This window comes from Dioscorea cayenensis, chromosome 9, assembly GCF_009730915.1.
Source record: "Dioscorea cayenensis subsp. rotundata cultivar TDr96_F1 chromosome 9, TDr96_F1_v2_PseudoChromosome.rev07_lg8_w22 25.fasta, whole genome shotgun sequence".
Taxonomy (NCBI): Eukaryota; Viridiplantae; Streptophyta; class Magnoliopsida; order Dioscoreales; family Dioscoreaceae; genus Dioscorea; species Dioscorea cayenensis.
This window is the reverse complement of record NC_052479.1, coordinates 23,557,155-23,629,243: the sequence shown is the minus strand read 5'-3', so window position 1 is coordinate 23,629,243 and position 72,089 is coordinate 23,557,155. Positions and strand designations below refer to the sequence as shown.

The window sequence follows — 72,089 nt, the reverse complement described above, 5'->3', positions numbered from 1 at the left end:
ATGGATTTACCATGGTGAATTTTTCTAGATTAACCCACACTGGTGCTCATGTCATTGATGAGCCTTATGTATTTTCAACACAAGTGATGCAAGTATTCTATAGTAAAGATCTCACCGAACTTGGATGGTATGTTGTGATTCATGTGCGTAAGAAATTAAATATAAAAAAAATTAATAATAAAAATGTGAAAGCATGCATATGTGCATGGCAAAAATATATATATATAAAAAAACAAAAAAAAATGATGATAATAAATAAAAATGAGAAATATTAAGTGTGTCTAAAGAGCATGTTATGCATGCATATGACCATGATATAAAAATTTGAGAGTAATGCATACGAGCATAATAAAATAATAATAATAAAAAAATCGAAAACATGCATAAAAAAAAGAAATCTGGAAATATGCACTACTAATCTCAAAGCAATGATAAGAATGCTTATCTTGAGGTAGTGGCTAGGTTTAATTCAAGGCAGCAATGAGATATATATTGCAAGGCGATGATAAGGCACAGGCAGTGGTGACTTATTCATTTTGAGACGGCAACAAAAGAAAGATTGTTATGGCAATCAGGCAGGCAACGCAGTGGCAAGGCACAGGCAGTGGCAACGATATATATATGTATATATATATAAAGTTATATATTGACATATAAATGATGTATTAAATATATGTAATAAAATAACAAAATTTATAATTAGCAAATTTTCTTGCCCTTTTACTTGTATTTTTGCCTTAATCGGAGATTCCCAAGATACTATCTGGGGTAATTAATAATAGAGGTTTGCCTCCGTTATGAATGGAAGCACCCACAAAACAAAAAAAATGATATTTGTGCTCCGATGTACTATCTGGTGTCTTCTTCATGATGCCAGATGCGTATTTTCGATCCCACACATAAAAAATATTCTCGTATGATAAGCTCCCTGCATATATGACGGATGTGAATATCAATAGTAGCCGATGGTCAATATAAAATTCCTAAATTCACAGAATAAATCAATTTGGAATGAAATTTATATATGTCTAAAGACATGCAATGCTTATTAAAACCACAGAATAATACAATGAGATGATAATATGTGTCTGATAACTATATTTGAGTGTGTTTGTTGCCTAGGCTTCTTTGATAGATCAATAAAAGTAAATCTGATACTAGTGTCCATATGGCAAAAAAATATACAAGGTACAACAAACATACAGGCAATTTGGGATGAATTCATATTTCTGTTTATGTATATATATCATAGAATGTACCAAATGAGATTAATTTTTGTCAGTAAAAAAGAAAAATGTTTCTTATAGCAATTAAAATTCAAATTATATCAACTGGAAAAGAAAATTGTACTTTGATGCTGCTATTATAGTTGGTGTGTGTCCTCAAATAGATCATTCCTATGCTTTCTTTCTTAGTGAGTGAACAGTCTTGGTCCTTTGGATGCAAAGTTGGTCATTTTGATCCTTGCAAGAATTGAAACAAGAGTGACAAACTATACACAGAATATCTTATGACATTCTAGAAAATCACCACAGATTTTGACAAAGCATTCCACCAACACACTTAAAAATATATATATATATATATATGAACAAATTGAAAATGAGTTGATGATTGATAAGAATAAAGGGGTCACTTATATATATATATATATGAACAAATTAATAATGTGTTTTTGTTTTGTGATTCTTGTTTTTGCCTGTGGCTTTAGGAGAAACAGAGAGTGCGTGACATTTTGTCTTATCAGATTTTGGTTTATAGTTTTTGATCATTTATATACCTACTTACAATCTATCACAAGAATGTAGTATTGTTTGGTCAATTGTACAATAGTTTCCACATTGTGCCACTCAGGAAAAATTCATGTCTTGATTATGAACTCAATGAATTTTGCACCCAATATGACAAAGAAAACTCAAATATCTTTTGCCTATATTAAAATTGATTTAGTTGGCAATGACAGAGATTGATGCATCGCATCCTATCTTGTTTTTTGTTTTAGATCGTATATATAAAAGTATTAGTTAAAAGTCATGAACATAATCTATAGCTTATATTGCTTTACCCCTCTTTGACTTATATATATATGAACAAATTGAAAATGTGTTTTTGTGTGAGGCCTTTTAAAGTGTAGGGCAGTGTGCTTCTCTGTTAGCATCTTCCTAATAAACTTATGAAAGATTAAGTGGGATCCATATGAGAAAAAAGTAGAGCATTAATATAAGTGACCCCTTTATGATATGGCTATTCAAAAAAAAAAAATCTAGACTTGATTTTTTTCAGAAATACGGATGTTATATAATCTTTTAATTTCTATGCATGCCATGTGTGTCATTTATAAGAATATCTATTTGCTATAGTGAATATGTATATTACAAGCAGAAAAGGAGTTTGCATAAAAATATGATACATTCCAAATTCCATTATGTATTTTCCTTCATTACTGTTGTGGAGGTAGCTTTTTCTATTCTAATATTATTCATTCAATTGCAAATTAAGATAAAACTATTGTAGGTCATGGTTTAGTTTTCATTCATTTGATATCATTTATTTAAGTTAAAATAGATTTGTGAATGCAACACTTATTGCGATTGTTTGGGTACATGATTGACTCAAAATATTTGCCTAACTCTGATTATACATGAAATTATAGATTCTTGAAACATGCATGTACAAACATCTATTACTGAATTTCCTTGACATGATTGAATCTCAAGCAAGTTAATATATATACATACATATATATATATATATATATATATATTATTTATTCTTGTTTGATGTATACCTACAATTATGATGCCATGTACACAACATCAAGATGCCAAGATTAAAATTGAAGGCTATGGAAGTAATCTGATCTGAAACAAATCCCAGTAGAAATGCCGGTACATCTAATGAAGATGGGATGTCATCTGCTCAAATACATGATGCTCAACCTCGCACCTCAACTCATTCATCAGATACTGATTCAAACTGCAATGGAGATGATGAAAACCAAGACTATGGTAACATACTTGAAAATATAAGTAGCTCGGTTAATGTAAACACAAATATGTTGTGCAATTGATTTGAAAAAAACAACTTTTTGAGTAATGGATTAAACCATTTTGTCTTGATGAATGGGCACATGAATTGTTTTAGTTGACAATGTGGGACGCCATAAAGGAAGAAGACAAACAACTTTGAAGGAGTTGTGGGCATTGCCTCCAGAAGTTAAAGTATTGGTCAGTGAGAATCGGCTTGGACAACCAATTGGGCCTAAGGTATAGTTGTTCTCTTCATTCTTAGGTATGAGCGTTCGCTCTAGCCAAAAGATTGGTCTTCAATATGAGAGTTGGTATAAAGTGCCAAAAACATTGAAGGATGAACTATTAAACTTCATTGAGGTATTCCTTTATGGTTAAATTTGTGTTATTTATTTACAAAACAATCTTATTATGGTTATAATATTTGGTTGAAATTATTTTTGGTTCTCAAATAGATGCGCTTTGTTCTTGAAATCCCAAAAGACTATGTGCTTAAGCCTTTGGGAAAGAAATGGAGGGACTACAAACATGATTTGAAGAAAAAATATTTTAAAAGAGAGGATGGGTTGTAAGCAAATAAAGAGAAGCATCCAGAAGTGGCCATTACATGGCAATGGGAAGAGTTAGTTGACTTCTGGTACTCGAGGAAAGGGGAGGTAGGAATAATATATTGTTTATTTTAAATGTAATAATCATGGTATCTTACATATGTAATTTAATGTTCATGTTATTATGTAGGAATCAGAACAAGTTTGGGTTTCCTCGAGAAAGCAACAAAAGTATACACAAACTTCTGGTTCAAAAAGTTTTGCGAGAAAAGAAAAAGAAATGGTAACAAATTATTAACTCTTTTAAGTCTTCAATAGTTGGTTATGTACAGTTTTTTTTCCAAAGAATACGCTTTGCTGTTAAACATTACTAATCTATATTTTCTTGATTTAGGAGCTTAGAAGTGGAAAGAAAATAGGACGTTTTGAGCTTTTCAAAGCGACCCATACTAAGAAAGATGGACCATATTTGAATAGAGAGACAGAAGACATTATGGTACTAAGTCATTGACCATTAGTCTTTCTTCTATTGATTTCTTTAGAAATAACATTTGTTAAATTCTTTTTACATAAATATAGGAAAAGTGAATGAAAAACTAGCTGAATATGAATCAATAGGTGGGGATGAGGGAATGGTTGAAACAGAAATTTTGACTTAGGTGATTGGAATAGAGCGACATGGCCAAGTTAGAGGGCTTGGATTGGGTCCTACACCTACAACATATTACGGCCATTCAGGCAGTCGCCGTCTCGCAACCTGTGGTGGTCATTCATATGAATGCATAGATTTTCACCAACAAATGGATGAAAAGTTCCAAAAGATGGAAGATGAGCTTTGGCAAGAATGTGCTAATTACAACGCTCTATATACTTTCTTGCAACAGCAATTGCCAGGCCCGCCTACCATAGTTGGATCACAATCGCAGGTATTTCAAACTTGTAAACTAGCAATCATATACTTTGGATACTTACATAAACAGAAGTAATTATTTCATTTTTGTGTTTGTGTGTGTGTGATTGGGTGATACTCTCTATAAATTTCTAGTACTATATTATTATTTTCATTTCTATATTTAAAAATGTAATTGTAATTATTGCAGAATCAATGCATTGGATCTCAGACCCCTAAGGCTAACACAGTCAGGTCTAGTGTGCATGTTTAGGTAATTGTACATTATTATATAATGTTGTGTTTGTGAATACTATCTAATACTCGAAATTATTCTTGCAGAATTAGACTTCTCCAGAACATTGATGCCCTCTTAGGAGGTTCGATGAACAAAACCGATGAATGTTTGATTTTTTCCCCACTTTTTTATGTGATTTTATGTGAAATTTGATGGCCTTGATGTCTTTATAAGATTTTGTCACAATTTTACCTATCATATTTTGTTAAATACCTGTGTTTTTAAATGAGATTACTCAAGATCTCTCTAAGTTTTGATTTATATATCTTTGTGGCATTCAAACACAAGAATGTATATTATTTATTGCTTTCATATTTCTGTTTATTAACATATAGAGAAGTTTAATTTGGGTTTTAGGTAATATTCAAGTTTGTTACAGGCATTAAATTCAAAAATATAAAAAAAAAATATTACAAGATTTATTTAATTGCGGTGTTTACTAAAAATGCCAGGATAGACAAAAGAATGAAGATTTCACATTTTACCAATGTTTAACGATAAAAAAACCATAATATTGGTGGCGTTTTGTATCGGTAAACGTCGGCAAATTTGTGCCATTCTCGGAGAATCGGCTTCACCATTGCCGGTGCCTTATTATGAAATGCCACAAATTTTAGCGGCATTTTAAATTAACAAACCCCTGAATATAGGTGGCGTTTATATTATAAACCCCGGCAAATCCGTAGCATTCTCTGAGAATTCGCTTCACCATTTCCAGTCGCTTTACTATGAAATGCCACAACTTATGGCGCCGTTTTATATAAAAACGCCATTACGTCAGCGACATTAGTTTTCCCTGTGTTTGTTTTTAAATCGCAATGGTGTGATTTGCTAGTGTTTATAAACGCCACGAAAGGCCAATAAAAACGCCGGGGAAAACCTAATATGCTGTAGTGTAAACAACATTCATTCATTTTTATATAACATTTCAGATGATTAACTCAAGAATCATGAAAACCAAGGGTTGCTTTTTTGATAAAGAGGAAAATGAGAGAAACGGTTAGTGAGGAGCTTCAGAAATGGTTCAAACTAGTTTGAAAACACTTAACAATGAAAGAGGATAATGATGAAAGAGAATGGGAGGAGAAGGAGGCACCGATAACCAATATCCTGTGAAGAACAATTTAGGATGAAAATCAATGTTCTCAACGGCACTAAAACTCTAGGTGCTTATGTCAGCTTATGGGCGTAAGCCTCAACCGTAAGTCTCTCTGAATGAACAATTACGTGGTGCTTACGATCGTAAGGCCTACCCCGTAAGGCCTGCCCCGTAAGAGGCTCAGCATTGTAGTCTGTAAGGTTCTCTATCTTGCTTATATACGGTCTGCCTTACTTGGGTAAGGTGCCAATAAGGAACCTAGGCTGTATTTCCCAAAAGGTTAAGGTCCATAAGGGTTTAAGGTATACATGTAAGGTGCTCTAGATGACCCTTACGGCCTTTCTTATGAGTGTAAGCCACCTGTAAGAAACCACTGAACTGTGCTCTCCTGGATTTGAGGCTCGTAAATGTGCTCATAAGACTCTCTAATTCCGCTTGCGGGGTGGCTTACAAGCGTAAGATGCCCGTAAAGCTCTCTGTTTAAGGCTTTCAACCATGCTTATGGGTGTAAGTAGCCGATAAGAGTCCTGCAAAATTGAGTAGAGTTTTCTCTGTTTCCTACAGTTAAGCTTAAATGCATATAAGACCTGAGAAGCACAAAATGAGTATCCAAGGTTACAAGCATCCAATCAACACATAAGAATCTACAAGAAGGCAAGCAATTTATTGCAAACTCAAACAAGATTACAAAACTACAATTAAAGACTCAAACTAAGCAAAATACGAAAAAAAATCTTGTTTAGGTTGCCTCGGAAGGAGAGCTTGTTTAATGACACGAGCTTGATGTATCTGAAATGCACATGTCATGGAGGCTCAAAATAAAAATATTCCTCCTAATTGAAGTCAATGTCTTCGGAATAATACTGAAATGATAGGTCAGAGAAAATAGGGAACTTACAGATGTAGTTGACTGACTTGGGGGTTCCATCCTTGGGTGAAAGTTTTATCTTGCAATTCTTTGGGGAAGTGACTTCACGCCAATGCTTCTTTCTCATACTTCGTCAGTCATGGTTGGTGTAAGAAAAGGGGTGGTCTCTTGAATGTGATGGTCATGTATTAACTTCTCGAAAGGCTCATTATGTAAGATTTCCTGAACACATTCATCAACAATCGAATCAGTTTTATTAAGGAAATAAAAATATCATCAAAAGTGGAAGGATGTTAAATTGCATCGGATAAAACAAACATGACTTCCTCATTCCCAACCCAAATGTCATTCTACCATTACTAACATCAATGAGGACTTGGGAGGTTTGCTAGGAATGGCTTATCAAGAATGAAGGGCACGTCAACATCCTCATCTACATCTAGAATCACAAAATATTGCTAGAAAATAATTAACTTAACCAAAACATTTTCTTTGATTCTCCTAGGATGTCTAATGGAACGGTCTGCTAGTTGCAATGTCATCCAAGTTGGTTTAAGGTCTCAAAGTCCAAGTCTCCCAAACATGGTTGATAAGTGTCTAAATGTACGTGTTTTAGTATATGTATTCTATACTTCTAGCATGAGTTTTTATAAGAATTGATGCCCATTTTATACTTAATCATGTATTATTTGCTTTGCAGGGCATGTAAGAGCCATGGAGGACACGAATATATGATTTGGGTGAAAAAGAGAAGAAAACCAGGTCTTGGCACTGTAGCATAGTCACTGTAACAGAGTATTGTAGCATCAACACTGTAACCGTACTGTAGCACATGGAGAGTTTTCAAGTCAGAAATTGAACCATGGCATACAGCCTCATTGCTGCCCTGGATTGAGCCCGGGATGATTACTGTAGCCAGAGAAGAAAATAATGTGTTTGATTGCTCATTGAGCCAGTATGGATACTATTACGTGAACTGGAGTGCACTTTTGCTTACTCCAAACGGCCTCGAATGAGGAGCTCATTGAGCTAGTATACCTCCAGTATGGAGGGCATTTTGAGCCGGTATACCGCCAGTATGAAGGCTATTTTGAGGGTGTTTTGAGTCTATTTTGAGGGCATACGGGCTGGTTTTGAGAGGGAGTATACCAGGGGTATATGAGGGCATTTTGGAGGCTTTTTTAGGGGACTTTTGACATCTTGGGCTGCTAACACTTTGGCAAGGGGAGGAGAAAACGAAGACATCATCTTGGGAAGAGTTTAGCTTGAGGCTTGGAAGTGATCAAGGGCTTGAACATCAAGGGGAGAGCTTCATCATCAAGGGAGGAGGAACATTCGGCATTCCTTGGGGTAGAGGAAGCGTGATTCCGCCGGCATTGTTCTTCTTCACCATAATTCGGACTAGGGAGTGCCATTTATGCTTTTGTTTCTTATGTTTCTTGAGTTTGTGATTCTTGTTTGTATGATGGCACACTAGACCCCCAAGGCCACCGGATGTAGGTGAACCTTGGGGGGTTCATCATGTATTGTAGATGCTATGCTTTTATTTTGGATCCATCAGTCTAAATCACCCTTGCCAAGTAGTTCTTATGCATCCATATATCATGATGACCCCTCATGGGGATCCTCATATCTAAGCCTATTTATCATCATCATTGCTCTTGTGAGTTCTTGCTTGCCTTGGAATTGTTATACTTGTGATTTATTAGCATTGTTTCATGTATTAGAGTGAAATACCATGTTTAAGTTGTAAGCTTAGAAAGTAAGTGATGGAGGAGTAATAGGAGCTCCTTAGCCATGGAATACGACCCCTGTGTCACTCACAATTACTTGGCGACCCCGTACACTTGCGGGAAATCAATCAATGATGTAAAGCATCACATTAATATTAGCACCTAGATCTGCTCGGGCTTTTCATTAACCAATTCACTAATGGTACAAGGATAGTAAAGCTCCTTGGATATTTCTGTTTCCTCGGTAGTCTATTTTGAAGCAACACCGAGCTCCATTCACTCAATGTGACTGTTGATACCTTTTCAGACTTCCACTTATTTGTTAGTAGATCCTTGAGAAACTTTGCGCACTTTGGCATTTAAAATAAGGCTTCAACAAATAGTACATTGATCTGAAAATTGATTCTGCAAGTCCAGAAATATCTTGAATTGTTAGTCCATATGATCATTCTTCAATCTTGATGGCTAAGGGAGGCGGAGAACACACTCCATTACCAGTGGTGGTGTTCTCTTGTCAACATTTGGAGTATTCTCTCTTCCCTTGCCATACTTTACATAGCCTCAATTTCTTGCTCCTTTCCCTTTTCACTACCCATCCCCACTTTCTTACCACTCCGAAGAGTAATTGCCTTGAGATTCTTAGGGGGATTGGCTTCAGTATTACTTGGTGAGCTTCATTAAGGTCGTTTAGACAACAATTTGGTAATCTGCCCCAGCTGGTTCTCAAAATTTTGAAAAGAAGCCTACTGGTTTCTCATCGAATCTTCTATGCTTTGGAACTAGTTGTCTGACTACTAAAACATAATATCTATACTTTAAATAAACCAAATGACCACTTTCTCGAATGTGGGTCTCTTGTCATTCTGTTGGTGAGTGACAAAAATGCCTTTTTTGCGTGTGTATTGCATGTACATGAGTTTGTCGAAGTAATAATACCTTGGTGAGTAGGTAGTCGTATCCACAGGGAATAATGATCTGAAACACAAGGATTGCTATTTAACTAAAGTGAAGATGAATCTATAGTGATGTGAACAATATCAATATGAAAAGAAATAAAAAGAATAAGAAAGGGAGACGCTATAAAAAAATAAGAGGAAAGGCAATTGATAGGAAGTTGGGCACCCGGACATTAATCACCCTAGGACTATTGCTTCAAGTGTAAAACCAACTATTATATCTCCTAACTGATGCTTAATGAGTCATGAAAATTCTAAAGTACACGGTCCTAAACCTAAGGTCAACTGTGGCTAACCCTAAACTATGGCCCAGCGGAGAAATCTCTTAGTCTCAACACCTTACACTATGCAATGTTGCTTAAAGCACTAGAAACTTCAAGTGGTAAACCCTATTCCCTAACATAGATCTAACCCATTGGTCTAGACGAAATACCCCTAGTCATAATTAAGCCCTAGATACCAAGGATTACTTCAACGCTTCATTCTATTGGTTGCGCAACTAAGCCCCAGCGGAGTTTGTCTCTTAGCACTTCACTCTATTGTGACCGCAAAGAACTCTTGGAATGTGGAGGTAGGATAAATCACACTGGAAGGGAAAGGGGATGTTCCGCTACCTCTCAACTTACCCTCTCGACCCACTCTAACCTTGCTTTGTCTAACCCTCATGGTGTGTCACTCACTCACAAGGATTACCAATGTAGGCTCTCAACCCTAGTGTCACTCTAAGGGAAAACCCATTCAACAAGCATTCAAGATTAGAACTCAATTAAAGACATCAATTAAAGAAACAAAATTGAAAGGTCAAAGAAACAATATCATCCTGAGGTTTACAAGTCCAAGTACCCACTAGGGGTTTAGCTCTCCATGGAGCAAGATACAATCAATAATGAAATTGAAAGTAAAAGCATTCATTCCATAATTAAAATCCCCTTGTAGTCCATATTGATGGTCTTCTGGAGTAGCCTCGTCTTCTCCAAGGGTTCCCCCGTCAAGCTTAGGGCACACCTCGCTGAATTGATGCCGACGAAAGCTCCTCAATAACTATCTTCTGAAATAATGCGGTGTTGAAGGCCGTAGAACCACTACAAAAACCTTGCCAAAGCCTCTCCAAACCTTAGCCGCCAACGCCTCCAAAGATGGAGAAAATATGAGAAAATGATAGGGAAAGGGATCCTTAAAACGAGCTGAAGTCGCGGCTTTAAATAGGCTTGAATCGGGCATCCACACGGGCATGTGGAATTTCCACACGCCCGTGTGAATCATCAGGAATTGATTTTTTCAGCGGCTGTGGACAGTAACTGCTACATCAATTTGCTACCATTGATTTACTACAGTACCTCCAGCAGTACCAGCCAAAAATACTCCAGAATCCACACTTTTATCGAGGCCACATGAACGCACACATCCAAGCAGTAGATCACGGGCATCTTCAATAAAATCACATTTGATGACAATCTTGCCAGTATTGCACAAGTTGGAACACATAAGTGTGACTGCCTTTGTGTTCCTCTAATTTGGATGTTCACTTGAGTACAACGGAGGTTGGCACACACTCATATATCTTTGAGCACAACTTGTGTCTTCACGTTTGTTCACTCCAAGATTTCATCAACAACGTGCATTGATGATCTACTTTGGCTTCTTTCTTCCAAACTTGTCTCCACAATCCTACATACACGAAAAGTAACACAAATACACATGTATGAGTGATAAAATCTTAGAAAGTAATGCTCTTTGTAAAAAAAGAATACTTCGTATTACTAATACACAAGCACTTATCAAACTCCCCAGACTTAAACTTTTGCTTGTCCTGAAGCAAAAATAAAACATTGAAGTATAGAAGAAGGAAATATTGAAAGTGGTTGGCCTTAGGTTCACCAAAAGTATGCAAAAGAGGTGTTCTACAAGTAAGGAAAATTTCAACACAAAATATGAAAAATCATTCCTCTAGCTATAATTTGAATAAAAAAGGACGATTACCAGAAATCTTGTAAGTGTATGTGTGAACTCACTCAAATCAACCTAACTTATACTCCTCAAAGCTCTAAGTTATAAAGACTTATTTATGTACAAAAGGAAAGAAAAGAGTTGGTAGTAGCTTCACACATCCTCTAAGGTAGCCCTTTCCGAAGCGGCCGCTAAGGTGGCTTTCACACTTTCGAGGTGGTATCTCTTTCTACCGGGGTAGTAGCTTTCACTCATCCCATGAGATATCTCTTTCTCTCATTAGGGCATACCTAGTATCCGATTTATGAGAGTGGCTTCATACCCCAAATGCACAACCAAAACAAGTATATATTTTCCTTTTTTTCTTTGCATTCAACCATTTTTTTAGCAAAAATTAACACAAGAAACAAAACTAACTAGTCCCTTAAACATCAAACTTGAGTTTCCAAAATGGTTTAATGAGCGAGTAGTACAACAAGTGTCAATCAGGCAAAAAGTCCTAAAAATTCAAGTAAAACTAGAACAAGAGAACATTCAATGTTAAAAATTCTCCTAACTTAAGAAGATAACCATTACAACTAAGGTGAACCGCAATTGGCTACGTGAGCATTTTTCAGTCAAAACTTATGTAAAGAACATGTGCAATGTGAACTTCCCCCACACTTAAGATGTACATTGCCCTCAATGTACACATGCAAGCACAATAAAAAGTATAACACTCAAAAATATATGTGAAGGTGAGTAATTTAAACAATACTACCCTGAACTCCTAATGGTACGTTTGATAGAGCTATGTTCCTTGAAAGTTGAGTTCCAACGGGTTGTGGAGCACACACAGCCATGTGAAAATCACATTGACCGTGTCCATGACTATTCCTCAATTTCCATACTCACAAGACCATATGCACGTATACACAAGGGGGTTCAGTAAAGCTTAATAAAAACAAAAACAACTCGAGTATATAAAGATAAAGCAAAGAAATACAACTTGAGACAACAAAAATAAGAGATAAACTCAGAAGGAGAATACTTTCTTAGTGACACAGGTCCAAACTAAATGCAAAAATAAAATATGAAACATAAATGCAAAGAAAATCAAAAGACGCATCAAGCGTTGGTGTCTAATGCTATCTCGGGCTTCACTGCTGCTACTACTGAAGTGGATGGTGCCTCTGGTGGTGATGGTGCTACTAGTGATGCCTGAGGAGTGTGGGTCTCATCACAAACGGAGATGTATCATCTCGCTTAAAGTAACTGCTGTAGGACATCAAGACGTGCCATCACCTCAGTGTGGTTCGCTGCCTATAGCGCGCAAACCTCGGCTAGTTCACTCTGTAGCATCCCCCACAGCACTCTCAAGTCTCTCAAAATGATCATAGGCTCGAATGGGAGAGAATATATGCATGGACGGTGGTTCCTATGCTGTGGGAGGTGCCTCTGTCTCCATCTGCTCAGGCTGAGGCTCGGGGACAGGCTAAGAATCCTCGGCAGCGTTACCTCCTCTTTTAGCTATCTTTGGTGGGGGCATGTTTAGTACATACACCCCGTCTCTATATCTACACACCATCACCATCAATCTCATCGTCTCTATACCTACGGAAGAAATTATGATTGTCTTCTCGGCCCCACAAATAGTGTCCAATAAACCAATCCCGTTGATGAGTCTAGTAATGTGTGGGTTAGAGAAGAGGACACCGATCCTAGCATACTGTCCCTGCTACCATAAGTACTCTACCAGGATGTGTCCCAAGTGAAGTGTCATGCTTTGAACCATCGAATAGAGGTACAACAGCTCTTGTCAGCTCAGGGCGCCGGTACTGTCACCACAGCCGTTCACCGACCTGCTAAGGATGGCATGAATGTATCTATAACTCGATCGGGAGAGACAGGTAGCCTTCAACACTCCCGACTCATACTGACCCTAGGTACACAATGTCCTGTACGCTCTCTGTGGGGTCAAACTACCAGGATAATCAGTAGGTAATCGTCCGTACTCCTCTATATTTGTGTAGGCCTCATCATACAAGCCCAAACGGACCAAAAGCTGTATGGCTCTCATACTGTAGTGGTGTCCAAATACTCTGAACTATATGGCGTCAATACTGTCAAATCCAAAATATGATCGATCGAACTTGAATGATGAAAGCACCTCGAGTGTTAGCACACGAATGGCCGACTCACGAATAAGCAACAGACGACGCCAACTCCCCATAGCAAGTAACTGCTCGACCTCATCCGCCATGTCATCTCCCAACTATATCTCTCTCATGGTACTCAGATCTGGGATCTGTGTCTGACTGAATCTAAGCTTCAACAGACACATAAACTTAGCCTGGTGCTAGGGAATGGCAAACTCTAAGTGCTCTTGCTTAGTGGAGGACTCTCTGACACATTTGTCGGCCGCCTTCTTCTTTCTGGGAATTCACAAAACCATTATGCAAAAATCCACACAGTCGTGTGGAAATTCCTCATGCCCGTGTGGACCCACAGGGCGTGAAAACCACACAACCACTATGCAAAAATCCAAAAATACATCTTAAAATTCATTGCTAAGCTCATCCTAAATCATGAACCAACCATTTCAATCATGAAAACAAAGAACATTTACCAAATTTAATTGAAATAAAATGAGATTGGTGAAGAAAAGAGAAAAATAGGGTTTACCAATAAGATGAAGATGAAAACATAGAAAACAGCAGGAAAACTCAAATAAAATCCCTCTAAATCGATGGTGAGAAGTCAGGAGAGTACAAGGATGTGTTCTCTGAGTGTTTGGATGTGTGAAGATGGAAAAAGGTCAATAGATTTATTAAGGAAATTGCGGCCTTTTGAGTTCTATACATCCACACAGGCCTATGGAAATTACCCACGTTCGTATGACTCCACTGGGGAGCGTCACAAGGGCAGACACATACCCCTATGTGCTCTCAGGATAGCCTCTGACTCTCTCTGAATGCATCCACATGGGCATGTGAAAATTCCCCACGCCCGTGTGCCCGACTCACAAGGGCACCCACATGCAACTGTAGCTTCTCTGTCCATTCGAGAAATTTCTCTAAGTGTTTCACACACTCGTGTGGAAATTCCACACAACCGTTTGTCTTCACAAGGGCCACTCAAAGGGGCATTCACATGCCCTTGTGTCTTCTCGGTATGGATAAGAACTCTCTGCAGAGTTTCACACGGCTATATGGAAATTACCCACGCCCGTGTGCAATTCATAGGGCCACTCACAGGGGCAGACACACACCCCTGTGTCTTCTCGGGATAGAGCTCTGAACTTTGCAGAAAAACACACGCCTGTGCAGAAATTACCCACAGGCGTGTGACCGTCACTAGGTCATAAACTGGGGCAGACACACGCCCCTCTGTCTTCTTGGGATGGAGAAGTTAAGCTCTCAACAGAAACACACACCCGTGTGGAAATTCCACACAACCGTGTGTCTTCTCTGGATGATTTAGAATAAGTTACAGTCTCTGCAAAAAAATTTTGCACACTTATACACATACAGAGCCTGCTTATACTATGCAAAATTAACCAGAGAATCATGAAAAACATGCTCAAATGACTGAGAAACTTTGCCAATCACAATTACGCACATGAAAAACACCAATAATCCACAAGAAAAACATAGCGATAGTATGTAAAAGATTAAGACACCAACACTCAAGCTCTTATTCATGCAGTACTAAACTAAAACCTAGAAAAACAGTAAAGACTTAGGTTGCCTCCCAAGAAGCGCTTATTTAACATCACTAAGCTTGACATACCTCTTCTTACCTCACGGGGGCTCAGGAAGAAAAAATACTTATTTATCATTGTTACTAACCTCTCCCCTGATTGCTTCCCCGCAAGTGCACGGGATCGCCAAGTAATACCTCGCGTGAAGACACGAGGATCGTATTCCACGGGGCTAAGGATCTCCTATTACTCCTTCTCGAGCTATTATCTAGCCTAAGATCTCAAAGGATGGATTTTTTTACTCTACTAAAAGCAATTAAAACTAAAAATGAGATTATGACCAAATTAGAGAGAACAAGCAATGGGCAAGCAAGAAATACAAAAATAATGCAAAGGCCTATGGATGTGGATCCCCTTGAGGGGTTATCATGCAACATGGATGATGATTTAAAAGATGCAAGGGTAAAAATGGACCATGAGATTCCAAGTTTAGAACAACTCCCAATTTCTCGGCGATTGAACCCTAGTCCCATACTGAACATAGATAGGAATTTCTCCCAAATCTACATCCCTACGATTGCATTAAGTATGAGGAAATCTCACTTAGGAATGAACCTACTCTTCTTCGGATTAAACCTACATGGAGGGCTACCAAACACCCAATTTCTCGGCGTGATGATACAAGTATCCCCTTCTAATCCATTCATGATCTAATACATGCGAGCAAGTCACATCTACATGCATCACTCATAAAAGAGCTACGGATTTCTCCTTAATGTAGCACTTAGCATGAAAACAATGGATTAGATCTCAAAATTACCCAAGCAAAGAATTAACAAGTAATCATCCAAAATACATGATAACCCCCCCCCCCCACAAGGTTTACCAACACCCGGTGGCCTTGGGGGTCTAGTGTGTCATCATCCCACAACAAGTAACATAATCAAGTAAAACACACAAGAAAAGCATGAGTGACACTCCCTAGATGAAATGGTGTAGGAGGAGGTAGAATGTATGCCGAATGATGCTTCCCTCGCCAAAGGAATGCCGAATGACGCTTCCTCTAGCCGCGGGTCTCCTTCCTTCAAAGCGTGGTAGATCTCCCCTTTGAATGATGTTGCTTCTTGCCTTGAGAGTCTTGGACCTTGGGCTTAGATGATCTTCTAGCTTCCTTTCCCTTCTTCTCCTCCCCAAGGTCGCTCAAAAACCTCTCAAGTGTCTCCCCAAAATCGGCCAAGAAAAGGTCTAGAAAAAGCCTAGCTGAAAAAAAGTCCCCAATATCTGCCCTAAAGTTGGTATTTATACCCCCCCGAGGCATACGGGTCGTATGGGGGTCGTATGAGGGTCGTATGGCACCCAAAAACCCTAGATTCGCGATCCATACGGGGTGCATATGGCCCTAATACTGGGTAGTATAGAAATCTGGGCAGACACTCCAAAACAATCCGCTGCTACAGTGCATACGGCCCCCATACTGGGTAGTATGAAATTCCTGTTTTCTTCTCTTTTTGCCCAAATGATATCTTCTTGTTCTCCATGGCTTCCTTATGCCCTACAAAGCAAATAGAAGACGATTAAGCATAAAACGGGCATCAAACCTCACAAAATACATGCAAAGTGAATACGATAATTATATGAAAACACCTTCATTTAGACACTTATAACCAAAATATGGTTTGAGCCGGTGTCTGTTCACCTTGAAGGTACCTTTCTCTGGATGAGTAATTTCAATATCACCATAGGATGATACTTCAGTTATAGTGTATGGTCCAAACCATCTGGACTTGAGCTTCCCCAGAAATAGCCGTAGGCAAGAATTGAACAATAACACTTGATGGCCGACTTTGAACTCTTTCGGATTTTAGATATGTTTATCATGCCACTTTCGAATTCTCTCATTGTAAATTCTTGTATTCTCATACGCCTTCATCCTCCATTCATCCAACTCATTGAGATAAAGCATTCATTGTTCTCTCGCTTTACTCAAGTCAAAATTCATGGCCTTGATTTCCCAATAAGCTTTTATGCTTGATAAGTGCTTGTGTAATCGTAATATGAAGTATTCTTTTCTTACGATGAGCATTATTTTTCTCAAATTTTATCTCTAATACATGTGTATTTGTGTTCTTTTGTGCATGTAGGAATGTGGGACAAGTATAGAAGAAAGAAGCCAAAGTAGATTGAGTTTGCACTTTGGTTGATGGAATCTTGGAGTGAACAAATGTGAAGACACAAGTTGGGCTAAAGGACAAGTGAGTGAGTGCCAACCTCCGTTGTGCTCAAGGAAATATGCAAATTAGAGGGGCACAAAGGCAATCACACTCACGTTTTCCGACTTGTGCAAAACTAACAAGATGTCGTAAAATGCTCTTTTATTTGAAGATGTAACATGATATACAACATGGATGTGTGCCTGTTTATGTTGCCTCGATGAAAAGTGTGGATTCAGGAGTTTTTTTTGGCGGAGTATTGTAGCAAGTTACCATATCAAAGCAATATAGCAATTTACTGTAGTAGTTATTCTTCTTAGACTATAGAAAATTTGATTTGTTGGAGACTCACACGGGCATGTGGAAATTCAACACTCCCATGTGGATGCCCGATTCTAGCTCTATTTAAGTCGTGATTTCAGCCCAAATTTCAGAATCCTTTTTTTCTATCTTTTGGCTATCTTTTCTCCACCTTTTGGGGCGCCCGCAGCTAGGGTTTGTAAAGGCTTTGGCTAGGCTTTTAGAGAGGTTCACGGCCTTTGACATTGTGTTTTCTTCGGAAGAGAGTTATTGGGGGAACTTTTGTTGGAAACAATCCGGCAAAGTGTGTCCTAGGCTTGATGAGGGGACCTTTGGAGAAGATGCGGCCACTCCACATGACCATCAACATGAACACCAAGGGGGTTTTATGCATGGATTGCATATTTTCACTTTTGATTTCATTATTGATTGTATTTTGCTCCATGGAGAACTAAACCCTACTGGGTACTTGGACTTGTAAACCCTAGGATGATGTTGTTTCTTTGACCTTTTATTATTCTTTCTTTAATTGATATTTTAATTGAGTTCCAATCTTGAATGCTTGTTGAGTTGATTTTCCCTTATAGTGATACTAGGGTTGAGAATCCATTTTCGTAATCCTTGTGGATGAGTGACACACCATAGGGGTTAGATAATGCTAGATTGGAGAGGGCTAAAGAGGGTGAGTCGAGAGGTAGCGAAACGTCCCCTTTCCACTCTGGTGTGATTTATCCTACCTCCACATTCCAAGAGTTCTTTGTGGTCACACTAGAGTGAAGTGCTAAAAGACAAACTCTGCCGTGGCTTAGTTGTGCATGCAACAGAGTGAAATGTTGAAGTAATCCTTAGTATTTGGGGCTTAATTGTGACTAGGCGTCTTTCGCCTAGACCAAAGGGTTAGATGTATTTTAGGGAATAGGGTTTATCACTTCGAATCCTTAGAGCTTTAAGCAACCTAGCACAGTGTGCGGTGTTGATTCTGAGTAATTTCTACGCTGAGGCATAATGTATGGTTAGTCATAGTTGACCTAAAGTTTTGGGACCATGCATTTAAGGATTTCCATAACTTATTAGACATCAGATAAGAGATATGATGATTGGTCTTGTACTTGAAGCAATAGTCCTAGGGTGAGCAATGTCCGGGTGCCCCATTTATTGTCGATTGCCTCTCCTATCTATTATTCGCACCTCCTTCTTCTTTTCTTATTTCTATTTGCATTGATTCTTATTCAGATCACTATTAATTCATTTTCGTTATAATTAAATAGCAATCTTTATATTTCTAATTACTATTCCCTATGGATTCAACTACCCACTCATTGAGGTATTATTACTTCGACAAACCTATGCACTTGCAGTACACACGCAAAAGGGTGTTGTTAATGCTCAAGCTCCATGGACAAATGACACGACTTACCATACACCAGGTTATAGGGGGTGGTCCTTATTGGAGTTTTATATGCCATTCTATGAGCCCAAAGTGTGTCATCTAAGCGTTTCGACCAATCCCGCTTTCCTTGTTCCATGGAATTTGTTAAGATTCTCTTAAGCTCTCTATTTGTGACTTCCACTTGATCACTTGTTTATGGGTGATAGGGGGTGGAAAGGCGATGATGCACTCCATAGTATTTCAACACTTTCCCAAGTTGAGTGTTGCAGAAAGCTCCTCGATCACTAATGATAATTTGTGAAGTTCCAAATCGAGTGAACAACCTCTTCAGAAATTTAACCATGGTTCTAGCATCATTAGTAGGTATAGCTTGAGCCTCCACCCATTTAGAGACATAGTCAACCGCCACCAGAATATATTGATTGCCATTAGACTTTGGTAATGGCCCCATGAAATCAATACCCCATACATCAAACACCTAACAAAATTGTATTGGATTCTGAGGCATCTCATCCTGTCGCGATAGATTTTTGACCCTTTGACAACTGTCGCATCGAAGCACAAACTGATGTGCATCCTGAAATAAAGTCAGCCAATAGAATTTGGCAGCCAAGGCTTTTTCAGGAGTTCTACTTGAAGCATAATGTCCTTGATAAGTAGTTTGCAAAATCTGCGAACCATGGAGTACCCTCTGATTCTGAACTCTGAACTGTATACAAGTGTTCCTCGGGAAAGAAGTCGTTACTTTCTTTGCTTGATGGCACTTGACCTTAATACCCCTCCATTCGAGACAGATGATCTGTAACCACATTTTCGGTTCCTCTCTTGTCTTTTTTCTCCATATCAAACTCTTGCAACAATAGGATCCAGTAAATCAACCTCGATTTCATATTAGCCTTGTTCATAAGATACCAAAGTGCCGAGTGATTGGTAAATATAGTGACCCTTTGATAAGATGAAGTATGGTCTGAACTTGTCAAAATCAAACACCACTGCTAACAACTCTTTTTTGGTGGTTGTATAGTTCTCTTGAGCACTCTGAGAGTCTTTCTACAATAATAAATCGGTTGGAACTGTCTACCTTTACCTCTGACCAAAAACTGCTCCAACAGCATAATCACTTGAGTCGCACATGAGCTCGAAATGTTCATTCCAATCCGGTGTGATCAAAATCGGTGGTTGCACTACTTTCTCTTTCAACAAGTTAAAAGCAATCAAACAATCATTCTCCAAATCAAAGCGAACATCGTTTTCAAGGAGTTTTGTCAATAGTTGAGTGATCTTTGAAAAATCCTTGATAAACCTCCTGTAAAAACCCACATGCCCCAAAAAACTATAAACTCTTTTTACATTGGTAGGCGGAGGGAGTTTTTGTATGACTTTAATCTTTGCCTTGTCTACCTCCATTCCTACTTGGGAAATCTTATGTCCAAGAACAATGCCTTCTTGGACCATAAATTGGCACTTCTCCCAATTAAGAACAAAATTTGTCTCTTCACATCACACTAGCACCCTCTCCAAATTTGTCTCGACTCACCCTCTCTATCCTCTCTAATCTTGCTTTGTCTAACCCTCATGGTATGTCACTCACTCACAAGGATTACCAATGTATGCTCTCAACCCTAGTGTCACTCTAAGGGAAACCCCATTCAACAAGCATTCAAGATTAGAACTCAATTAAAGACATCAATTAAAGAAACAAAATAGAAAGGTGAAAGAAACAATATCATCCTAGGGTTTACAACTCCAAGTACCTACTAGGGGTTTAGCTCTTCATTGAGCAAGATACAATCAATAATGAAATCGAAAGTAATAGCATACATTCCATAAGTAAAACCCCCTTGTAGTCTGTATCGATGGTATTGTGGAGCAGCCTCATCTTCTCCAAGGATTCCTTCGCATGCCTAGGGCACACCTCACTGAATCGATGCCGACAAAAGCTCCCCCAATAACTATCTTCCGAAGGAACGCGGCGTTGAAGGCTGTAGAATCACTCCAAAAACCTTGCCAAAGCCTCTCCAAACCCTAACCGCATGCCTCTACAAAGGGATCCTCAAAACCGACTGAAGTCATGGCTTTAAATAGGCTAGAATCGAGCATCCACACGGCCGTGTGGAATTGTCGCACACCAGTGTAAATCTGAAGGAATTGATTTTTTAGCGGCTGTGATTAGTAATTGCTACATTGGTTTGCTGTAGTAACCTACTACAGTACTCTGCCAAAATACTCCAGAATCTACACTTTCATCGAGGCCACATGAACGGGCACACATCCATGTGGTAGATTACGTCCATCTTTAATGAAATCATATTTGATGACAATCTTGCTAGTATTGCACAAGTTGGAACAATGGACAATCTACTTGTTGTCGGAAGGCACTACCAATGAAATCTACTTATTCAGTGGCTCTATATGCTGCTCCACCAATGGACAATCTGTCAAGGTATGTCCTACCCCATGTGTCACGCATAGCGGTATCTAACTTCTGAGTAGACAAATGATCAATCTTTTGGCTCAAAGCTTCCACCTGGGGAGCTAGTCCTGTGACTTCACTAACTTCAATTATCCTAGTTGGCTTCACTAACTTCAATCACTATCCTTCCCCAGCAATAGCACCAAAAACTTGTTAGGGATGCAAGTGTACATGCCGATCGTGTAATAAAGTGTGCGTAAGTATAGAGTGTCGGTCCATAGGGAAGGAGGTAAATACTAGTAGTGATTCTAGACCCAAAAAATATTTTAAACGATCAAGTGAAGTGTATGTGAATAAAAGCAAATGAACACAAGAAAATATGGGAAGTAATAGGAGAGAAATCAAGGTAGAAAGCAATATCTGGGTATAGTATCCCCCTAGGGTTATGAGGCACGGGACAATGGTTGTCTAAACGTGCAATCCCATTTGAACCGAAATATTTTCAGAAATCTACAAAATCCTATTTTCTCAGGTGAAGTTAACTGAATAGGTAAAGAATTGATATAGGCATCCACACAATCACATTAACACTCTATGAAACCTTATTGTGGACTATTGATAATCTCTTAAGTCGATAATCTCTCCCCAAAGAGAAAGATTACCCCTAATCCGAATACATAGCAGAAATATGATTTCTCCTAAAATTCACTTCACAAGATTGCAAGGAGCACAGAAATTATCTTTAATAAACTCAGAAGGATTCTAGGGAGACAAAGTCTCATGGATACCCTAACCAGTAGTTTACACACTATGCTCTCGAATTGCGGTAAGTCTATGCTAAGTGGGAATTTCCTCTCATCACATAGCAATACAAAGATGATAGCTAGGGCTCTTGCATCGTAAGTGCACTGGGTCATCAAATAATACCTCTCGCCCAAGCACGAGAGGGTTGTATTCCCAGGGCCCAAGGAGCTACCCTTACTTCCTCTTCACATGTTGTTTAGCCTACAAGCCCGAGTGAGTGCTCTAAACTACAAAAATAATTAAAAATGAACTCTAGGACAGATGTCTACAGTTGAGGTAAAGTAGGGATAAAAATAAAGAGATGAAGCTGGTCACAAATGTGGATTCCCTTGGGGCTACTAAAGTGAGAAGGATGCTAGAACTACCATGCAACTGGTGGTTTGAACCAAGAGATTCCTAAGATAGATTAACCTGATGGTCACAGCAACTGACCCCTAATCCAATACGAATATTGATACAGAATTTGTTCCAACCAAATCTTCCTACAATAGCATTAAAAGTGGGGAAATCTCTAATTAGGGCTGATACTCAAACTAGGTCCAACCTTAATGTTGGAGGTGTGCAAAATACCTGATGGTCATGGTGTATTTGTACATGAATCGCTTCCAAGCTAAGTGTGTCTAGTACAAGGGTGTTGGTCAAGCAACCAAGTACAACCTAGAAATGGACATATAGAGTTCTCATGTATACCAATACATTAAAGTATAGTAAGCTTGAATCTCAAACACACCAATTGCAATAAAAATAGATCAAAGCATCCAACTACACAAGTTCACCCCAAGGTTCACCAACATCTGGTAACCTTGGGGTTTAATTGGTCATGCTAACAAAATACATGTTCAAATCCATAAAAATAACTAAATAAAGCAATATAGAACTCCCTCAAGTGATGAATGTGGAGAAACAAGCCGTGGAGAGCTTCTAATAACACCATCAAAGGGATGGCTTCCTTGTCCTCTGCAATCCTCTACACTAGGAAATGGGGGGAGATCTTGCTGAATCTTGTTTCTTCCTTTGATTTCCACTCCTAAGGATGTCTTCTTAAGCTTTCTTTACCCCGAATTTAGAGATAGAGTGAGTGGTGTAAGATAGGAGATGATGCTCCCCGAAAAAGCCCTGAAAACTCCCTTTTATGTCTTTCTCGAGTTAGCTTTATGGCCTGATTTATGGCTGTAGAGGAACTCATAAGAATCTCGGGATTTCTGCCAAAAATTCCGTAAAGTACTACAGTATTGCTACATTAATGGGCTCAAAAACAATATTTTCGGTGTCATTTTCTTTCTCATTTGTGTTGTTGAGCTCATCTGGGCATCCTCGAGGCTAGTAACACGAATAAGACCAATTAAACCACAAAAACAGCATCAAATCATCAATTTATAGAAGAAATAGTACAATAATTATACATATAGAATACACACATGTGGGCGTTTATCAGTCATCAAGCGTTCAATCACACAATTAGACTCAAATAGATATGATTGCAAACAAAAAAATCAATTTAGCATCAAAGATCCAACAACAAAAGTCAACAAAATAAACCCTATAGTTCAACTATGCCCAAACATCTACAAAGTAGCCTTCCATTAATGGAGGGCAAGTATTCAAGACACAAATAGTGTAGTAAAACATGAAAGCTATGAAAACAACGTTTCAATCCCTAATATAAAGAATCACTGGAGAAGTTTCCATGCACACCGCTAAGATGAGCTTGACTACTAAGATCTTCAATCCTCTTGAATGTAAATCCAAATCCCTCTCCAAATTGCTCCTTAAAGTGCTGGAGATTCATTGCTTTTCTTCCTCAACCTCAACTCCAAGAATCACCCAGAAAGAATTAAAGAATATAATAAAAGATGGCTTAAAAATCCTCATAAGTTCTATTTATACCTGATTACTTATGGGCATAAGGGCTAGGTTGTGAGCCTTACAGAAAGAATTACGATAGTAAGCACTATCAGTAAGATCTTCTATTTGTGTTATGGTCCAGCTTGCGACTGCCCTTACGGACCTTATGGTGTGATTGTAAGCTCCTCTGGATGGTCCTTGGGGCATCCTTACAGTCGTAAGCCTTGCTCGTAAGGTCCTTTGAATTGGCTATGAATCTCCTTTACAGGCATAATCATGCCCACAAGGTCTTTTAGAATTAACTAAAGGTCGTAAGGATGACCATAAGTTGCCGCAAGTCACCCAGTTTGCCTTGTCCTTGTTCTAATGGTGCCAAGAGAGCTCCAACTTCATCGTTTAAGGTCTGAAAATGCTTCTTTTGGCTCTCTTTCTTCTTTAAGCACTGCCTTAAGCTTGTTAATACAGAACACACTATATTTAGCATTGAATTCCATAATATGGTTCTAATACATGCCAATTGAGTGTACAAATTGATATGAAATACATGAACATTGTACACTCATCACTGCCCTCATTGGAAGCACATGTTTGTGTTTGGGTTTAAATTGATATTTCACACTATTTTATTATTAAATTAGGAAGTCTTATATTAGTGCCAACAACATTTGGTACGACCGTTGAATATGGTTGAAAGAACGAAAGTTATTTGGTGATCTCTACTTGCCAAAGAGCATGCCATCTAATACATATAAGGCTTTGTTTCACTATCCTTTCTTGATGTGGAAAGTTTAGCAACTAAAAACATAGATAATTGAATCACTTATTCCAAGCACTACCCACTACCCAAGATAGTTTAGCTATCAAAATATAGATGTTGCATCACTCATATCAAGCACTATACCGCACCAAAGTTACTAATCAGGTTTATTTCCTCTTTCTTTCATTTAATTATTCCTTAACTGAAATTCAACTTTAAATGGATCTTAAATATGTTCGCTACTTCAAGTCATGATAAATTGAAATATTGTATGTTGGAATAACATAATTTATAAACCTAAGCCTTATCTTGGTTTACCCAGTGGAAATTGGCACAATATGAATGTAATATAATGGACTTTAGTCAATGTAAATGTATATATTAGATACAAATGGTGATTGAGGCAACCCAAGATTTAAATCTGGAAAATCTCAGATACTCATAAATGGAACAGCCCTGGGTTATATCAGATGCAAAAGGGGTTTGAGACTAGGAGACCCTTTATCCCCCCTTCTCTTTGCTCTAGCCTCAGATGCGCTAAGTGCAATATTCCAACATGTACTTAGATCCAAAGTTACATTATAGTGGAACTCTCCCAAAATGAGAGCATTAGTCACCTCCAATACGCAAATGATCTAATTATTTTTTCACAAGGAGGTCAAAAGGACTTACAAATCATTGAACTAATCCTTTACCTTTTTGAAGGATGCACAGGTCTTTCTATTAATTATTCTGAAAGTTATCTTTACTTAACAAATTATGGGTACCAATCAAATGGCGCATTTGCGTTAGCTTTAAATTTCTCAAGGAATTGTCTTCCAATTACTTATCTAGGAGTTCCAATTTCTAGAAGAAGACCAAAGAGACATGAATGGGAGAAACTAATTGGCTTAATTCAGTCCAAATTCACGCCCTAGAAAGCAACTTACCATTCCTTAGGAGGAAGACTGACACTCTCAAATTTTGTACTTTCCACAATGCTAGTTTGCTGAAAGTAAGCCTTCAAACTTCATGGGTAATAAAAGAAATCGATAAGATCCGAAGGGATTTTCTTTAAAAATGTCCAAATCTGAGTTCTAAAGGGTTCCACTAAGTTGCTTGGAATAGAATTTGTAGACCCTGAAGCATGGGTGGTTAGGGTATACTAAACCTACATGAATTCAATATAGCCCTTCTAGGGAAATGGTGGGAGGGATTTCCTCTAATCCTAACAACTGTTGGGCAAAAACTATCAACTATCCAATTAGAAACTGTTGTGGATTTCTTTATCAACCTGCACCTAGAAACTCATCTTTCTTTTGGGTAGGAATCAATTCAATTTTTCCTTATTTCCATTCCTGCCTCGCCAAAACTATCTGGAATGGCTTAACCACTTCCTTTTGTTTTGATGAGTGGTTAAACATGAAATCTCCTAAAGGCATTTGGCCCCACCTTTTCATTCATTGCCTTCACCCGCTGGATAACCTTAAGTCAATTTATTCAAACCACCAGTTAAACCAAAAGAGTTCATTTCAATCAACTTCAACATCAGATCTTATTCCAGTTATGGCTTCTCTTCAAAATTACTCTTCTGATCAGTAGAACTTTAACACTTGGACTCTAAGACCCAATGCAAATTTCATGGTTAAATCATATTAAAAATTTCTAATAGACGGAAGCATCCACAGTCCATTAAATTCTCAATTCTAGAAAGTCAAATGTCCAAGTAAAATTTTGTTTTTCTGTTGGATAGCTTGGGATGACAAAATTCTAAGTCCAACAAACTATTTTAAGAAAGGTTGCAAGTTTCAAAGCAACACAGACACTTGTGTCATTTGCCATAAAACTTCTGAATCAGTAGAATACCTCTTCATCAAGTGTGAATTTTTGGAAAGAATCTGGTTCTTCTATAAACATATCCTAGATCTCTAAATGCCTTTGCCTTCAATTGCCACAATTTGGACCTCCTAGATCCCTTCTTTAACCACTATGAATCGCTCTCTCTGGGACCTTACCTTAAGAGCAATAGTTTGGAACATTTGGCTTGAAGAAATAATCGGATTTTTAATTTCAATGCATTGAATATTAATTGAATTATCTGTAAAATTGCCAATATGCTCATTTTTTGGTTTTCCACAACTTCTGACCATCAGCTGCAGCCGCCAAATGAAGCAACACAGAGGATTAAGCACTTCCTAGACTTCATGAGTGCCAGGGCCACGGATCTAGCAAGCGAGATGATCCAAGATTCTCCTTAGGAGTAGTCTAGTTCGCTGGCAACAAAAGACAGGTCTGTGTAACCGGATTATGTCTTCGCCATCCATTTTGCTTCATGTTTTCCTTTTTTGCTCCTTTTCAATTCCTGTATTGTCTGTTGTTTCCGTTGAGTGCCTCACGTCTGGTGAGGACCTCAAGTTTTATTTTCTTTGCTTGTCATTTTTGTACTCCGCTTTAACTGTTTCTTTCAATAAATCCTTGGTTATTTTTTTTAAAAAAATGTATATAAGCTTCAAAGGATCTAATTAAGATGCCCAGAATTTTTCTAACATAAAACAAATTGCTATCTTTTCAATGCAAAAACTCTTGGCCATTTGGTATTGTATGTTTTTGTTTTTTAATTTTCTATCTATTTTGAAAACAAAAACATGTTTAAAAATTTTGTTTAATGTTTTAGCTTTTTTAAAAGATAAATCATGACACAATTATGAAAAAGAAAAAAAATACAAGCCTTATGAGATTTTCACGGATAAGTACAAGTAATTATTTTATTTTTTATAAAAATAAAATCCAAAAATTAGTTTTGGTTTTTTAAAAAATAAAAAAATTACCAAATGAGTCTTTAAATAGTATGGGTGGTTATAAACATGGTTATCCATGTTATACATTATTTTATTATGTAAAAGTATGACATTATTTATTTATTTATCATGTTATCTACATAATATCGAAGAGATAATACTTAAAAGATATTTCATTGATTGTTGTAATATATAATACAAAAATTTAAGTCTATTTTAAACACAAATATTTTAATTATATTTCAAAAATAATGCGATCAAATAGAATTTTTATAGACTACTGACAATAATGAATTGTAACTTAATAATATACAATCAAATCTCATAAAATCACCAAAAAATATATCTAAAATTATTCTTTGCTAATGAAAAGTACATAACCAACATATTAGTATTGTTATATAAAGTACTCTCATGATTAGCCCGGGTTGACCCCAAAAAATTGAATCTTAAACCCCAAGCATAGATCTGGCAGGTCTTATAAATAGTTTGGGGTGGACTAGGTCAACCCAAATTTTAAAATATGAATCCTATTTACCAACTCATGGGCTTAACTCTTTGATTCAATTATTGGATTAGGCTAGGATCAGCCTGTTGGATATGGCTCTAATCTGCTCATTGTTATTTTCTTCTTTAAATTTATTTCATTAAACCTTGTTATGATTAAAAAATAAAAAAGTAAAATAAAAATAAAAATGAATGATTTTATTAATTGATTAATATTGGGACATACGATATGAATAAAATATTGTATCACTACAATATGAATACATCCCAATTAGCTTGGCATCTACTTATTTGTGAATCATATGTGATTTTTCCATTTTACAAAAAATAAAACCTCTATGTATTTGATTGATCAATGAAATACGACTCTTTTGCAAGATGAATCTGGAGCCGTTGGTTGGCATGACATAGCTCATAAAACAGGCCCATGACTGTAAGCCACTTAGTTAGTTAGCTCCCTTGTTTGATGGGCTTATCATAATCAATCAATCATTTATAATTTTTGTTAAACCTTTTTATTATTAAAATTTAATAATAAATCCAATGGCCCAGATCGTAGGCCAACCGGTTGGAATCCCAAAAAGGTCCAAAAGGGTCAGCCCGCCATCACTTAAAAATGATATCTATATCCAATCTATGGTTTGTTTGGTTCGGCCTTAGACTAGTTCCTCAAATATTGACTTTGGATCGATATTGAGCTGGCCTTGGGCCACTCTGTAATTCTTGGGGCAAATGATGAGAGTGATTTAAAAGGATATTATGGGAAAGGCCATCATAATAACAAAATGATTAATAATTATGGAGTTAGTGGATAAGCATAGGATAAATTTATAATTTCAACTGAAATTGATATTGCTAAAGGTACCATCTAACTCAGTGGCTCACCAATATCAAAATAACTTGTGTTCGATACAAGACCTTTTATTTAAACGTCACAAAAAAAAATACAGTTATCATGTAATTTGATCTTCGAAATATTGAAACTCTTTTTGTATTCCCTCACAAACTTCAAAAGTTTGCTTCTATACTATTCCCAGCAAATAAGTTAACTATTTAAATATAAAATTTAATAAAATACATAAGCCAAGCAGCCCAACCAATGTTGTGATAGAAAATTGTTCACTCAACCTCTAATTTTTAAGAATAAAAAGGAGTAATAATATTTTTGCAAAATAAATTTACAGAATAGGTTTCCTAAATAATGCGAATGTCAACTTTAAAAAAAATTAATTCTCTTTTACTGTCTAAACCCTAACTCTAAATTTTAATAGTAAACGGTAAGCCAAATCTCCTACTCTAAACTCTAAATTATAGACCGCAAACCCCCATGTTAAGTGCTTAGGATTTAATATTTAGGGTTTTAATTTTTAAAATTTTGAGTAAAGGATTCTTTAGTATTTTGATTTAAGATTTTAGAGGTTGAGATAGGGGTTTATAATATTTTATAATTTTTAAATTTAGGGATTTATTTATACGGTTTGAATGTGAAGTTTATATAAAAAAAGTAACATAGATAATAGCGTTGATGTCAAGTTGGCATCATTCCATGCTATTCAAAAATCTTATTTGATAAATTTCATATGTAAATATAGTATTACTAGCACTTTAAAAAATTTAATCAATTAAAATTATTTACATCGATATAATTTAAAGTTTGTTTTGGCTCGATTATCGTCCCGGGGCTACATCAATTAAAGAAAAATCAACATTCTTTAATCCTATATGTACTTTAAAAAAACTCAAGAATTTATTTTAGAGTGTGACAACCACCAAACAACAATGTAGCAAATACACAAGCCTGTATATGTATATATAAACATATAGGACCAAGGCACCATGCATGACAAGCACTGATCACTTTAAAAAAAATTTTCTATAATGGTTGCAAGCTTTTTTTGGGAAAAGGAGCGGGGTGAACCCACTAGAGACCCCAGGGACGTGCACAAACCTCGGTGGAACAAGTGAGGATGAGGCCGCGCTCACGTGGGCGCTGGAACCACTCGTACACAACCACTATTCACAACTCCCAGAAATGTGCCCTCAGCCGAGAATCAAACTCTCACCACTCAGTGAGAGCTCTATCGGTGACCTGTGTACGAATAGACCCGCAGGTCATTGGCTATAATGGCTGCAAGCTTTAGTTACTTCTCACTAATCACTAACTTCATAGCTTATGCTTTCCTGTATTTCATCCTTTTACACTTTGTAAAGATACTTCCTTTTTTGGAGGAAGCAAGGGCCAAGGCTTCCTCCACGAGCCGAAAGGGTGACTACTGGTGGGGGCCTTGCCGCTTCTAGAGAGTGTGTCACATGTCGCACTGGCCCACATAAACACTAAGGGCCGGTGTGTACCTAAAGTTGGGAGTAGTTGGAGTGGTGGTGGCTTCCACCCCGGATGCTGCCAAAGTGTTTCTCAAGATACTTGATGTAAATTTTTCCAACAGACCTATTTATGCTAGTCCTACTAACCTTGCTTATGGAGGTCAAGATCTTGTATTGATAGCCAAAAGAAGAGCTAAAGATCAAGTCACCTGTAATATATACAAGTGTTTGTTACAAATGCCTTAGAGAACTAGGGAAAAGAAAGACTATGGATAAGAAGGGCTCTCTCTAAGATTATAGTGGGGAGCAAGACTTTTTCAAGAATCTTAAGCTAACATACCAGCACTCAGCTTAGAACCTATTTATATACTTAAAACAACTCACATACAAACCAACAACTCTGACCCATACTATTCATCACATACAAAAACTTAAAGACATGAAATTTACCATACTCCATGCTAAAGTCCACTCCTATTGGATAGGAACTCAAAACCAGAAATCAGGAATAGGGATGCCCCCCACTTACTACTACACAACATATTAAATACATAACCCATAACACAGAATCTTGAAACCTCTCCAGCAACAAACTGGTATACGAACAACTCCTACTCCTTATGCCATTGCTAGTAGCCTCTGCACATAGCGATATGATGCCATGCCTTCAATCACTCTTTAACATCTCTCCTTGATTGAATCTTGCACATGCCAAATTGCCTTCTCAGTGCTTCATGTTTCTCAACACTTAATGGTTTGTAAAGAGATTAGCTAGTTGGTTTTCGGTGTGGTAGTGATGCAAGGCAATTTCATTGTTTGTAACCAAGCCACAGATGAAGAGAAATCTAACATCAATGTGTTTTGTTCTTCCGTGATGCATAGGGTACTTTACCACTGAGATTGCAGGCCATAGTCTTGTAGGTTCTGTTATATTCACTCCACATTCCTGCAACACCCTTCTAAGCCATACGACCTAGCATGTTACAGCGGTACATGCGATATACTATGCCTCAATTGTAGATAGGGCCACAATCTCTTGCTTCTTGGATCCCCATGAAAATGAGCTTGATTTCAATCGAAATAGCAGACTAGTTGTGCTCTTTCGATCAGCCATAACGCCACCCCAATCGCTGTCAGAGAAAGCTTCTAGTGGTCCTTTATCTTCCCGTGCACACTAGAGACCTATATTTATTGTGCTAGTAAGATACCTGACCACTCTTTTTGCAGCACAAAAATGAGCCTTATTGGGTTGACTCATAAACCTTGATAAATAGCTCTCAGAATAGCTTATATCTGGATGAGTATGGGCGATATACAAGAGCTTCCTAATTAATCCCCTATATGATACTTTTGTCTGCTAGTTCTTCACTCCCATCAATTTGAAAATTTTCATTTACTGCCATGGGTGTCTTCACTGCCTTGCACTGCTTCATATTTAACTGATGCAGCACATCCTATGTATTTCCTTTGACGAAGAAAAATTCCATCAAATTTTTGGATCACTTCCAAACCAAGAAAATATCTTATTAAGCCTAAATAAGTCATATTAAGAGTATTCATCATTTCACACTTGAGTTCCTTAGTTAGTGTGGCAAAGGAGCTTGTATCGACAATATCATCTACATACAAGCTGATCAAAAGGGATTCACCATTTTTTTCCCCTCCTTCTTGTACAAAGTGGGCTCACTTTCACTTCTACTACACCCATGCATTCTAAAGTGTTGATGGTAGAGCGCCTTTCTTAGCTTATACACACAATTCTCTTTCCCTTCGATTTCATACCCCTCTGGCTTTGTGACAAACACTTCTTCTTGATTTTCTCCATTCAAGAATGCCAATTTTACATCACAATTATATACTCTTCAGCTTGAGTGAGTAGCAAGAGCTAATAACAGTCTAACAGTCTCTAAGTGAGCCGCAAGTGAGAAGACCTCATTGAAATCGACTCCATGCTGCTGCGAATAACCCTTGGCCACAACTCTAGCTTTCAACTTTGCTACACTACCTTGAACATTGAATTTTGTTTTGAAGATCCACTTGAGACCCACAACTTTCTTCCCTACAGGGAGCTCGGATAAATCCCATGTGTTATTGCTGATAATTGATTGAATCTCAGCATCCATTGCTTTCTTCCAACCTTTACTTATAATAACTTTGCAAGACACTGTATTATACAATCTGTATGTCTTGGACTCAGATGAGTACCCAATGAAAACATATTTTTCACACTTCTCATCAAGCTTTTGGAGCTTTTGAGAGAGTGTAAGAGCAAATGCAATACACCTGAATACTTTTAAATAACTTATAACTGGTTTGAAGCCATGCCCGACTTCATAGGGAGTCTTCTTGTGCAATGCTTGTGTTGGCGAACGATTAATCAAGTGAATTGCCATTGAAACAGCTTCCCGCCAAAACTTAATTAGAAGACCACCACTTTTGAGAAGACCACGCACTATCACAACCATAGTTTGATTCTTTCGGTCCACAACACCATTCTATTGTGGTGTGTAACCAGCTGTGAATTGTCTCTTAATCCCAAGTGCTTCATAGTACTTTTGGAACTCAACTGAGGAGAATTCTCCTCCTCGCTCAATCCTCACAGCTTTAAGCTTTAAACCAGTCTGCTTTTCCACTATAGCATGAAAAACTAGGAATTTTTGGAAAGCTTTTGACTTGTTTCTGAGGAAATACACCAAGAACCATCTGCTATAGTCATCAAAAAGTAGGAAGAAATACTTGTTAGCACCGAGTGATTCTTCACTCATGGGCCCACATAGATCCATGTACACAAGCTGCAGACATGAAAATGCTATTCGGGCCACTCCAACTGGAAAACTAGCCTTTGTTTGCCAGCACACAATCTTCACATGGTGTATCTTGTTTCAGTTCTGGGATGCTAACCACCATATTTTTCTGAGCTAAGAGCTGCAGACTTCTATAGTTTAGATGCCCAAACTTGAGATGCCATAGTTCTGCTGGAGTTTGACCCTACAACTGCAACATTCAATCTACCTGTGTTTGCAACATCCAAAGGAAACATGTTGTTTCTAGTTCTTTGGATTTTGATAATCTGATTTTAAGTTTGATTAATAATACACCTGTCATGACTGAAAACAACAGAGTAACCGTTAGTAAGTAGCTGCCCTACACTAAGGAGATTGTGAGGCAAACATGGAGCATATTGGACTCCTTGTAGCTGTTTGAGCTATCATGCCTGTTTGATGATACTCACAATGCCAACTCCTTGTACCAGAATCTCTTTGTCATTGCTTGAGTATTACTGATACTTTCTATAATTCATCCAGAGACCTGAAAAAACCTTTATTCCTACTCATATGATTCGATCCCCCATTGTCAATTAACTAGACAGAAGAGGTTGCTTCATCTTCTGAGCAGTTTCCCGCTTGATCTACCTCTTTCTCTACCACACGAGAACTGCCTTCCTCAACCTTTCCCATTACTCCAAGCTTGATGTGAGCTTGAGCTTGCTCCTTTGCAATGGGATGACCCCATAACTTCTCCCTTCATATGTAGGGCCTTTTCGGTGAATTTGACTACTGTTCTATTTACCCTGATTTCATGGGTTTGAAGCGTCTTGCTCAGCTCATCAAGGGTAAGTTTGGATATATTTCTTAACTCTTCGATTACCACTACAACAAAATCAAATTTTTGAGCAAGGCTTCTGAGTACCTTGGCGACAACTTTGGATTCTTCAAGCTTATAATCCAGCCCCCGCATTTCATTGATTATTGTTACTACTTATGAACAATAGTCTTGAATGTCTTCATTATCGCACATCTGCAAGATTTAAAAGTTCTACCACAACACTTGCTTCCTCAGCGATGTTACCTTTGATTTACCTTGATATTGATTCTTAATTACCTCCCATGCTACATGAGTAGTCTCTGGTTTTGCTATGCGATACAGAATTGGCTCATTTACTGCCTGCTAAATAACACTCAACACCTTCGCATCCCTCTTCTTGTTCTCTCTTTTCATTGCTTTATCTTCAGATTCATCAGCTCCCTTCTCCACAAGATCCCACAATTCCTGGAACTTGAACACCGTTTTCATTCGTGGACTCCATCTCCCATAACTTGTCCCTTGAATACCAAAACAAAGGGTTGTGAGAGGATCACTGGACTACTGCTATTCACAATCGGTGAAGAGCTCTGATACTAGATTGATAGCCAAAAGAAGAGCTGAAAATCAAGTCACCTATAAAATATACAAGTGTTTGTTACAAATTCCTTAAAGAACCAGGGAAAAGAAAAACTAAGGATGAGAAAGGGTCTCTCTAAGATTATAGTGGGGAGCAGGACTATTTCAAGAATCTTAAGCTGACCAACCAGCACTAAGCTTATAACCTCTTTGTATAATGAAAATAACTCACAGACAAACCAACAACTCTAACCCATACTATTGGTCAAATACAAAAAGTTAAAGACATGCTATTTGCCATACTCCATGCTAAAGTCCACTCCTATTGGATGGACACTCAAAACTAGAAATTAGGAACAGGGATGCCTCCCACTCACTACTACCCAATATATTAAATACGTAATCCAAAATACAGAATCCTGAAACCACTCCAACACCATACCGGTATACGAACAACTCCTACTCCTTGTACCATTGCCAGCAGCCTCTGCACATAACGATATGATGCCATTCCTTCAATCACTCTTTAACAGTATCCGCTGAATATAGACCGAGGTATTACTGTTTAGTGATCATTCATGTTGAATGAGTCGTTAAGTATAACACAGATAATAATATGGTGTGTTTACCATATGCTAACCATTTGGCAGGTGGAAGTTGTTGCGCAAGGATTGTAATTTGCACTTGCTTGAGACTAAAGTACTTGAGAATTAGGCACATATAAGACACAATGAAATGGGACACACTATTCGCACAATTCTGGAAATAAGCTCGAAGGGGAAGCCAGTGATGCTTACTGAATTGCTTAGCCAAGCCATGGCCAACATGATTACTAAAGTAATGCTTGGAGAAAGGATTTTCAAGGAGACGAGAATTAAGATAGAGGAGTTTAAGGATATGGTGGTGGAGCTTATCACATTGGCCGGGTTGGTGAAAATTGGGGATTACATGCCAATGTTGGCATGGATGGATTTGCAAGGGATTAAAGGAAGGATGAATAACTTGCTAAAGAAATTTGATGTGATGTTGACAAGGATGATCAAGAAGCATACAACAACAGCTTAAAACCGGAAGGAGAAGCCAGACTTGTTCGATGCTATAGTATGGCTAATAGGGACGACTCTGTGCCTAAAACTCTCTCTAATGATAATGTCAAGGCTATTCTATTGGTAGGAATCTTGGGAGTTATTAACAAACCGAGTTGAGCTCAAACACCTCTTTGTGTAAGCTTGACTCGATTGAGTGACTCTTTGGTTCAAGTTTCATGAGCTCCGGCTTGGCTTGATTGAATCACTTTCAAACGTGAGCTTTAACTCTATCAGTATATGATGAAGTTGCATATATAATATATGATACATTAAATAAAGATCTTTCAGGCTCAAAAAACCCTTGTTTGAGTTTGGAAGCTCGATAATTAAGCTCTACTAATTGACTTTTTAACAAATCAAACATAAACTATTTGACAAATAGTTCGGGTGATTAACACCCCTTAGACATTATGAGTAATGCTATTCCTTACTACCGATGCTTCCCGAAATGCTCACCAGAATGACGTGGTCGGACGTGAGTCAGCAGGACATTAATAATAATAATAATAATAACTAACAACAGTAATAAATTATCAAATCTCTCTTTCTTTTTCTCTTCTCTCTCTCATCGTCCTACTCTCGCCGCTTACGCTGCCGTCTCTCCCTGTCGTCCTACTCTCGCGGCTCACACCACCGTCACCACATCTTCATTATCATCGTCACACCCATCAAACACAAGCTCACTACCGCACTACCATCATCCTATTTCCGCCATCAAACACAAGCTCTCACCACCTCTGTCGTCATCACTCTCTCACGATCTCCGCAGGCATTGTCACCGTCGGCATCCTCATCCTATTTCCATAGTCCCCTCACCCAATCCCAGCTATTCCGGCAATCTCCGCCACCGTTGTCAGTCTTAAATTTGTGTAAAATCTCTACAAGCTCTCACCATCTCCGTTGTCATCACCCTCTCACGATCTCCGCCGGCGTCGTTCGAGCCCAATCCTAGCTATTCGGCAATCGCCATCACCGTTGTCGACTCTTAAATTTGTGGAAAATCTCCATTCACGAGAAGCACACAAAGGTATGCTTTGTTTTGATCTTGAATTTGTTTATTTACTTGGGTTGATCATCCATGCTTTGTTGATGAGTAATTTTTTTGGAATTATCTGATTATTTTTTTGTCTACGGATCAAAAAAAGAAAAGGAGTTGTCTCAATTGTTTTTTCTTGTGCCACTACTTTTTTCATCTCTAGGTGAGTTTATATTATTTTTGAATTGGTTTTATTGTAAGACCATTGTTTTTTTCATTTTCGGTGGTAATTTCTGAATTGATTTGTTGTTTTGTAGCCCATCATCCAAATCAAGAATACTATGGCGAAGCAAAAAAATTGTCTCCTCTCGAACTATACAAGAAGGGGATGGAAGTCGGGTCTTCAAGTTTAGAAATTTTTGAATGAACAAAAATGAAGCCATGGTAAATATGGAAGTACCAACATGTGGAAAAAGTTGTTCCAAAAAGCGGGCATGAAACTCAATTCTCAAGAAGAAAGTGTACAATCATGACATTGAATATGCTCAGCAAGAAGGTTTTGGTATTACCAAACGAAGTACAAGATCAGGAGAAGATGGAAAATTGAAATATTACACACTTGCACGTGTAAGAGGTGGCAAAATAATATCAACCGCCAAAAATGCTTTCAACTCAAAACTATCTACTAAGATGAATTGTCAAGCCAAGATGAATGTTATAATCAGTGATAATGGACAGTGTACTATATCACGTGTTAATTTGGAACACAATCATGCACTTAGTCCACAGAAATCTAGTTTTCAGAGATGCAATAAAAAAATGGATGGATATGTGAAAAGAAGACTTGAGTCAAATATGATCAAGCAGGCATAGGCTTAAGTAAGAATTTTCATTCTTTAGCTGTTGAAAGTGGTGGTTATGAGAATTTAACATATACTAAAAAAGATTGCAGAAATTACATTGCAAAAGCAAGACAGCTTAGGCTTGGTGTTGGGGATGTTGAAGCCCTTGACAATTATTTCTCTCGAATGCACCAGAGAAATTCAAATTTCTTTCATATGATCGATATAGATGATGAAGGTCATTTGAGAAATGTATTTTGGGCAAATGCAAGGTCCATAGTAGCTTATGAGGCTTTTGGTGATGTAATATCATTTGACACGACATACTTGATGAATAAGTATGACATGACTTTTGCTCCTTTTGTTGGTGTAAATCATCACGGGCAAACTATATTATTCGGATGTGGTTTATTGTCAAAGGAAGATACAAAAACTTATATTTGGTTGTTCAATACTTGGTTAGTATGCATGGCTTGTAAAGCTCCTAAAGGCAATAATTACAGATCAATGTATGGCTATTCAAGGTGCAGTTAAGGCAGTTTTCCTGAACTCTCATCACCGACTTTGCCTATGGCATATCATGAAGAAAGTTCCTGAGAAGCTTGGAGGGTTAAATGAGTACAAAGCAATAAAGAAGGTATTAAAGAACATCATTTATGAGGCAATGGATATTCAAGAATTCGAAGATACTTGGTTGAATATGGTAAAGGACTACAATGTTGAAAGAAATGAGTGGTTGAATTTCTTATACAATATTCATCATCGATGGGCACCTATCTATGTTAAAGGAATTTTTTGTGCTGGAATGTCTACCACACAAAGAAGTCAAAACATAAATGCTTTTTTTGATGACTATGTTTGTCCAACAACATCTTTAAAGCAATTTGTGGAGCAATATGACAATGCATTAAAAAGCAAGATTGAAAAGGAAAACAAAGCAGATTTTGCTTCATTTAACACAAGCTTTCACATGATAATTGACTGTTATTTTGAGAAGCAACTAGAAGAAGCCTACACAAATGAAATTTTTGGATTGTTTCAAGATGAACTGAGAGGAATGCTATATTGCAATCTTGCACTTATAAATTCAAATGGGCCATTACATATATTTCATGTGACAGATATTTTCAGAGGAAAAAGAAGGCATATTTAGAAGACAAGTGGTATTTAATGTCTATCATAATGAAGTTGATTTTGACACTAAATGCTCATGCCGTTTATTTGAGTTCAAAGGAATTATTTGTAGACATATTTGCAAGGTTTTCCTTGAGAAGAATGTCAAAGAGCTTCCACCTCAATATATTTTACCTCGTTGGAGAAAAGATATCAAACGAAGGCATACTTATGTGATGAATTGTTATGATGATACAAACACTTATGAGCAAAAATTGTGATACAATAATTTATGCTCTCATTTTTCCAAAGCTGTTGAAATTGGAGCACAATCTATTGAGAAATATAATTTTCTAATGAAGTTTGTGGATGGGGCAATTGAGAAGTTGATGGATGATACAAATTATTGGGAGAGCCATCCAAAGCAACATTCATTGGAAGTGGATCATGAACAACACCAAGCAACATCTTCAACAACAAAGTTTCGAACTCCTTTAAAAGTTTGAACTAAGGGCCGACCACCATCGAAGAGGAAGAAGTCAAAAGTCGAAGAATTAACCATTAGAAATAAGAAAAAGGTACTCATACAAGAACTTCATATCATTTTTAATAATTGCTATGCTAAAATTTATTTATTTTTATTTACTCAGAAGATTCATCTTAAGGGAAATACACAAAATCCAGATGGCACACAAGAACTTTGTACTCAAGAAAGTGTGGTAATATGATGTTATTTAAGAGTATATTTGTTATGTTGTTTCATATAATATTTTTAATATAATAGACTAAGTTTTTTTTCTTAGGTGAATTCAAATTCTCTTCCAAATGCTTTGAATATGTATGTCGCTAGCTTCACTTTACAAAATATTGGCACTGATTCTTCATTACAGGTAACTAGAAAGCTTTATTTCAACACATATGATTTAGATGACTAAAATTTCATACAATATTTTCAGCAAAATACACCATCAACTCATCTGACAATAACTAATAGAGCACAGTAGCCTTGTTACCGAGGTAAGCATGTTGTTAAAGAAGTTATACCAATAAGTGTTTTTATTTTGTTTTTATTTTTAGCTTGATCTTTAATAGTTGGTCATTATTTTCTTTGCAGATCCAATGTTGTTTTGGATTTCTAGTTTGTTAGATTTTATGCAGAAATATGTGTTTTGTACTGTAGTTATTTGGATTTCAAAACTGTGTCGAATTTTATTGTGCCTTGGATGAAAGTAACTATGTGTATTGAATTCTATCATGGCTGTGATGAAAGCAACTGTGTACTGAATTTTTAGGTTTCATGTATTCCATTTTCATAATTATGAGCTTGAATTTCTCCACATTTATTTATGTTTATATTTACAGATTTCATATATTTCCCTTGTGCAGAAAATACTGTTTCAGCAAAATCCTGTGTCATATATTTGCATGTTTCATATATTTCCCTTGTGCAGAAAATCCTGTTTCAGCAAAATCCTGTTTCATTTATTTGCAGATTTCATATATTTCCCTTGTGTAGAAAATCCTGTTTCATATATCTGCAGATTTCATAATGATGCAGATAATCATGTGCAGAAAATCTATATTTCAGCAAAATCTAGACAATTTTCGTATTTACAAGTCATAGTTTTCATATTTACAATATTATTGTTAATGCAAGAAGCATTCTGATTACACAATTCTGATTCCAATTCATATAACTACCAATTACAATTCATATATTTCATATTTACAATTCACATAATTGTCAATCACAATTCTGATTACAAAATATAGTTTTCATATTTACAAGACTGTTGTTGCTATTAATTCTGTTCCTTGTTCATTTAGAAGTGTTTCTAGGCTCGAACCCGACTGCATCTCTTTATTTCTCTTGATTTCTTGACAACCTATGCAACACTGAAGGTTCTAATGTCAATAAGAATTGCTCCCATTGTCATACAAGCAATGCCCAGTTAATGCCGCTAAGAAACTGTGCAACCTGGACATAATGTGGAAATATGTCATACAGAAGTAAAAGAAATATGGATGACAAACCAAAGAAAATTTGGCCATCATCAGAGTATTAGCTCAATAAATTTGGCCAAGATCACTAGCAGTGTAGTTGTTAGATAGCATACACATCCAGCGAAACTTGTCATATGATAGAATTACAAAGAAGAAAATTTGGAAAAAACTAATAATTTTGTTCTTAAATCAACAGAAGATTGAACCGACAAAATTGTGTTATTAATCAAGCTTTATTAAACTCGGCCATTAGATTAATAGCAAACAATAGAGATGGCATACATCTCAGTTGCCTGGATAAAGTTCTAACAGATACAACTCATTACCAAAATATTTGTTATCGCCTTTTCTAGAAAGGTCAGAAATGACGGTTCTTCTAAATGATCAACCATGGATCTAGTAGAACTTTCAAGAGAGGGTTCAATAAAGAACTCACCGATAACAAGATTGTAGCTCATTAGAGAACATAAACCCAGATAATCAAAGGCTAATGATCCTTGCATAGAAAACCTAATGAGTCAAAGTTCATATCAAACAAAAACTCGCTCCATTTGCTCTCGTTAATTTCCTCAGGGTTAATTTTATTTTGCAAAACATGCTCAAAACTAGTTTAGAGACTCAATGCAGCAGCTTCATTATGAGAAAAACAAAGATTCTAGCAAAGTCTCATAGCTAAATCTGATAAAAGGAAAAGTACAACAAAGAATGGAAATCTTAAGAACTCCAAGGATGCAGCACAAAGCTAAAGCCTATAACTAAAATTAAGTTACTTGGTAGAGATGCCTAATAGCTTGTGTGTCATACCAAAGCAATAATCCAGTCCTTAGCATTTCTTCTAACTTTCAAATTAAGCATCCGAGAAAAAATATCATAACTTGAAAGCTGATACTAGTATTCTTAGGTCAACTAAGATGATTCAAATGATACAGAGACTTTCATACAGGCTCTGACAAAGAACAGCAGCTCCTACAATGCTACATTTTATTGAAGTTACAAAGTAGCCTATAAACATCAATCCATGGAAAAAAAAAATCCATAATAACAATTTAAAAACAAAAACACATAATGGAGACTGAAATCCCAAACCCCAGTAGTAGTGAATCAGATCCAAGAAGTAGAGAGTTGAAACTTGATACTTGGAAAGAAGAATCATCCATTAGTCCCAAAAGATAAAACTTTCACATCTCAATCGGTCAAAAACCACATTTTTAGCTCACATAATAAACCTCAAACCATTCCGAAAAACACTCAAAACCTCGAATCCCAAATACAATCGGACTACTGCGAAGAAACACCATCAAGATTAACAATCTGAAAGGAATGAGAACAATTAGGTATCAAAAAGAGAAGAAAGAGACAAAAACGAGAACAAAGACCGAGACCAAACGGAAAGAAGAAGAAGATACAGACAAAACCCCAAAGAAAAGAGGTGCAAGGCTTGAAAAACCTCACCTTTTGAGGGTTTCCTTGAAGAAAAGCTTGGAAACCTAGAGGTCCTCTTGGTCGCCATTGCTGCCTAGATTTCCTCTGCCTAGATTGCCGGAATAGCTGGGATTGGGTGAGGAGACTATGAAAATAGGATGAGGATGCCGACGGTGACGATGTCGGCGGAGATCGTGAGAGAGTGAGGATGACAGAGGTGGTGAGAGCTTGTGTTTGACGGTGGAAATAGGATGATGGTAGTGCGGTAGTGAGCTTGTGTTTGATGGCTGTGACGATGATGATGAAGATTTGGTGACGGCAGCGTGAGCGGTGAGAGTAGGACGACGGGAGAGAGACGGCGGCGTGAGCGGCGAGAGTAGGACGACGGAAGAGAGAAGAGAAAAAGAAAAAGAGAATTGAGAATTTGTTACTGTTGTTAGTTATTATTATTATTATTATTATTATTATTATTATTATTATTATTAATGTCCTGCTGACTCACGTCCGCCACGTCATTCTGGTGAGCATTTCGGGAAGCTTGGTAGTAAGGAATAGCATTACACTAGACATTATACATTCTTTTACTTCAAGGTTTTTAATTCTTTACTATTTTTTTATCTATTAACAATAATGATTTATTCTAGATTGCTTTTTTAATCTCTTTTGCATTTTATTAGTAATAACAGTTTATGTTAGATTGTTACTTCTAATCTCCTCTCCTTGCACGTTGGACAAGTAATATCAAAAAATTTAGTTTCTTTTTAACTTTATTTATATCTAATTTTAAATGGGTAGATATAAAATAATGTTTGAAATATACTATTTCCTAAATCTATTTATCTAGAATCATATTAATCATAACATATATTTAAACACAACAAAAAATTCAATGAAATTTTCACATAAATAAAAATCATAAAAAATTACATACAAGCAATTTATTTTTTTTAAAGAGTGATTTAGTTATTTATTAATTTCTAATTCTTACACATAAATTATAGAACTTATTCACGGTTGGGACGGACACATCATCAAGCACCATAGAGTGGGCAATGGCGGAGATGCGAAAGAATTCAACTATCATAAAGTAAACTCAATCCAAAATGGATCAAGTTATTGGCCAGAATAGTAGGCTAACTAAATCTGACATCCGAAACCTTCCCTACCTATGAGCCATTTGCAGAGAATCATTCCTTAAACATCCTTCCACGCCTCTCAATTTGCTACATGTGTCCTCCCATTCTTGTGAAATCAATGGCTACTACATTCCAAAGAAGACCAAGCATTTAGTCAACATTTGGGCAATTAGGCATGACCTAGAATTGTGGAAAGACCCACTAGAGTTTAATCCAGATAGGTTTTTACCAGGTCAGGCTAGCAAGATGGATCTAAGAGGGGTTGACATTGAGTTGATCCTTTTTGGGGTAAGGAGAAGGATTTGTGTAGGATTATTCTTGGAAACTTTAATGCTATTATGCCTAGTGAAGAGCACAAGGGTAGTGTTTTCCAGAACTATACCAGAAAAGCATCTTTTTTCAACAGGTTTATCTCAAAGAATGCTTTAATTGATGTGGGGTTCTCTTGTCTGAGATATTCTTGGTGCAATAGGCAATGAGGGCACTTAAGAAAATGGGTTCATCTCGACCGATGTCTCGTAAGCTCTGTTTGGCTTTCCTTTTTAACAATTCACATCTCACCTATCTTCCTAAAATTTTCTCAGATCATTCCCCCATGTTCTTGAATTTCTAGCATTCCATTTCTACCTCTCCTAAGATTTTCAAATTTGAGAATGTTTGGTTAGAAAATGCTGATTTCATTGCTGCCATCAAGAAAGCTCTTTACTTTCAACCGTATTTTATTCCTATACATGGTTTTTACCACATTATTGCTAGGATTATAGCTCATATCAAGTTCTGTAAGCAATATAGTTTCGGTGCTCTTGAAAGGGATTTGAAAAATTTAGAGGGTCAAATCCAGGCCTTTGATGTCAATGACCTTAATAACAATCCTAGTGATCCCTTAATTGTTAGAAGCCTTCATTATAATTACAGAGCTCTTCTGAGATAGCATCACAGCAGATGTCCCAAAAGAGCTAGGTCGAATTCAATTTCTAGTGGGGATATGAATTCCTTTTTTTTTCACAAGAGCATGCGAATTTGTAGACACTAGAATCTGATCGCCAAAATTAGTGACAGGGATGGTAGAACGGTGATTGATAAACAACAAATCAATGAGATTCTTATTCACCATTTTTCCAATTTGTGGGTTAATGAGAATGACAGAAACTTTGATTACATCTTGAATGCTCTCCCTAATGATCTTCATTCCCTTTCCTCGGCTCAAGGTGAGTTTTTGACTTCTAGTATTTCTAAGGAGGAAATTTTCTCAACTCTTTTTTCTCTTTCTGAAGAAAAATCTCCCAGTCCATATGGGCTTAATGTTGAATTTTTCAAATTTTTCTAGGAGGATATAGGAGACCATTTAATGTTTGTTGTGTCCTATTTCTTTAAGAATATTGTGATGCATAAGTCATGGGCATAACCTGTATTGTGTTAATTCCCAAAAAAGAGCACCATAAATTTGCTTCTGATTTTTGCCTGATCTCTCTTTCTAATGTTTCTTATAAGACAACTACTATGATTCTGGACAATTGTCTTAAATTAGTTATTGCTTCTTTGATTGATAGAGAATAATGTGGCTTTATCCCTGGTGGCTCCCTTGTCGACAATATTTTAGCGGTGCATGAAATTTTTCATTCTATCAATCAAGACAAATATCCTCCCTCCCCCAACCTAGGATGATTGTAAAAGTTGACATTGAGAAAGCTTATGACACAGTTAATTGGAATGGTATTCTTGCCACGTTAGTTAAGATGAACTTTCCTCCTATTGGGAATTCCAATATTAAAGCCTGTGATAAGTGCTTGTGTGATATGAATGCGAAGCATTCTTTCCTTATCTTAAGCATTACCTTTCTTGGGTTTTTACACTAATATGTGTGTTTTTATGTTACTTTTATGTAGGTAGGGTTGTGAGGCCGATTATGAAGGAAAGAAGCCAATGTGGATCGTAATGCACCGATTTTGGAGAAAATCTTGCTAAGGTTCAAACGCGAAGATATAGGTCGGGTGTGAGATGCTAGAGTGTGTGCAAATCTCCTCGTATTTGAGTGAGCATAACCATTTGGAGGGGCACAAGGGCAATCATACTTAAGCATTCTGACTTATGCATATAGAACAAGATCTCCACCAACTTTTCCATCATCGATGAAGCAAAGCGATCCACGACGTGAATGTGTGCCCGTTTGCATTACCTCGATGAAAGTATGGATTCGGGAAGTATTTCAGGCCAGATATTGTAGCAGCAATGTTCATAGCCGGCCGAGAAAGCTGCAGAACAGAGAATCCACACGAGCTTGTGGAATTTTCACACGCCCGTGTGAAAAATCCACAGGGGCATCCACAGGGGCGTGTGGATCCCCGATTCCAGCCCTATTTGAAGCCGATTCAGCCCCGATTTCAACATTCTTTTCTCCATCTTTTCCCCAACTTGAGAGAGGGCTTTGGCTAGGGTTTTGAGAGGTTTTGGCTAGGATTTTGGAGAGGTTCTACGGCTCCGACATCGTCATCTCTTTAGAAGAAGGTTGGTAGGGGAGCTTCTGTCGATGCGTATCCTATACCGGACAAGGGGATCTTTGGACGATGAGTAGAGGACTTTCCACAAGACGATCAACACGACTATCGAGGGGGTTTTCTATGGATTCATTGCTTTTACATTCTATTTCTTTGATTGTACTTAGCTCCATGGAGAGCTAAACCCCTAGTGGGTACTTGGGTATTTGTGAACCCTAGGATGTATTCATTTCTTTGAATCTCTGTATTATGCTTCTAATTAATAGATGTTTATTGTAAGTTCCAACCTTGAATGCTTGATTGTGTGAATACTCCCCTAGAGTGACACTAGGGTTGAGAGTTCTTGTTGGTAACCTTGTGAGTGAGTGACACACCACGAGTGTTAGACAAAGCTAGGTTGGAGAGGGTTGAGAGGGTGAGTCGAGAGGTACAAGAGCGTCCCCTTTCCCCTCCGATGTGTTAGATTCTACCTCCGTTCCTCGAGTTCTTTGCGGCCACAATAGAGTGAATGGTCTAAGGGGTGATCTTCCGCTGGGGCTTAGTTGCGGGTGTAACGGAGTGAAGCACAGAAGTGATCTTAGTGTCTAGGGCTTAATTGTGGTTAGGGACCTTCCACCTAGACCCAAGAATTAGGTCTATAATTAGGAAGAGATTTATCACTTGGAATCCGTAGAACTTATTGCAATTCTATGCGAGTGTGAGGTTGAGAGGTTATTCAATCTCTCCTCTGGGACATGTATAGAGTTAGACATAGTTGACCTTAGATTTGGGACTATGTAATTAAGGATTTCCACGGCTCACTTGCATTGATTAGGAAGCATAATACAGGGTTCTTGCACTTGAAATGATTGTCCTAGGTGGAGCAATATCCGGGTACCCCATCTTTATCAATTGTCTTACCGTCTCCTTTACTTGTGCTCTCTTACTTGTTGTTTTTACTAATGAGAATTGAATCATTGTCACATATATAACTATTCATCTTTCACATAGCTAAGAAACAAATTAAGTGTTTTAATTCCCTACTCCCTGTGGATACGATACCTGCTCATCCGGAAGTATTACTTTGACAAACCCATGCACTTGCGGGATATACGCAAGAGGACCTTGTTAGCCTGCCTTAAATCCATAATTCCATTTTCTTTTTCTCTAGTTATTAATGGTTCCCCCTCTTATTGGTTCCCAACCTACTAGAAGAGTGAAACAGGGAGACAGTCTTTCTCCCTACCTCTTCATTTTAGTGGCCCAAAATTTAACTGCCATTCTTAATTATGATAAGAAGCTGAGCATGATACCTGGATTCTGTCCTAATATGAGAAATGATTTCAATCACCTAATGTATGTGGATGACCTTATCCTCATCACCAATGCCTCCAGAAATACTGCCAAAAATGTTAATCTCTATTTGAATATCTATGCTGATCTAACTGGACAAAAGTCTAATCAGTCCAAATCTGAAATTTACTTCCCTCATTGGTTCAACAAAAAAATTTCAAATCAGATTTTCTCAAATTCTAAATTTTTTAGCTGGCAAAATGGCTTTCAAATACCTTGGAACTATCATTTCTCAAAAAAAGTTAGCTAATATGTAGTTTAATTTCATGATTGATAAGATCAATGTTGTTGTGGCTAATTGGAGTATGGAAAATCTGTCTAAAGCTGCCAAAGCTAGTTCTTATTAATAGTGTTCTAATGGCCACACCCATTTACTATCTCTCTGTTTATCCTATTCCTGATTCTCTGTTAAATCACATGTCCAAGCTAGCTAGAAAATTCCTCTAGACTAATAGTGGCAATTGTAGAGGCATTCCTTTGGTTAATTGGAATTTGGTCACATTAAACAAAAGTTGGGGTGGGGGGGAGAAGGGGTGTTGGGTGTTGGGTGTTGGGTGTTCTTAACCTCCTTTTTGTAAAGCATTCCTTGATGGACAAGAATCTATTTAATTATCTTAAATTACAAGATTTAATTTGTGTTAATATCATCGTGTGGAAATATGGCATGCATAATTTTTGGACAAATCTTTCTCCTCCAAACTATTCGGTGTTTTTTAAAGGCTTATGCGTATCGGAAAATCTTTTAAAGCCTTATTTATAGATCGAATGTATTAATCTTAATGAGGTCACTATTCTTTATCATTCTTGGATTATTGAAATAATTATTGCTTTCAAACCAGTTTTTCAACATGGATTTGAATTTTGAAAATTTCTGCATTTACGATTTTCCGGAGAACAATGCCTAGAATCTTAGTGCTATCAATATATTGTTGGGCTCAAATTGGGAGTCTCCTATTGTTAGTCATGGGGTAATCACTCAAGACGATAATTCTCATTGGGTGTGGATACCCATCACTAATAGCAACAAAATCTCAGCTTCTATCTACAACTTTTTAAAATTGGTTTGAACTCCAGCAAGAAGGATGTATTGGTTCCAAGCAACAATAATGAATCCTAATCCACACAAGGAATGATTATTAGTCCAAGATGCATCACACAAAACCGAGATAGAAAATCTATGAAAAAGGGTTAGGAAAGGCCTCCCTGAGTGAAATTTACTTCTTCCTCTCATACTCCTTGGTTAGATTCATTGCCTATTAGAAAATATATTGAATATTTGCGACTTTGTTTCCAAACACAAATTCACATCTAGCTTTCCACAATGGCCAAGCATTGGAAGCCAAAAGAGCTTTAAAAGAGTTGCTACCAATTTTAGTTCTCTAGAATTTAGTTATCCAAGACCTTCCGCAAATTCACCAATGCCATCCAAATTAACACCATCATAAGCTTCCACCAAAGCCTAGCATTGACGACTCTCTTTGCAGTCCCAAATGATGTGCTTTGCGGTTTCACTATGGATTCCACAAAAGGGGCACATCAATTACGGACCAAGATTAAAATTATAAAAGAACTCAAATGTTGGAATGCAACCATGATACAACCTTGACATGAAAGTTTTCACACGTGGGGCAACATGAATTCTCCACGGAATGTGCCAGCGTTCCCAAATAGAAGAGTGAGAAAGATTTTTGTGATTAAAGAAGTTATAAACCACATTAACAATTTTTGCAGAAGGAGAATTATGAAACCAAATCCTTTGATTAGAACAAGAGTCATCAAAAACCATTTTTGAAAGTCTGCTTCAATCAAGGTGACAGCTTAAACAACCAGACAAAAGGCCAAGATCTAGTTTGTTATCTTGAATGAAGTCTGACACATTCAACTCTTCAATAGGAAAATCCATGTTTAAGAAAGTGGGTTTAGTAGATGAAGGAGTTTCAAAACACCAAGGATCAGTGAGAAAGCAACTAGAATCAAGATTATAAACATTAATCCATAAATTTGGCTTAACTTTCTCTGCGAAAACCTCTATAAAACCAGGAAACATTTTTGAGATTAGGACTAGCCCACAAATTCAATATACCATATTTCAAATTTGAGATATGCACCCAGTGTTTGTCTTCAATATTGAGAGCAACCAAGATATTCTTAATCATTAAAGTAATTTGCACAATCCTTGAATTTCCTAATACCCATAAGCCCCTCAAGTTTAGTAAGAGTAGCAGTGCTCCAACCCATGGAGTGGAAGCCACTACCATTCCTATCCTTACCCCAAAATAATTCCAGAGCAAGCTTGGATATCATGTCTAAGATAGATTCAAGAAAAAGGTAACAAGTAATGAGATATCTAAGAATAGAAAGAAGGGAATTATTAATCAAAAAAACTTTCCAAAAAAAGAGATAGCAGAATGGTTCCAAGAATTAATGCAACTAGAAGCTCTATCAACAAGGTAATGGCATTCTCTAATAGACAATCCCTTAGGAGGCACTTAGACACCTAGTTACTTGAAAGGAAAAGATCCCAACTAAATATCCAGAATGTCTCTAATAGCAGAAGTAATTTTTTTATTACACAAGGAGGCAAATAGAGAGAGGATTTGGCTAAATTTCTCTATTGATTAGTGAGACTCTTGTAAGTATCCAAACACAATTTATAGTTATTAGCATCATATTTGGTGGCCTTAGTGATGATGATAAGGTTATCAGCAAACATAAGATGATTAAAGTTCTTACTGAGCCCCTGATCAAAACTAGGAACCATGCTTACACTCATAGCATGATTCAAAATAGCACTCAAATTTTGCGAGACTAAAAAAAAGAGATAAGGTGAGATGGAGTCACCTTACCACACACCCCAAAAATTTCTAACAAAATTAGTAGGCTTACCATTGTTCAAAATGGAAAGCTAGGAGATTTGATATAGGCACCAATCCAAGAAATCCAAGCTTCTGGGAAATTGATCTTCTTAAGGGTGGCAAGAATAGCTTCCCACTCCAAAGCATCATAAGCTTTCTCAATATCGACTTTTATTAACATCCTAGGAGGGTGATGGGTATTAGTCTCTAAAGAATGCACAATCTCTTAGGCAACCAGAATATTATAAAAGATAGATCTACCAGCTAAAAAATAATTTTGATCATCGCCAATCAGTTTGTAAATCACTTGTTTGAGCTGGTTAGAAAGAATTTTGCAGATAAGCCTGTAACAAACATTGCACAAAGAGATAGGACGGAAATCAGTAACACAATTTGCGCAATCCTTCTTTGGAATTAAAATAGTAAAGGTTTTACCCCAAGAGCTGGGTAAAACAGCATTCAGGAAAAATCTTTGACAGCTCTAAACAAAAATATCCTTCACAATATCCCAATAAAAAAGATAGAACTCAACATTAAGACCATTTGGCTAAGGGCTTTTGCCCTTTGACATTGATTTAAGAGTAACAAAGATTTCATTCAAAGTAGCTGGTCTAACAAGTAGAGCTCTATCATCATCATTAAGCGTAGGTAAATCATTAGGAAAAGAATTAACAAGATCAGAAATACTGTCTTTGGAGGCCCACATATTAGCATAAAAATCAGTAAAGCATTTACCAATACTGTCATGCTCAGAAACAATACTACCAAAATTATCCATAACTATAGAAATTTTATTTTTTATGATTTCTAATGCTAGCATGATTATGGAAACAACTAGTGTTAAAATCACCATTGTTAATCCACATCATCTTAGCCCTTTGAGTCCAACGAATGGAGTAGTATGTTTGTTGTAATGACCGCTAAGAGCAACATTGACAAAATCTAAAGGGATAGAAGAAGCTTTAAGCGCCTCTATGATAAATGCCTAAATTTATGTATTTTATATATATTTGTTGTGCATTATTTGTGTATTTTCTTGATTAATCGATGCCCTTTTCTTCTTTAATTGGTATCTTTTATGTTACAGGCATAAAAGAAGCCTAGGTAAGCTCAACAACGTGATTCAAGAAGAAATCTACACCAAAAAAAATGATTTAGAGCCCTAGTACTACAGTAACACTGTAGCGACTTGTAGCATGAAGCCTCGAAGAAAAATTCTAAGTCCAGAATTCCTCACGGGCAACCTTACGACCATGAAGAAGACCACAAGCCGATTGAAGAAGTAGTTTATTGTAACAGTCATTGTAGCAACTTACAGGAAAATTGGCCGAATGATTGAGGACCTCACGGCCCATGTGTTAACCGTAAACCAGACCGCAAGCCACCCGAGATAAGTTTTTAAAGGAGTTTTAGGGCATCTTTTGAGGGGAGAGGAAGGGCTTTGTCGGAGCTCATGACCACCATTCTTGATAGGAGGTAGAAGAAGGTAAGAGAGGGCATCTCTGAGGTGAAAATCGACAGGGAGTGCGTGATTCGGCAAGATCTATTCCTAGGGCACATTTTTTGAAGGTTGAAGACAACAAAGGAAGCCACCACTTGGGTAGTGTCCGTAGAAGCCTTTTTACAGGGAATCCCAAGCGTCATTCGGCCTCTTACCTTTGAGGTAGTTGATGTTGCTTTATTTAGTTGTTTTCATGGATTTTATCTTGTATGGTGATGGTATGAACAACTAAACCCCAAGATCACCAGATGTAGGTGAACCTTGGCGGTAAACTTGTGTAGATTGGATGCTATGACTTGTTTTGTTGCATTTGGTATGTTTGTGATCCATGCTTGGTGTACTTTAAGGTATTAGTATGCATGAGAACTCTGTGCATCAATATCTTGGTTATACTAGGTTGCGTGGCCATTGCCTTTATATTAGACATGCCTAGCTTGGAAGGGATACATGTACAAATACGCTGTGATCTTTGGGTATATTGTACGCATCCAACATTAGGGTTGTACCTAGTTTGTGTTTCAACCCTAATTTGATAAGTCCCATTCCCTCATTGCAATCGTAGGAGAATTTGTTTGGATGAAATTCCATATCAATACTCATATCGGATTAGGGGTCAATTGTCGTGACCATTGGGGTGACCTATCTTAAGATCCTCTCGGTCCAGAGCACCATTTACATGATAGTTGTAGCATCCTTCAAACTTTCGTAGCCCTAAGGGGACCCTCATCCATGACCGCTTCACCTTCTTGATTCCTACCTATGATTTGCCTTCACTGAAGACATCTAAGTAGAGTTTTTATTATTGCTTTGTGGTTTCAACACATCACTCAAATTTATATGTTAACCAACACGCGAAGAGGAAGTAAGAGTTGCTTCTCTAGCCCTGGGAATACAACCCCTCATGATCGCGCAAGGGGTATTATTTGATAACCCGTGCATTTGTGGGATCGAACAACCAAGTTGTTGGCACCGTTGCTGAGGATCCATGAGGAATACTCAGAAAACTTAGAGCTTGTTGATTTGACCATTGTTTCGTTTATTTTTTTATCTTGTTTTTATTTATTATTTGTGTACATATATCTTAATTTTCTTATTTATATTTCTTTTTTTTTACACTCTTTTCAATTTGAAGTGTTGGTCTTAAATATTGTGCAAGGTACCCATCTTATGACACGTCAAAGTCAAGCAAACTAAGTAGAGCCCGACAACGAGATTGAGAGGACATTGCAGCAAAGGTTAAGGGAAGGGGTTGAGAGTTCAAGACAACAACAAATTCAGATTGAATGTAGTGAACCTTTAGTTAAGTTAGAGCGTATAAGAATTTTATCCAATTATGAAAGGCCACAGTTTACTGGTGAAGAGTTCAGTGTACAAGCACTGATAGTGTAGCACATAATTTTGAGATTAAAGCAAGCACAATTGGGATGGTTTAGAATTAGTGCAATTTGATGGTCTGGTCGATGAAGACCCACATGCTCATCTATCCCGTTTCCTTCAAATCTACTCGACCTTTAAGATCAATTCAGTTTCTGATGACACAATTAGACAAAGATTATTCTTATTTAGTCTAAGAGGGGCAGCTTATAGATGGCTTACTTCCTTGGCTCCCTGATCGATTACCGCATGGAAGGAAAAGGTGGAGGAATTCCTTGCTAGATACTTTCCACCAAGCAAGGTGGCCAGACTGAGACAAGAGATTTCTTGATCAAGCAAGGTGATTTCTGAAATACTTTTTAAAGCACATGAAAGGTTCAAAGACCTATTGAGGAAATTCCCTCACCATAGTTTCTTTTCTTAGATGAGGGTACATTGTGTAATGGTTTGAACTATCAGTCTTGTCAGCTCCTTGATGCTGCAGCAAGGGATTCCTTGATCAATAAATACCCTAAAGATATCGAGAACTCATTAAAGATATGGTGAATAATGAATGTTATTGGAGCACACAACAAAAAGCACCAAGGGCAGCAGGTATTTATGAAGTGAAAGATAACACCGAATTGGCTGCAAAGGTTGAAGCATTAACAAAGTGATTTGATCAGTTCATGTTGGGTTCAAGCTCAAATTATGGAGTGATTTTGGCTTGTGAAACATGTTATGACAGACATGCAATGACACAATGCCCCATCCTTCTAATTGCTTCGACACTAGTAGAGACGGTAGACTATGTTAGTGGAGGACCAAGAGGGGGGAAATGGTAATACCTATAACATGGGTGGAGGAACCACCCAAATTTTTCTTGGAATCAAAGGTGACCAAACAGAGACCTCCACCACCTCAAGGAAATCAGTATCAAGCACCTCCGCCACAAGAGAGAATGTACACCAGTGAAGATGTTCTAGTCAAGTTCATGATCGACACAGAAAGCAAAGTTTATAGGTTTAAACACTTGGCTTGATGAGTTTGGCATAGTGTTGAGAAATATCCAAGCTTCCATTCAATCTCTTGAAACCCAAGTCAGATAACTTGCTAAGGCTAACTCTGAATGCCCCTCGGGTAGTTTACCAAGCAATATTGAAAATAACCTGAGGGAACACTTGAAAGCTGTTACTTTGAAGAATGGGAAGTAATTGGAGGCAAGGGCTAAGGAGGGCCCAAGTGCCACAAACAAAAGGGTAACCATTCAGGAAGACCCTAGCCCAACTTAAAATGTCAGTAAAAAGAGTGGGACAAAACAAGATGAAACTTGTCCCTAGTCTCTAACTTCAAGGGTTCCTGAATACAAGCCTTAAGTTCCATACCCGTTAAGGCTTAAGCAAGACAAGGAAGATGCTTAGTTCAAGAAATTTTTTAACATCTTCAAACAACTTCACATAAACATTCCTCTTGTCCAAGCCCTTTCACAAATTCCCAACTATGCGAAGTTCATAAAAGATCTCCTCACCAACAAGAGGAAATTAGAAGACTTGGAAATAGTGATTCTTTTTGGAAATTGCTCAGTAGTGATTCAGAAGAAATTGCCGAAAAAACTTACTGATCCCAGCAGTTTTATCATTCTTTGTGTGATTGGAGAAGGAATGCAAAGGAATTCTCTAGCAGACTTAGGGGCTAGTATAAATGTCATACCCTATAATTTGTTCTTGAAGCTAGGGTTAGAAGATTTAAGGCCCACAAGGATTACCCTACAGTTAGCAGATCATTCAGTGAGAAAGCCCGGAGGAGTAGTTGAAGATGTGCTTATGAAAAGTAGGCAAACTCATTATCCCAGTGGACTTCTTGATCCTTGATGTGGGCGACGATGTCGAAGTCCCTTTGATCCTCGGGCCCCCATTCCTCAACACTTTAGGTGCTTTGATTAATGTTAAGGAAGGAAAGATGGCGTTGAGAGTAGGGGAAGAACAAGTGGTCTTCACTCTTCTATAGGCCATGCAACATACACTAGATCATGATGACACTTTATATTTCACTGATGAGATTGATTTGATTATTTCTAATTGTGTGCAGGAGGTCCTGGCAATAAACCCTTTGGATGAGTACTTGGAAGAGATATAAGTCAAGGAAGTAGAAAAAAAAATCTCCACCTCTCCACCGATACAACAAGTGAACCAAGTGGAGATTGATTCATCATCTTGTGGCAAGAAAAAGAAAACTTTGAAGAAAATGTGGAAGAAAACAAATGAAAGATTAAATAATAGTATGGATGTCACCATGTTACCACCTCGAGTGGTAGACCGGTTATATTTTGATAACCAGGGTAAGTTTCTTATTTTTTTCATGCCTTTCAATGAACTTCCCGTGTGGTAACACATCCCAAGTCGGAGGTAACTCTCCTCCATTTGTCCCACCATGAAAGGTAAGAGAAGGTACGTTGAGCTAAATGACATTAAACAAGCACTCATTGGGAAGCAACCCAAGCTTTTAAATTCGTTGCACTCTTGCTTTTCATATTCTTTGTGTCGTTTAGTTAGTAAGTTGTTCATTGGAGTTGTTGAGTTGTTGTAGTTCTTTTCAAAACATTTTCTTAACTCTTTTGTTCATGTTATTACATGCATTTGTGAATTCTTTGAGCTATTGTTTGCCTTGGTGCATCAAAGTTAGATTCTTGATTGTTTATGTTATGAAAGCGGCTTTGATTTGCTCATTTTTAGGGTTGCTAGGAAGATCATTTTGTGAAATCTGGAAAATGCCATTTATTCACCATGAATGGACCTGCAAGAAATTCAGAGCCTCCATGTGGGTGCAAGCAAGGCCGCAAGCTTAGCTGTAGCCATGCGGGCGCAAGCTTGGCCGCATTGAATTCATAGAAGCCATGTGGGTGCAAGCTTGCCCGCATGGCTTAGGTTTTCTCTTTAAGGGGTTGCCACCTTTTCATTCTCACTATTCACACTTCTTCCCCTTGTTTCTCCTCCATCTCTCCACCATTTCTTTCATTATTGTTGCTTTAAAACACTCTCCTCCTCCTAGCAACTGATTTTGTGAAAGGATTTCAAAGTTTTATCACTCTTTTGGCAGTTTTCTCACTTAATCTTCTCCATCAACCCTAGCCAAAGGGATGCCAACAAAGCATGTGGTTTCAAAATGAGTAAGGAAGAACACTACACCCCCCATCAGTAAACCACGATTCACGAATGAAGACCACAAGATAAGATTCATATTATTGTCTCGAAAAGGGTTTGGCACCATTCAAAATATTAATTGGGACATGTTACAAATTTTTGTTTTGGATGGTGTCATCTTGGAGCACATATTTCATGACATTTGGGATAGAGTTTTTTCCATCGAAGAACCCACTTGTAAAGAGCTCACCTAGGAGGTGTTGAGCACGATCGTGGTTGCCAAACATTCTCCCTTCACCCACCAAGAAAGTTCCATCTCCTTCTGCATTTGGAAAGAAACATAAGATCTCTCAAGACCAATTAGGTGTGCTTTTAGGACTTTATACGGAGGCATTCAAATAGACACCCGAGTTTAAGAACTTTCCATAAGACATTATGTATCCCATTTCAAATGACTCTTATTAGATATCCATTACTACCACGAGGAGGAGGAAGGCATCTTAAATGTCAAACCCCTCTCACCGTTACATCCATGCCTTATTGACTAAAGGAATCGAGTGTCAACTTTATTCAAAAAAAGCAGCACATGCTCTGATCTTTTGATGCTTTACAGTATTTTCATGTGCTACTCCCACATATGGGACACCTCTTTTACCAATCTCCTTGCTCATTAAGGATAGTTTGTCAGCCTTGGGGTCCCTTTTCACTGGACCTTATATCACACGCTTGATTAGAGGCATGGGATTGATTGAGCACACCCATGGCATAAAGATTGTGGATGCCATTTCCCCACTTGGGATGTAGACTCTAGCTTTCATTGTGATAGTTAAGAGACGGGGAATACTTACCGCCTTGTACGGCGTCATAGGATGAGTGCACAAGACCTTGGGGTCCTCAAATGAGACAAAAACAGATTCGAAGTTAGACTCTGAGCCTAAGGAGATTCGACCATCATTTGAGGCTAGTTTTGAGGAGTTTCGTACTGAGGTCCACCACTAGTTACAGGTTCTTGAGAGGGGGCAGAGGAAGATCATTGCAACACAGCACCACATTGAGCATGACATAGTCAAGATCCTAGCTTTTATTCATGGTTCATCATCATTTGTTGGCACCACCTCTGCCGCCACCACATGTATGGGACCATCACTTTCACCAGACTCTTAGGCTTGCAGAATGCTTGAGCATCTGTCTACTTGTGTTGTCATGCTCTTGTAGTTTTTTGTCATACTTTGGGTTGTTTCTTTTTTATCTTGTACTCTTCCATTAGTAAGGGTTCAGTCCCTACTAAACTTTACCTATGTTGGTTTAGTTTTCACGCTTCTTCCCATTTATGAATTCTTGAGTTGTGATCAGCTTCTTGTTGTTTTTTAGGATTATCATCAATGGAGTTTCACTCTCTTCAACTTTCATGTTAGAACTTACCCCATGTCCATGCCCATCTAGCACATCTCTCATCGACTAATTGGGGAAGTTTCTTTACTCCAACTCTTTATTTTTATTGAATATCTTTCACCATGTTCTGCTGACTTATGCACATTGAAGACAATGTACAACTTTAGGTGTGGGGATGGAGTATCTTATTCTTTTGCATGCTTGAATTACCTATGATAGCTATGATTATAAAAACTTCCTAGCTTGAAAGAATGATAGATGGGAATTGTATTTCTTTTTTGTGCTTGAATGAAGTCCAGTTTTATCTCTAGTGCACCTCCATGCTCTATCACAAAAACTTCCACCTTTTACAGTCCAACCAACCCATCACTTTGATTTTGGCATTAGTTTGTTAAATTCTACTTTCAGTAGTCTTTTAAGAACTTTTGGTTCTTTTATTATTGCTTTAGCCCTAAGTGAAGTTTTTAGTAGGTAGTAAACTAGGTGACATAAGATAAAATGTATATATTTACACTTGAAAAAAAAAAGAGAAAGAAAATAAAAGAGAAGGGAGTCTATGTTAGTATTCCCCTGTTAGTGAAGCATAAATGAATACATGTACATCTGTAATCGAGTAAGTTAGGTGGCTCTTGTGCCTGATCAGCATGTACATCTTTCAGAAAGATTTGGTGTAGTCTACGTTAGGTGGCCTAAGAAAAAGACAGAAAGGAAAATTGACCTATTAATCTCATGGAACATGTTTTCACTTTCACTTGAGAGCTAAAGTTTTGTTAATCAAAACAACCTTTCTAGTCAAGAGATATGTAGGAGATATGTCGGAATAGAAAGGACGGGAATTATTAATCAAAACATCCTTTCCAGCTAAAGAGATAGCAGAATGGTTCCAAGAATTAATGCAACTAGAAGCTCTATCAACAAGGTAATCGAATTGGTTAATAGACAATGCCTTAGGAGACACCTAGACACCCAGATACTAGAAAGGAAAAGATCCCAACTGAATATCCAAAATATCTGTAATAGTAGAATCAATTTTTTTATTACACCAGAAAGGCTAATGGAGAGAGGATTTGGCTAAATTGCTATGTTGACCAGTAAGGCTCTTGTAAATATCCAAACACAAGATGATTAAAGTTATTACCGAGCCACTAATCAAAACCCGGAACCATGTTTACACTCAAAGCATGATTTCAAGATAGCACTAAAATTTTGCGAGACAAACAAAGAGATAAGGTGAGATGGAGTCGCTTTCCTCACACACCAAAAACTTCTAACCCAATTAGTACACTTATCATTGACCAAAAAGGAAAAGCTAGGAGATTTGATACAACACCAATCTAAGAAATCCAAGCTTATGGGAAATTCATCTTTGTAAGGGTAGCAAGAATAGCTTCCCACTCCAAATCATCATATGCTTTCTTAATAGTGACTTTTATTGACATCCTAGCAGGATGATGGGTATCAGTTTCTAGAGAATACACAATCTATTGAGCAGCCAAAATAGTATCAATAGTAGATCAACCAACTAAAAAACCATTTTGCTCATGGCCAATCAGTTTGTAAATCACTTGTTTGAGCTGGTTAGAAATAATTTTGGAAATAAGCTTGTAACAGACATTACACAAAGGTTAGGATGGAAATCAGTAACACAATTTGCACAATCCTTCTCCAGAATTAAAACAATAAAGGTTTAACACCAATAGCTAGGTAAAATAGCATTCAGGACAAATCTTTGATGGCTCTAAAAAAAAATCCTCCACAATATCCCAATAAAAGAGATAGAACTCAACATTAAGACCATTTGGCCCAGGGCTTTTACCCTTTTCCATTGTTTTAAGAGTAACAAAAATTTTATTCAAAGTAACTAGTCTAACAAGTAGAGCTCTATCATCATCATTAAGCGTAGGTAAACCATTAGGAAGAGCATTAACAAGATCAACAATATTGCCTTTGGAGGCCCACAGATTAGCATAGAAATCAATAAAGCATTTACCAATACTGTTATGATCAGAAACAATACTACCAAAATTATCCATAACTACAGAAATTTTATGTTTATGATTTCTAATGCTAGCATGATTATGGGAAAAACTAGTGTTAAAATCACCATTGTTAATCCACATCATCTTAGCCCTTTGAGCCCAATGAATGGAGTTTTGCTTAAAGAGAGCAGTATGTTTGTTGTAAAGGCCGTTAAGAGCAACACTGGCAAAATCTAAAGGTTTAGAAGAAGCTTCAAGCGCCTCTATGATAAATGCCGAAATGTATCTATTTTATACGTATTTGTTGTGCATTATTTGTGCATTTTCTTGATGAATCGATGCCCTTTTATGGTTTAATTAGTTTCTTTCGTGTTACAGGCATAAAAGAAGCCTAGGTAAGCTCGGCAATGTGATTTAAGAAGAAATCGACATCAAAAATAGTGTTTTAGAGTGATCGTACTGTAGTAACACTGTAGCGGCTTGTATCACAAAGCATTGAAGAAAAATGCTATGTTTGGAATTCCTCACGAGCAACCTTATGGTGGTGAAGATGACCTCAAGCCGACTAAAGAAGCAGTTTTACTATAACAGTCACTGTAGCAACTTACTGGAAAATCTGCAGAATGATTGAGGACCTCACGACCAGTTTGCTGACTAATAAGTGTCTAAATGTATGTATTTTAGTATATGTATTTTATATACTTAGCATGTATTTTGTATGAATTAAGGCCCATTTTATGCTTAATTGAGTATTATTTGGTTTGTAGGGCATGAAGAAGCAACGGAGGACACGAGGATACGATTGGGGTAAAAAAGAGAAGAAAACCAGGTCACAGTATTATAGCGTATTTACTATATGAGATTAATGTAGCTGAATCATTGTAGTAAGTTATAGTAACAATTTCACTGTAGCAACTACTATAGCATTTGGAGGATTTTGGGACAAAAAGTTTGGCCTAGCTCATGCGGTGTCCATACGGGTCGCATGAAGCCTGTATGCACCCTGTCAAGCCACGATTTGTGTCATTATAAAAAGGCTTCTTCTAGGGAATTCAAGGGGACTTTTCCTTGGCCTTTTGGGCCACCACCACCACACATCCTTGAGGTCTTCTGGCCATCTTTCGGTAATGATCTTTGGGGGAAAATGAGCGTACATTATCACAAAGAGGGAGGGGAGCAAAGGAGAAGGAGTTGGAGTGAAATCCTAAGACATCATCGATGAACTTGCGAAGCTTCATCCATTAAAGGGAATCATGACCTAGAGGGGGTTTTCATTACTTCTTTTATGTTTTTGTCTTCCTTGTATGTTGTATAAGTGTCCCTTATCATGATGGGTTAACTTATTGTTATGTTTGGATTTGGATGAACCCTAGAGTTTATTCTTGTGTAAGAACTTGGGATGTTGTTTGTCATTTAATTTGATGGTTGTTTGACATTTAATCTTTCATGCTTTCATATCTAGAATTACAATTGTGGAGAAATCCATAATTCGTTTATGAGTTATACATGTAGATGTGACCTACTCATGTGTACTATATCTAGGAGAGATTGAAAGGGGATTCCTGTGCCGACATGCTGAGAGATGTGGTGCCGGTAGCCGTCAATCATTAGGTTTAAGCCAAAGAGAAAGTAGGTTTACTCCTATTTAGCGAAGTCCTAGAACTTAATGTGATCATATGTGTGTTGATCCAGAAGAGATTCTGATTGACATTCGTATAGGATCAGGGTTTAATCGCCTAGAGATTGGGGCTAATCTACTCACGAGGTCTCTAGGTCTCAACTATCGTCAATGCATCTTTAAACCATCCTAGTTTGGGCCTTAATGACGACCCTAGGTGGATTCCTTGTCCAAACACTCTCTTCTCATGCTTGATACTCCCTTGTTTGTTTACATCCGTGTGTTAGTTACCCGGCTATAGGATTAGCTTAGGTTAGTTTATTTGATTTATTTCTTCTCCACTTATATTAATTTGTAGGCTAGAAAGTATATGAAAAGTGAGTAGTAATACATCCATGGCCCCATGGAATACGATCCCTGTGTCACAAACAGGGTATTACTTGGCGATCCCGTACACTTGCAGGAGTTCAATCACTGACTATAAGCCAGACCACAAGCCACCCCGAAATAAGTTTTTAAAGGAGTTTCAAGGCATCTTTTGAGGTATGTGGAAGGGCTTGCTTGGGGCTCATCACGGCCATTCTTGATTCAAGGTAGAAAAAGGCAATAGAGGGCATCTCCAAGGTGGAAATCAATAGGGAGAGCGTGATTTGGCAAGATCTACTCCTAGGGCACATTTTTAGAAGGTTGAAGATAATAAGGGAAGTCACCACTTGAGTGCTGTCCGTGGAAGCCTTTTTACAGGGGATCCCAAGCGTCATTCAGCCTCTTACCTTTGAGGGAGTTGATGTTTCTTTATCTAGTTGTTTTCATGGATTTTATCTTGTATGTTACTAGTATGAACAACTAAACCCCAAGGTCACCGGATGTATGTCAACCTTAGGGTTGAACTTGTGTAGATTGGCTGCTATGACTTGTTTTGTTGCATTTGGTGTGTTTGTGATCCATGTTTGTCATACTTTAAGCTAATGGTATGCATGAGAAACTCTGTGTATCGATTTCTAGGTTATGCTAGGTTGCATGAGCATCACCCTTGTATTAGACACACCTAGCTTGGAAGGGATACATGTATTAATATGCCGTAATCATCAGGTATTTTGTACCACTACAACATTAGGGTTGTACCTATTTTTTTTTTTGGTCATAATTTGAGAAAGTCCCCTACCCTCATTGCAATCATAGGAGAATTTGGTCGGAAGAAATTCCGTATCAATACTCATACAGGATTAGGGATTAATTGTCGTACCGAATTTAGTCGGAAGAAAGTCCATAACAAGAGAGCATGATCAGAACCCATCCTAGGAAGATGCTGGTTGCAATAAGAATTGAAGTTGTCAATCCAAAGGCTATGAGCTAAATATCTATCTAACTGGGCCCATCTTCTAGCTAACCTCCCTTGCCCATTATACTAGGAAAAATCATAACGTTGAAAACCAAGATCCAACATGCAATTCTTATAGATAAAGTTATTAAATTTGCATAGACCTTGCATTATAATTGCTAATGCCCCCTTCTTTCTATGCTCCGAAGGAGAAAGAATGTCATTAAAATAACCAATACAGTAACCAAGGCAAATTAAGTGTAGAAATTCAAGAAAGTGAATTCCATGCATCATGTTGCACATGGAAATTTTGAGCATTATAAACAACAGACATGATCCAATCTTTGGACTTATCAGATGAAATAACTAGATAAAGTGTAAAATGAGAAAAAGCTACCGGAGTGATCTTACCAAACCTTTTCTTCCAGAGGATGATAATCTCCCACTCCCCCCCCCCTCCGGCGTGGCAAACCCTGGAAGGAATTACGACCCACTCCCATTTCTTAGTGAACTTGTTACAAAAATGAATAACCCTTTCCTCATTTGCTCGAGTCTCTACCAGACAAGCAAAAGATAGGTTCAATTTGTTCATTAATTCCTTAATTCGGTTTGTAGTTCTGGAGTTAGAAATCTCCTTGAAGTTCTAGGACAAAAATTTTATACTATTCATGAAAACTATAATCATAAAAGAGACCAAACCAAACAAAAGTTTAAAAAAACAGCTGAAGTACAAAAGGAAACAATCAGGAGCTAGTAATATTGTTACATCATTTTTGGGACACGGGCTAGTCTTTATCTTTCATCTGCGGGCTAATGCTTCAAGTTTAGCATCATTCTGATACTAAGCGATAGTCATCTCCTTATCAAAATCCCTAGTATTATCTGATCCTTCTTGAGATTCCTCTTCCATACCATCAATCACCTTCTCCAAAGAAGTGCCATCCAGAAGAGCTTGAGAAACCCTTGCAACAAGAACCTCATGAGCATTATTAACTTCATCTTGATGAACTACTTTTTTTAAAAGGCATCCCATAAATGTTTGCGCTACTTCAAAGGAAGTAAGGAGAAGAGGTTACATGAGTTATAAAGGAACCTTTCCACCGTGCTCCTGAGCTACCATCCCATCATGGTCTACCCTTGATGAGCTAGAGGCAATGAGATCTCCTATAGCTTCAACAGTCAGGGAAGATTGCTTGACACTCAAGGCAAGCTAGAGTCTCTCTTTGGGGTTCATCATAGAAATTGGAAGGTATTTGCTAACATTGGGATCCGGGAAAGTTGATGAAGAACGATTGGAGCACTACATCTCATCCCTCTGATCAGCTATACCAAGATCTAACGGAGGAAATTATTCATAATGAAGTGTGAATTAATCATGAGGCATACCACTTTTCCTCCCCCGAGTGTGTCTACGGCCACCACGTGTCGCACGCCCAAGACAATTGCCCAACATGTGTCCCAAACTAGAAACCTGCTGCTGCCACATGCTTGTAGAGGTGACAGCATTTGCTCATTGAGGAGTTGTACTTGTTCCATGACCACAACCTCGGCCATGATGGTGCTGAACCACCAGCCATGGGCCAAAGCTTGGATCGTCTTCCGGTGCCTTCTCAGACTCGATACTTCGGCCATCTCCGGAATCCTCATGGTCCACTTCAATGTCCCTTTGTCATACCTCGTCAATTTGCATTTCCTGAGATTCAAAGTTTCAATAACCAACAGGCCCCGAACCCCTTGCAAGTGTGACTAATGGGCTGCAAAAGGTAGAAAATCACTTAGAAAGCAAATGACCAATACATCCATAGAAAAAAATAAGAAAACTAGCAACCGTTGATAAAAAATGCCCACCATGACCCTTTCATCCTCATTGCCGACCCAAATTCCTCACGTTAATTTGTTCGGAGAGATCCATCTCATCCATATTCTAGAAAATTTGGATCTTATGATCTTATGAAATTGGAAGTGTGATCATCAATCTTCAATAAATGGCCAAATTGTTCACTGATGGCTTCCACCGTCTCTCCCTCCCAATATTTGACCAAAAGATGGTTAAGTTGGATCCAAACAACAGTGGTCACCATTTTCTCGAAGGCCACCTGAAAGTTCTCTTTCCACTGAGTAAGTTGAAGAACCATGCCATTAATAGTGTTTGGACCTTGCCATAGGAGCTAGTGAACCATCTCAGGGCTATGGTATTTCATAAGATAGAAACCATTCAGCATGTAAGCCCAGAGAATTCCCCCAATTTCTTCCACAAATCTCCAAGAGCAAGCTTGACCTGATCCAAAGGCATATTCTTACCAAGGAATATTCCAAAAGGAGAATTCCACATACGCTTTAAGGCCCGAACTCTGAAATCTTCATCAACATGAACCATATTCCGCACCGAAACCTTCACATTTTCTATATTATCCTTGTGATCTACTGTGAATGCTGAGGGACCATTTGAGATCTTCACTCCCCCTATGACATGGGCCCAAGAACCTCCTTGTTGAAAGGTAAACTACGCGAAATGTCTGCCAAGCCCAAAGGAGGCAGAAAGCTTCCCAAAGTTCACTCCGCCCCCACTAGCCATGGCAAATGGGGCAAGAAAAAGCTTAATGAGAGAGCAAGTAATTAAGAGAGATCGCTCAGGAGTCTCTCAGGAGTTGCTCGGTGATTAACTTCTTAGTAGTAAACAAAGTAGGGTACCTAGTCTTTTAGGAAGGCTATAAATAGAGGGATTCTCAATCTATAGAATAATACTCATTAGTTCAAATGCCAAGGACTTCTTTTAAGGGGATGGTTACTACTAAGGGGGTGTTTGGTTTGAAGGAAAGCGAATGAGAATCATTGCTTACATTAAGGAAGCCTTTGTTTGGATGTGGAGTAATGAGAGTGGGAGAGACATGGGCAAGTGGTGTGAGAGGCAATGGGGAATTCCTATGCCTGTCATTTTTTGGGGAGTGGGAAAGAAGTGAAGAGGTATGATGGGTAAATTACCCATTTACCCATCTACTTTTCAAAATTATAAATCTATTAATCTAAATAATTTATTATAATAATTAGTCCAAAACCACTTAAATACAATATTAATTATAATAAATAAAATGAATAGTATTAAAGTGAATAATAATTGATATGAATGTTTATTATGATTTAATTTTCTTAATTAAAGTTAAATAATTATTTATTATATTTAATTAATTGTTAATTAATGATATTAACAAAGATTTGGATATTAAGAAACAGTGTCACATGTGAGCTATTAAAATGAAATATCTATTTATAATGGTAAAATCCCCTATTTTGTCCCTATATTTTACCTGTTTTGCCCTTTTAGTCCCTTTATTTTAATTTGGCCTTAGGAAGTCCCTCTATTATTCAAATTGGTAAAATCAAGTCCTGGCCACAACCACTGTTACTTTTGCCGTCCAATGGCGCTAACGTGGCATTCTTAAAGGATAACACATTAATTAATTAATATTTTCGGACAAAATGTTTTCCTAATCAAGCAGATCCGAATCCGATTATCCTAGACCCGATAAACCTCTGCTTTATCCCCACTAATGGCCAAAAAAACCATTGCTCACTGTCAGCTCCCTCCTGACCTCAACGACATCGGCATCCCAAGCCACACTACAAGTCATCCTTCTCTCAACTGTAACCGCATCATCATCCTATGCCATCCTACAATCCCACTAGTGGCCCCCTTGCTCAACATCATCTCCTACACTTCCCTTTCGTTCACCTCACCCCCACAAGCTTAATCGCCACCATCATTGCGGACAAGAAACACCTCCACCTCCACCTCCATAAACCGGCACCACAGCCCTAATATTTTTATTATCCCATGTATTCAAAAAAATTTATTTCCGTAATGATCAATACCTCCTCTACTACTGTAGGCCACATCAGCAACATTTTTTTTGTGGTAATTCAGCAAGCCAATGTAAAAAATTCTGTGCATGTTTTAAAGGAGTTTGCAGGGATTAATTTGTAAGAAATTAACAATTCTGCAAGACCAATCTGTAGAACAACAATACATTAACATATACAAATATGCAATACTTCAGTAGTAGTGATGAATGAAGAGGAATTGGAAGGTTCTCTGCCAACAATAATTCCCCCATTATGAGCACCTCGTACATATAAAATGCAAATGTCACAATTTTTAAAATTGCATAACTCATCAACTTTTCAAAGGAGATTAATATTCTTACCCTTAAAACCTGTATTGGAGGCATTCCTGCCGAATACTTCTTTCTCCCTTTGATTGTAACATCTACATTCTTATTTTGGATAGATGTTTCTGATATGTTGCTAGTTGTGTCCTGCATCATGGAAAAAATATACATAAATTGTGGGCAACTAACAGACAGAAAGGAAAAAAATACTTACAGAAGCATTAGTCCTTTTAGTCCTTTTTGGGCAGGTGCTATTGTAGTTAGCTCTGTCTGCATCAACAAAAAATTATAGCTGATGGCCAGTTAATTGACATGGAGGAAAAAAATAGAAACTTACATCTATGTTAGACTTTTTTGGGCAGGTGATCTTGTTATGGCCTTCAACATGGCAATAACTGCACTTAAATACTCTGCCCCTTCTTGACATTTTTGTTTTACTTTTGTTTTTTGTTTCCAAAGGCTCTCTCCTCCTTTTCTTAACTGGTCGACCTGGCATTCTTTTCACAAAAGGAGGCAGAAGTGGCCCTTCATCACTCACTGGCCAGAAATCCCTACCTTTTACTGGATTAACTGCAAATTGATATGCCTTTTCATATGTTTCTTTTCTGAACCAGTGAGTTATATAATTAGTTGGGTCTTCCCCTTGAAAAGCAATAGCTGCCATACTATGTTGACAAGGGATGCCTGTTTTGCTCCATTTGCCACAAGAGCATGTTTGTTCAGCAAGCGTTATAACATAGGCTTCTCTTTCATGCAACATGAGGTTATCCCAATAAACTTCATGCTTGTTACTTCCATTCCACTCAACTTGCCACTTTGCACTTTTTTACCTTTCTTTTTCAATCATGGCAGCAACATTTGGCCCATAATCCCCTGCCCATCTGCTAGCATAGTCCTTTTTCACTGCAATCCTCATCATCACATACTGCCGAATTGTTTCTAGCATAGAGATAACTGGTCTACTCCTTACATCTAGGACCACTCCATTAAAAGTTTCACACAAGTTGTTATCGATTACCTCGCATTTAACTTGATCATTAAAACATGCTTGGCACCAACCTTGAACTGGCCATTTCTCAAGTAACTCTTCAACAGCATTGTCTCCACCTTTCATCTTCCTCATTTGGTCCAAATGTTTCTTCATCTCTGGGATGCTTGTAGATATGGCCACATTCCAGAATTGAAGTTGTAACTCCTTTCCTTGATGTTTCTTGCCCCACCTCGCATAGATGTGCCTTGCACACATTCTATGCTCAATAAAAGGTAGAAGATCTTTCACTGCATGGATTAAACCCTGCATAAAAAAGAAAAATAATTCAAGTGCTTGACTAGCTAATGGAAATAGCTTGAGTGATTGTTTCATTGGAATGTGTTGTGTACCTTTTGCATATCACTTATTAAAGACCATCCCAACCCTTCTCCCATGCCAAGATCAATCATCAAATTTTCAAAAAACCATGCCCATGTCTCAGTAGTTTCCTTCTCAACAACAGCCCATGCTAAAGGGAACATTTGGTTGTTCCCATCCCTACCTACAACCATAAGCAATTGCCCTTTGAGTAGCCCTTTAAGAAAACAACCATCTACACCTATGATCTGCCTACAACCAACTAAAACCCCTTCTCCGACAGCAGCCAAGTAGATGTACATCTTCTGGAACACAGGAAACTCATTATGGTTAACCTTCTCAGCCACAACAAGTACACTGCTTCCTGGATTGGTTGCTTGTAACTCAAGTGCATAATTATTAAGCACCTTGAAGTCTTCCCTAAACTTCTCTTCAGTTTTTTTCATCACTAAGCTCTCGGCATTCCTGCATACTTTACTGGTAATGAAGACTCCTAACTGGGCCCTGACCATTGCTCTTAATTGCCTAGCCCTAATCAATGGCATGGCGCTTATTACTTATCCAAATTTTTTGTCAACCAAAGGAGCTGTCACCCTCTTGTTTTTTGTGGTCCCAAGTAAGCATGAATGACTCGGGACATAGTGCTTCACAACAAAAACTTTCTTTGCACTACACCAGGAGCATAAGATGAGCCATTTGCACTCTTTTGTTGCACACTTGGCCCTAACTCTCAATGAATCATTTTTAATGAACTTGAATTCAAATCCCTTCCTTGTTGAGAACTCAACAAGTTCATCCTTGAACAGTTTGAGATCTTTAAACCTAAGATCAAGCAAAAAGTCCACTAGAGTTGTTTTAGGGTCATAAATTGTCCTACATGACTTGTGCCTCCTTGTATCATCTCCAGCAGATCCATCACTTGTGTCATCATAGCTGCCAAGATCTGATAAGCCCATGTAATCACTTTCATATCCACAAACTTTCCCCCTATTTGTGTCATGGCTATGCTCAATACATGCGCTTGCCACTCAGCTCCAAAGTTACCCTCATTTCCACCAGCTTCATCAACATTTCTAACATTTTCACTATCTTTCCCCTGTATTTCCTTCTTCAGTTGTATAAATTTTTTGACTTTATCCCTAGCCCCTACTATCTCATCATTGGCATCTGAGTTAAAATCAAGGAATGAGACATCTACAAGCATATTTGCATCATCCCTACTTGAGTTAGTCTCACTGACACTCTCAGATTCCTGGTCCACATCCAACTTCAAAACATCCTGTTGCAAATCAACATCTAACCCCATAGTGTTATCAAAATCAGACAGTAATACTTTTGGCAAGGGCTTATCTTGCTTGGCACACGATGTTTATACATAAAGATCAGCTGTCCAAGCCTCTCTTAACCTATCAACCAAGCCTACAATGCTTGCATCATTACATACTATTTTCACAGCCCCTTCGTCATCTATGTAGAATAATTTGACATCTTGCCTAATGTCATAACCAAGTTCCTTGATGTCTCCCAACAAATCCCAATGACATAGTCTGTCTGGGTCAACAATGAACTCATTTATATTCCCATTGACATATCTAATTTTCCCTTCTCTTACAAGCGACCCTCCATGGTGATATTTAAGAGTCTACTCACAGCTATTCATGGTACTGTATACGCAAAACAAAAAAAAACCAACATTAAGCAATTAATTCACAAGAAATGCCAAACTATATATGTGGAATTTTGTGGCAGTTATAGGTCTAGTAAATCTAGTAACCTATCCTAGTCAACAACTAAGATTTTTTAGGTTTTATGATGCACAACCTATATAATAAAATCATAATAAAGGCCAAAACTATGTGGAATTTTCAGTAAAGGAAATAACTAGGACTAGTAAAAGACCATATCAAACCATTAAAATCAACATATGAACTATATATATATGGAGAGATTTTAGAAGGTAATATGCATATAAATATTAAGGTAGAGTGATGATGTTAATAAATTTAAGATGAACAAGCACAGTTAGCCCAACCCGGCCAAAATGGGACTAACGGTTAGTGGGCTAATTGGCCCATAACACAACTTGGACCACTGGTTAAGGTTGCAGTGAATGCAAGTACACACCACAGGTCCACAACCAAGTGCAAGCTTTTCATGAAATAGAATATATAATTTTACCCAAATAAAAAAAAATTTGGGAATAATATATATATATATATATTTCTGAATTCTAGGTAGAAAGGATAATGTATCATTAAGTACTCATAAGATTTGAGCTTAGTGGCCACTTCCTTCAATTTATCCATCAAGCTAGTGCCTTTAGTTAATCTATTTTTAGTTTATAGTGGCACCATCCATGTAGAAGATGCTATAACTGCACCAAAAAAACCCATTAAGAACTCATTAATGGCATGCTTAATTTCTTAGGCAGACGATGTTAAAAGGACATAATCCATGAGGATCTTTAAGGTCATTTGTTCTGCATATCAAATCCAAGAAATAATTTATTATAATAATTGGTTGTGGAGTGTGACTCATAAAAAGTAATTTGATATGTTGAAGGAACCATTATGTTTGACAAATCAACTCTTTATTGAGTATTTTTATTCATGCAAAAAAAAAATGATAATAATGGTCCCCATTCTCAAAGTCCCTACCATAAAAAAGCTGAAAGGAAAGCTCTAATGGTCCCCATACTCTGAAACTCACAAGGTAATATGTATATATATATATATATATAGTTCATAGAGAAAGAGAAGTTGTGGAATACTCTGAAACTCACAAGGTAATATGCGTGATCTAACTAATTAGAAATTTATTAGGGGCTAATAGGGCAATGAAAAGAGGTAGCATCTCTTAAAACCTCATGTAACACTTAAACCCTAATGGTGAACGAATTGGTCAATGTTGTAATTTGTAAATTGGGTGAAAATAACAACAAACATAATAATTCAAACCTAAGAGATATAAATGCAGTGCTAATTGTTTGCCTAACTGGTTGACAGTGGGGAGTACCTTTTTTTAGGGGTTTCTCGTGGTTGATGAATAGTGACTGAGCACTGGTTTGTGGATATGAAAGATAGCGATTACAGTGGGGAGTACCTTGTTTGGCCACTAGTGGGGCTGCAGTAGTGTGGCTTGGGATGCCGATGCCGTTGAGATCAGGAGGAAGCTGACAGTGAGCAAGGGTTTTTTTGGCCACTGGTAGTGGTGGGGGTAAAGCAGAGGTTTTATCGGGTCTAGGATAATCGGATCTGGATCCGCTTGATTAGGAAGACATTTTGTCCGAAAAAATTAATTAATTAATGTGTTATCCTTAAGAATGCCATGTCAGCGCCATTGGATGGCAAAAGTAACGAGTGGTTGTGGCCAGGACTTGATTTTACCAATTTGAATAATAGAGGGACTTCCTAAGGCCAAATTAAAATAAAGGGACTAAAAGGGCAAAACTTGTAAAATATAGGGACCAAATAGGGGATTTTACCATTTATAATAATGAATTTATTTTAATACTTAAATAATTTAAAAAATAATTTTGACAACCCATTCATATATTTATAACAATGATATTCATTTGGATAAAAGGGATAACAGTCATTTTATTATATCTTTCTTTTTCACTTTTTTCCATTCCCAACAAACTATTTTTCCAATCCTTCCAATCAAACATAGTTTTCATTCCAATGCCTTTTCCAATTCTTCTCATTTTCATTACTCTTCCACTCCTTTCCATTGCATTCCTTTCAACCAAACGGCCCCTAAAGTCATTAATTAAGACGGTAATCTAGCCACTACTATGCAACTGCTAAATCTAAGAACTTATAAATCCCACACCCTGATTAAATCCCCACCGTTAGATATGATTTAAAATGTTAAAATATTTAAATATCAATATTTTTTTATCCATATTGTTTGATGTAAATTTTTTTTATTTTTTTAAAGCACAATCTCCGCAACTGAATCTCTCAATTTTGTCTTATCATGTTGGGAGTTCATATGCTTTCAAATTTAGTTAAAGAACATGTCTCCCTTTCTCATTGTTGGATTGCCTAGTGGGTGATGACAACAAGGTCCAAAAACCCTTTGTAAGGAGTTTGTCTAGCGAGCGCGACTACAAGTAGGTCACAATAGAATACTCACATGTTAAGCAAGATTTGCTTTATGCTATCTTCTTCCTTTTGTAATATGAATTATTCTAAAACTTTAAATTCTCAATTATATTATATCTGTTAGGTCTTGTCAGATTATCATCATTTGTAGGAGTTCAATCATAATCTTCAAACCATGATTATAATTTCTGACTTTGTTTAGCCTTTTGTTTTGATAATAGTTCTATGGATTTTGTGAACATATTGTGTTGATCCATACACACATCATTGCCAGCATTAGAGCTAGGAAACTTTTTTGTAAAAGAGAATTGCTTGTGGGTGGTGTAGTTTCATCTTATTGAATTGTTACACCCTCCCAATCTTT

General features: G+C 37.5%; 1 protein-coding gene, 1 long non-coding RNA gene and 1 other non-coding gene across 3 annotated transcripts; all 3 read right to left on the bottom strand.

Moving 5' to 3' along the window:
- Nucleotides 1-40,248: 40,248 nt before the first annotated feature.
- On the bottom strand, nucleotides 40,249-42,372 carry LOC120269194. The gene is made up of 2 exons (XR_005539098.1): nucleotides 42,011-42,372; nucleotides 40,249-40,532 (listed from the first exon to the last, which is right to left on the bottom strand). It is a non-coding gene; the product is annotated as an uncharacterized LOC120269194 (long non-coding RNA).
- A 10,608-nt stretch (nucleotides 42,373-52,980) lies between these two features.
- On the bottom strand, nucleotides 52,981-53,087 carry LOC120269774. Its single transcript, XR_005539410.1, has one exon. It is a non-coding gene; the product is annotated as a small nucleolar RNA R71 (small nucleolar RNA).
- A 12,933-nt stretch (nucleotides 53,088-66,020) lies between these two features.
- Nucleotides 66,021-68,128, bottom strand: LOC120268592. Its single transcript, XM_039275921.1, has 6 exons — nucleotides 67,649-68,128; nucleotides 67,099-67,562; nucleotides 66,758-67,014; nucleotides 66,483-66,538; nucleotides 66,305-66,415; nucleotides 66,021-66,110 (listed from the first exon to the last, which is right to left on the bottom strand). The coding sequence occupies exons 1-6, from the start codon at nucleotides 68,126-68,128 to the stop codon at nucleotides 66,021-66,023; spliced, it is 1,458 nt and encodes a 485-aa protein (XP_039131855.1).
- Nucleotides 68,129-72,089: the final 3,961 nt, after the last annotated feature.

Bases quoted from the DNA above. Each gene is read 5' to 3' on its own strand.
- LOC120268592 (XM_039275921.1), bottom strand. From the start codon at position 68,128: ATGGTCAGGGCCCAGTTAGGAGTCTTCATTACCAGTAAAGTATGCAGG. The intron at 67,563-67,648 runs GTACACAACACA...TTTTTTATGCAG, and splicing joins TAATAAGTGATATGCAAAAG to GGTTTAATCCATGCAGTGAA. The intron at 66,416-66,482 runs GTAAGTATTTTT...TCCATGATGCAG, and splicing joins CTAAAAGGACTAATGCTTCT to GACACAACTAGCAACATATC.